The sequence below is a fragment of the Molossus molossus genome, unplaced genomic scaffold (assembly GCF_014108415.1).
Source record: "Molossus molossus isolate mMolMol1 unplaced genomic scaffold, mMolMol1.p scaffold_m16_p_18, whole genome shotgun sequence".
Taxonomy (NCBI): domain Eukaryota; kingdom Metazoa; phylum Chordata; class Mammalia; order Chiroptera; family Molossidae; genus Molossus; species Molossus molossus.
The window spans coordinates 29,633,989-29,705,854 of NW_023425353.1; the positions used below are offsets into that span (position 1 = coordinate 29,633,989).

Consider the following 71,866-nt stretch of genomic DNA (forward strand, 5'->3'; position numbering starts at 1 on the left):
GCCCTGACCGGGAATCGAACCAGTGACCTCTTGGTGTATGGGTCGATGCTCAACCACTGAGCCTCACCAGCCAGCCTGTAGGATATTACTTAAAGGATTAAATTTACAGAATAATTCACAGACATCATGTACATTTCCATGTAAAATACTTCAACACTAAGATGGTAAAATATTTCAAAAATATGAAAAAAGAGACTTTCAGTAAATAAAAAAATTATTTTGTAATCTGAAATATTGCCAAAATTTACAATGCACTCCTTCCTTGAGAATATCAGGAACATTTTATTTCCAGCATCAAAATCATTTTTATAAGTACAGAAGCAGAAGAAATACTGAAAGATGAAGGGAAGAAAGGCTATAAACAAAGGAAAACAAAAATGATTGTTTACTAAGAATTGCAAATGCTCATTTTCTACACACACCACAGAGTTCCTTTCTCTGTTCCTCAGAGTTTGTGTAATTTTCAGGGACAAGATAGTAGAGAGTTCATGCTTTTAGTTTATCAAAATAAACCCCAGTGTTCCTTCTCCCAGTCCTCAGTGAAAGCTGAGACTTGACTCATCTGTATGAAAAAAGAAAGGGAGGGACGGAGGGAAGAAGGAAGGGAGAGAGAGCAAAGGGAAGTGGTGAGTCTGCCTGCCCTTTGAATTGCTTTATGCTAAAATGCCCTCCCGAGGGATGGGTCCTGTGCGTCACAGGTTTGTGTGTGCCAGGGATGTAAGCAGTCATATAAACGGAGCCACGACCGCCATGCCCGAGGAACTAACTGCCTTGTTCGTCTTGAGCCCCGAATCTTTGGAATATTAAAACTGGGCAAAATAACCTTTGGACTGGACCTAGAGCAACATTATGTCCTGAAAATCTGTTTGCAAAGATAACAAGAAAGCAATTATTATGACTACTAGACTGAAAATTTAAAAACGTTCTTTAGAATTAAGATCACAGTGTTATGTTATCTGCACCAATAGAAATGCCTTCCTTCTGTTGATGTAATTGTTTCCCTTCTCTTTCTCATAAATGCCCATTGCTTTGTCTCCTAATTGGAACACTATTTGGGCTTCGGTCTGAATCAGTGGGTCCCAAATAGCTATTCTTATGGATCCCAGCAACGGCTTGTTGCCTCTCTCTTTGAAAGGCCTTTTTAAAATTTTTAGGTTGACAGAACAGTCGAGGATTAGGTCGGCTGAGACTCCTGCTGCCCGTCTGGCAGAGCGAGCAACTTGTAATAACAAACACACACCAGACTTGGATGAATTACCCTCCCCACAACCTGCAGGCCTGTTGGGGTCATTCAGTTCTTCAAACAGTCCCGTTTCTATGATCTCTTCCTGCCACGCTACGGGGACAGCACCTGTTGCAAATCTGTGGAAGAATTTCTTATCTTTATCCTCAAGTTCGACTCCTCAAACTTCCGAGAAATCTTCAATGTCATTGATGTCTTTGGCGTAAACCACCAAAGGGTCTGGCACATATGAGGGTTCAACTAGGCCTGCTTCCAGGCGAGGGAAGTGGATGGTTTTGAAGAAAGGGTGTTTCCTGGGATCATCAGACTTTTCTCTGTGATGAAAGGAGATGGTCAGTAACAAAGCAAAACAGGAAACCTGCTAACAATACAAAGGGGGTAGCATTTTTTTCTGTAACACATTTTTTTAAAATCCTCACTCAAGGACATTTTTGCATTTATCTTCAGATAGAGTGGGAGGGAGAAAGGGAGGAAGAGAGAGAGAGAAACATCGATGTGAGAGAGACACATCGACTGGTTGCCACCCACGCGACCCAACGGGGGCCAAGGAAAAACTGCAACCGAGGTACATGCCCTTAGCAGGAACTGAACCCGGGTCTCTCCGGTCCGCGGGCCGACTCTCCAACCGCTGAGCCAAATTGGCCAGGGCTGTAACACATTTTAATTGAGAAGACAATATAATGACATAAAGAATAATTTAGCCCTGGCTGGTTTGGCTCAGCGGTTAGAGCGTTGGCCTGCGGTCCAGAGACTCAGGTTCGGTTCCCGCTAAGGGCATGTACCTCGGTTGCAGTTTGTCCCCGGCCCTGGTTGGGTCATGCGGTGGCAGCCACTAGATGTGTTCCTTTCACATCAATGTTTCTCTCTCTCTCTCTCTCCCTCCCACTCTATCTGAACAGAAAATAAAAAAAATAAATAAATAAGAATAATTTAGGAAAATAATAACTTTAAAAACCACTCACAATTCCACCCTATGCAGACAGTAGCTTTTTCATTGTTTGCAGACAGCTTCCACATGTAGGTGTGATTTTTCAAGAGTCTAGCAGTTGACACGACTTTTATTCTTGGTGTTTCCATGAAACGCCAGCAAAAATCAGTGGGGCCAGATCCTGCTTGCCTGCACTTCTGGTCCTTGTCTCTTGCTCTGCGCTTCCGGGTCACATAGAGCAAGGTAATAGGTCTCTTTGTACATGAGCACCACTCAACATTTTAATAGACTACACTCAGATCTCACTCTTCATATGACATGATTTCTAGGAGACCACCTACCTTCCCTAACTGGCACAATCATCTTTAAAGACTTTAAAAAAATCTATCAGTAATTTTTAATCACATGAATGAGTATACATTTGGTTCTCAAGACTATGGTTGTTAGCAAATCTTCCTTCCTTGTGTTAAAAATTATTCCAGCATTTGCCTCAGAATAAGGGGGGAAAATGTATGTTCCCGTTGTGTAATCTCTTGTTTATTTACCTATTGTTGTGTAACAAATGGCCTCAACATTTAGTGGCTTAAAACAACAAACATTAATTATCTCACAGTTTCTGTGGGTCAAGAATGTAGACATGGCTTAACGGGGTGCGTCTGGCTCACGGTCTCCTGTGAGGTTGCAGTAAAGCTGTTGGTCAGGGCTGTGGTCTCATCTGCATGTTCACCTGGGGTTGGGGGTGGATCTCCTTCTAAGCTCATTCACATAAATATTGGAAAGCCTCCATTCCTCATTAAGTCAGCTTCCCCATAGTGCTGCCTTATAAAATTGTCACTGGTTTCCCCGAGGGCACATGATCAGAGGGAGAGAGAGAATGAACAAGTGGGGGTGGGAAGACAGAGTCCAAGAGAGAAGGCACAGTCTTTTTATTATCTATTCTTGAAAATGACATCTCATCACTTCTGCCATATTCTATTTCTTAGAAACAAATTAGTAAGTCCAGCCCACCCTAAGAAAAGGGAAGATGCCAGGAGGTGGGGATCTTTGGGGACCACGTTATTGGTGGCCTACTACATACTTTCCTTGGTTCCTCTTAAGTCCACGTTTTAAACAAATAAAAAGGGGGCTGTTTTGTGGCATCAGATTCAAATGATTTAAAAATTTTTCCTTTTATATGAATAGATATGCTGGTCTAAGAAATGTCTTCCTTTTGGAAGAAGTCAATTTCTGCCATAAATCAACCTTAATAAAAATTAATCACATTCATGATCTTTCCTCTTACATTTTTTTTTTCATTCCAGTTGTGAAAAGCTTTTAGCAAAAGGATTAAGGACTTCCCCATACATGCTGTTAGAGACTCCCCACCACATCGTATGACTGAAGCAGACTCTGCCCAGTAAGATGACTAGAGTCTAAACACAATAATGCCATTACTATGCATAGTGACAATAACTAACATTTACTCAGAGCCTACTTCCAGCTAACACAACTTAAGTTAAACCCTTACTTATGTTATCACACTTTACTACCACAACCTTGTCACTTTTTAAATTGTATTTTTACCTCTCTGAACATCTGCATTCATAAATAGCTGTGCATCTGAGAAAGCAAGGAAATTTGGTGAATCTTTCAAAAGAAAATTTGTAATAAAATGTTATTATGAAAAAGAGACATTCATTTGGAGGTATCTGATGTCCACCCATTCTCCAGACTGTTCTGTGATTCCGGCTTAGCCCTGTCCAGGAAGTCCATGGATTTTCCCCATTATAACCCGACTGAAAAGACAGATATGGAAAGCTGCATCCTGAGATACTACAAGGTTTCTCTTATCTTCCAAAGGCCATCAAGTCTACATCAATTGAAAGAAAGGAAAATACAGGTTTGCCATCTACTAGAAATACTGCCCAATGTCTGTGTGGTTTATATCCTGTAGAGTAAGAGCCTTGAGGAAGGGTAACTTAGATAAACTGAAGCTTCAAGGATATATATACATATATATAAAGTTAGATTTATTGAAGTATAATTTACACAACAATACCCGACATTTTAGGGTATCAGATAGATTGGGCGGTGGGGTGGGTTTCAGATCGATTTTATTTATTTATTTATTTTTTATCTTTATTGTAGAATGTATTACAGATGTTCCTCATTTTTCCCCCATGGACCTCCTCCTCCCCATTCCCACCCCCCTCCCGCCTTTTCCCACACTCTTGTCTGTGTCCATTGGTTATGCATATAAGTTCTTTGGTTTATTTCTTCCCACCCCCAACCCCCTTCTCTTTGAGGTTTGTCAGTCTAGCAACCAATTTGTTCTTCTTAATCCCTTCACTTTTTTCACCTATTCCCCCAAACCCCCTCCCATCTGGCAACCAACAAAATGTTCTCTGTATCTATGAGAATGCTTCTGTTCTGCCTGTTCATTTTGTTTGTAGATTCAATTGTCAATAGATATGTATTCATTGCCATTTTGTTTGTTCATATATTTTATCTTTTTCTTCAAAAAGAACCTTCAACATTTCATATAATAACGGTTTGGTGGTGATGAACTCCTTTAACTTTTTCTTGTCTGGGAAAGTCTTTATATGGCCATTGATTCTAAATGACAGCTTTCAGGATAGAGTAATCTTGGTTGTAGGTTCTTGCTTTTTATCACTCTGAATATTTCTTGCCACTTTCTTCTGGCCTGCTAAGTTTCTTTTGAGAAATCAGCTGACAGCCTTATGGGAACTCCCTTGTAGGTTACTAACTGCTTTTCTCTTGCTGCTTTTAAGATTCTCTCTTTGTCTTGAACCTTTTGCATTTTGATTATGTGTCTTGGTGTGGGCCTCTTGGGGTTTATCTTGTTTGGGACTCTCTGTGTTTCCTGGACTTGTATGTCTGTTTCCTTCACCAAGTTAGGGAAGTTTTCTGCCATTATGGTTTCAAACAGGTTTTCAATTCTTGTTCTCTCTCTTCTCCTTCCGGCACCCCCAAGATGTGAATGTTGGCACATTTGAAGTTGTCCCAGAGGCTCCTTACACTATCCTCATTTTTTTGGCTTCTTTTTTCTTTTTGCTGTTCTGATTGGGTATTTTTTGCTTCCTTGTATTCCAAATCGATGGTTTGCTTCTTGTCTTTACCTACTCTACTATTGAATCTGTGTAAATTATTCTTTATTTCAGTTAGTGCCTCCTTTGTTTCTGACTGTGCATCCTTCATTTCTGACTGATCCTTAATGCTCTTGAGGCCCTCACTAAGTTCATTGAGCATCCTTATAAGCAGTATTTTGAACTCAGCATCTGTTAGGTTGCTTATCTCCATTTCGCTTAGTTCTTTTCCTGGAGTTTTCTTCTGTTCTTTCATTTGGGACCTGTTTCTTTGTCTCCTCATTTTGGCTGCCTCTCTGTGTTTGTTTCTGTGTATTACTTAACAAGAGCTATGGGGCTAGCTGAGACCAGATGCTGCTTGTTTGAAAAAATTTAGGAAAACCTGAAGCAGGATCCAACACAGGCCAATCCTATTATTAAGCAACTGGTAACAGCTTGGGTGGGCCTGAAAGTTGGGTGGGGCAGGGCGGGGCCTCAGGGACTCACCAGGGCGGAACTACCAGTGTGAGACAGGTTGCTGGAGTCCCAGATATGGCAGCTGTCTGCCGCCCCAGGGAAGGGCTCACCAAAGGAACAAAGGCCTCTGACAGCACGTTTGTCCCAGAGAAAGCCCCCTCTCCAGCCCTTGCTCCAATGCCAAACAGCTCAGTTCTTCCCTGTATGCCTCTGGCACCCCTCAAGCTGCCTCCCCTCCAAGCTTAGAGGAAGTGAGTTCGATTAGTCCGTGCGTGGGCCCTTTAAGAGGAGCTGCTTGGGGCTCCAGTTGCCTCAGCCTCCCTGAGCCTCAGTTCTCGCTGGTTTTTCCAGCCAGAAGTGATGGGGATTCTCTTCCTGGCACTGGAACCCTGAGCGGGGCGCCTGGTGTGGGACGGGGACCCCCTCAGTCCTCAGGAAAGACCTTCCCAGCCAAGGTGTCCTCCTGATTTTTATCCGCCACACGTGGGTGTGGGACCAGCCTGTCTGCCTTCGCCCTCCTACCAGTCTTGTTGTGGCTGCTGCTTTAATTCCGTAGTTGTAGGACTTCCATTCAGCTTGATTTCAGGCAGTTTTGAATGATGGTTGTTCTGTAGTTTAGTTGTAACTTTGATGTTCAGATAAATTTTAAATGTGGCAGAACAAGGCTAGAGCTAGAATTCCATCCAAGTAGATCAGGAATAAACCCCAGGCCTGTGGGTCTCAAAGAGAACAAAGGAGTTGGAATGGGTCCAGGTGCCATGAGCAGCTGTTTGTTGGCCACTGGCAGGCACGAACACACTGTCCCAGAGATCAAGAGGGTACCTTTAACTCAATGAGCAGCTTTAACTTGGATAAACCCAGATGGCCTGGGCTTGTCCGTCAGAATGGCTGAATGAAGCCCTTTTGCAATGAGTCACACAAGACCATTTTGAGGCTTTCTTTATGCTCTTCAACACCCCCAACTAGATGCCCCTGGAAGGCAGGGCTCATGACTTGTGTGTATGGAGGAGAGACTATTCCATAATGTGACCACTGCCTGACTACCACCGGATCCGCCAGCTAGATCCTGGCTGGAACAGAGATTGCCTCTCGAAACTTCCCTCAGAGACTGTCTGATGGACCCTCCCCTAGGCCCAAGGTGGGCTGCTGGTTCCTTGAACAGACTGTTGCCCAGCCCCAAGCAAGTATGTTAGTCATTTTCCCCTCGTCAGTTCCCCATCCATCCTGCCCTGATCTATGTAATCCCTTATCACCTGCCCCGTGGATGTCCATGGTATCTTGCCACCACCCAAGACATGCCTCCTACGTAAGTTCCTTTAATAAACTCTTGACACAATGTTAGAATTGTTGGCCTCTTTCTGGGTCTGTGGGCCCAGGAAATTTACATAACAATGCCCTTCTCCAAATAATGTCTGTGGTTGCTGCTGCTAACAATAGAAGACCAGGCTTTCCAACCTCTATTTCTTTTACTCTGCATCCAGGCCACCACAGAGCTGACCACTTTGATCTTTTGCACCAGTGACTCTCACCTCAGATCTGTACTTAGAAATGGCATGGAGATGATTTCACTCTTGAATCTTGCCCTGGGTGCTTTGTGCAGGGCTCTTTTGGCCCATCTCCTCTTGGACCAAGAGGAGAGGTTACTGATGGAAGCAGCATCTTTTGTAATAGCCAAACTGGCAGCTGCATGAAGACTTCTCCTGTTTGTTGGAGTGGAATATATTTCTGAGATCAACAGGGACTCTTGTGTTACTGATCCCCCACACGGAGATTACAATGGATTTTCTTATACCATCCAATGAAGACAAGATACCAGCTGCCCAAACTCGAGGACCACACTATGGGGTCTGGTCTGCCAAGAACAGTGGGTATTGGCCTGAAATGGTGTGTTGGAGAAGCACTGCAGTCAGACATATGCATGGGTATTTGCTCTTGTTCTGCTGCATTGATTGATCAGAATAAAACCTGCAAAATACTGTCCTGGCTGGTGTGCTCATTGGTTAGAGAATCGGCCCAAGCACTGAAGGGTCTTGGGTTTGATTCCCGGTCAAGGGCACGTGCCTGGGTGGCAGGTTTGATCCCTGGCCCCGGTCAGGGCACGTGCGATCACTCTCTCTCTCTCTCTTTCTCTCTCTCTCTCCCTTTCTTTCACCCTCTCTAAAAATCAATGGAAAAAATATCCTTGGTGAAGATAAACAACAAAAAAAACCTGCAAAATGCTTAAGTGGTCTTCACCTTTGATTTTATTGGAAAACACCATGGTTGACCCTATCTGGAACCCCTAAGAGATGCTCAGAAAAGCTTTGCTTTCTCTGCAAAATTAACTCACAGACCCATAAAGGCAAAGGAGGAGAGCCACACCAGCCAGGGCAGTCCCATCTAATGAAGAACACTCACTTGTTAGTTCGGTTATCTGTCGTGTTTCAAAAGTTATTACAAATGAATTTTGTTTCACTGTTAAAAGTATCAGGGTAAAAATAAAACGCTTGCCTCCATAGTCAAGCATTTTGAGCTCAGGCAGCGTTGTTCTCCATTGGCACTACTTGGACGGTTCAGAGTAATTGGGCTGCCTAAGTTCCGGTCTCATGTTGAAAATCAGTCACCTAACTTTGTGGTTGTAACTTTCATATTTGTATGTATTTTTAGATTTTGAAGATTCAATCCAAGTGAGTTAAGCCATTGAAGCTCACAGGTTGGTCAAACTATCTGATTATCTCCCTTAGAACAAATTAATAATACAGGTATCCCCTGTTTTTCGAAAGTTTGAGTTACATGACTTCACTTTCTTTTAAAATGTTTTTTTTATTGATTTTTAGAGAGAAGAAGGGAGAGGGAGAGAGAGAAACATTGATCCGCTGCAAGCACGCCCCCTACTGGGGATGGAGCCCACAACCTAGGCCTGTGCCCTGACCCAAACCAGTGACCTTTTGGTGCACGGCACAACACCCAACCAACCGTCCAGGGCAGCACCACTGCACTTCTACGAAAGACCTACATTAGCACCTGTTTTCACTCACTGAAAGAAATCTGAAGAGGATTTTCGCTTTTATGAAAAAAGGCAAAAAGCCAAAATAGGGTTTAGTGTTTGTTTTGCAGCAGCCATTGTAGAGGCAGGATGCACCCCAAGCAGCGAGAAGGGCCCCACCAAACTCCTTCCCCAGGAACTACACTCAGCTTCTCAGCATCAAGCCGCCAGAGTTTTTAACTGTGTCTGTGAGCATCTCTGCTTTGTCTCCACTTATTTTGTGCATCTGTTAGCAAGAGGTGTCCTATCAGAAAAGCCAAAGAGAGCTCGTAAAGGTGTTATGCTAGCATAAGACTGGGCGTGATTAAGTGTATTTGGTACGGTTTGATTGGTTATTTGGGGGGGGGGGGGTCTGGGGATGTTAAAAAATGCTTCCAAATAAATTAATGGCATTTGCTTCTGTGCTTTACTCCATTTCAGCTGTACTTTTGGACAGCGGGGGAAACCTGTAATTGCTTTCACTTATTGAATGATTCCTAACATACATCATATCTCACTTTACATTCATTATATCTAAACCTTAAAATATCCCATGGTATTAGCTAGGGTTCTCAAGAGAAGCAGAACCAATGGGATGTTGAAGGTTCCAGAATGCACCACAGTGGCACAAAAGTTATTCTTAGCAGAGGGCATTTGAGGGTCAGTGGATGCGTATCTGCATAAAAGTAGAGCCTCTCAAAAAACTCACTTGTGAATCATCTCTCCGGGAATTTCAGGGAAGACTGACTGACTTATCACCAGTGACAGAAATTAGCAGTATTGTCCCAAAACCATCGTATCTGCCATCTATTCTCCTAAGGGCCCATTTATTTTTCCTAAGAAGCGTTTGTTCTCCCCGGTGCCCTCCCCACCTCCTCCAGTGCTAAGATGTCCTTTGTTTGCTACCGATCCTTGTCCTCCTCCCCTTCGCAATTAAGGCGGGATATAAGCCCCCAATTCTAACCACCTCCTGGTCACATTTTTGTGTGAACTGGGTATGCACATGAATAAAAATCTGCCTTTCCCTAGTTTAATTTGCAGGTCTCCATTCTTGAACCTAAGAGGGTAGAGAAACTTCTTTTGTTCTCCCTGATGATGGGTTCACGCTGTCGTGGAGGCTTGGCTAGTCCAGACTCTTTAGGGTAGATTATTAGGCTGGAGTCCCAGGGAAGAGCTGCAGTTCAAGTCCAAAGTGGTTTTCTAGGAGAATTCTCTTTTCCAAGGAATGCCAGTCTTTTTTTTTTTTTATCCTCACCTGAGGACATTTTTCCATTTTTTGTTCAGATAGAATGGGAGGGAGAAAGAGAGAGAGAGAGAGAGAAACATCAATGTGAAAGGAACACATCGAGTGGCTGCCACCCGCATAACCCAACCAGGGCTGAGGACAAACTGCAACCGAGGTACGTGCCCTTAGTGGGAACCACACCCAGGACTCTCTGGACTGCAGGCCGACACTAACCGCTGAGCCAAACTGGCCAGGGCTGCCAGTCTGTTTTTTTATTAAGGCTCTTTGAACTAATTGGATGAGGCCCATCCACATTATGAAGAACAATCTACTGTACTGACAGCCTACTGAGTTATATGTTAATCTCATTAAAATACCTGCACAAAAACATCTTTTTTTTTATCCTCACCCGAGGACATTTTTCCATTTTTTGTTCCGATAGAGTGAGAGGGAGAGAGAGGAAGAGAGAGAGAGAGAGAAACATCGATGTGAAAGGGACACATCGAGTGGCTGCCACCTGCACGACTCCAACGAGGGCTGGGGACAAACTGCAACCGAGGTAGGTGCCTAGGTGCCCTTAGCAGGAACCGAACCCAGGTCTCTCTGGACCACAGGCCGACGCTCCCAAACAGGCCAGGGCTTTTGTTTTTGTTTTTGTTTTTTTATCCTCACCCGAGGATTTTTTTTTTTTTTTTGCATTTATCTTCAGATAGAGCGGGAGGGGGAGAGAAAGGGAGAGAGAGAAACATCGATGTGAGAGAGACACATCGACTGGTTGCCACCCACACGACTCCAACCAGGGCTGGGGACAAACTGCAACCGAGGTACATGCCCTTAACGAGAACTGAACCGGGGACCCTCTGGTCCACGGGCCGATGATCTAACTGCTGAGCCAAACCGGCCAGGGCTCACAAAAACATCTTGATCAACTGTCTGTGTACTGTGGCCTAGTCAAGTTGATATTAAGATTAACTATTATACCTACCCACCCATCCCACCTCCTGCCCATTTTTATTTTATTTTGAGCTTTAATTTTTGAATAGATAATTTTCTCACGTGGCTCAAAATTTTAAAAATAATGGGGTTTTGTATTAAAAGTCCTCATTTGCATCCCTGTCACCAGCCTGAAATTTCTCTTCGTTAGAGGTGACCAATCCTATATGTTCCTTGAAGACTCCTCTCAAAATAGTCTATGCAACTATTTGAATAATATATTTTCTTCTTCTTCTTTTTTTAAATCCTCACCCGAGAATATTTTTTCTTTATCTTCAGATAGAGAGGGAGTGAGGGAGAGAGAGAGAAAGAAACATCGATTGAGAGAGACACATCGACTGGTTGCCTCCTGCACTACCCCAACCAGGCCAGGGATTAACTGCAACCAAGGTACATGCCCTTGATCAGAACTGAACATATGACTCTTTGGTCCATGGGTCGATGCTCTAACTGCTAAGCCAAACTGGCCAGGGCTCTTCTTTTTTTATGTATGCTGTTTTGCATCTTCAATTTTCACTTCAAATGGTGTTTGAGAGTATCAGAAATACTTAACCATATAATAAGCAAATAATAATAGGACAATAATAACGTTACTTAATCCCAAGGCTTTGTCATTAATCCAAAGTAGTCTCCAAATCCCTGTGGACAATGCTGACTTCACTAATCATCTCTATTAGATGGTAGTTGACCTGCTTCCTAAGCGTTGCTCTGGTTTCTTAGCCAAGAAAAGTCTGCAAATATCTTTTCTTCTGTGAAGTTATCATATTGAAATCTAAACTCTTCTTTCAGGGTTCTTTGCTTTAAATCCTCTTTACTGACTTTTTCCTTGTAATCCTTGAATGGTGTTCATAAATACTGCATCCCATTACAAACCAGTCCACAGGATAGGAATAACTCACTTTTTCCATTAGGATTTCAGGAGCCATATAACCATTGGTTCCAGCCTGTGAAACCAAAACAAAACAAAACAACACTAATGTGAGTCTACCAGACATTGCTGATTGTTTATCCAATATCCATTCTCCTTTTCTTTCCTTGTTAAGGGAACCCTAATTTATTTGGTGTGGCATTGTGTCAAACCTGGATGTAAGAGAGAAACATCAATCGGTTGCCTCCTGCACTTTCCCCACCTCGGGACCAAACCCAAAACCCGGGGCCTGTGCCCTGACTGGGAATTGAACCCAACACCCTTTGGTCCACAGGATGATGCTCCACCCAACCGAGTCACACTGGCCAGGACTGCCTCTGTTTTAAATCACAGATAATAGGAAATTAGATGCATGATTCTTTTCAGATTGTAAGGTTGAGTACTTTATTGCAAATTTTGAATGTTCACATAATGTTATCTAGTCTGTGATGTTTCTTACTCTATTTGCTATGCACTGATATTAACATCACACATCTTGGTCTGTCTCTGCATTAATAAATTAACAGTCATTTTAATCTAGAAAATCCCACATGTTCTTTCAACGTGCATACCATATATTGTAGGCACACTTCTATGACAATATATACCAAATGACCACTGGGCTTAATAGATATATATATTTAATATTTAATATATATTTTAATTTATATTGGTAAAATACACAGAACATAAAATTTTCCAGCTTAATAATAATAATTATTACTATTATTACTTTTTTGTTAATCCTCACCTGAGGATATTTTTCCATTGATTTTTAGATAGAGTGGAAGGGAGGGAGGGAGGGAGGGAGGGAGAAAGAGAGAGAGAAACATTGATGTGAGAGAGACACATCAATTGGTTGCCTCCCCCATGGCCCTTGACCTTGACGAGGGATTAAACCTGAAACCCAGGTTCATCCCTTTGACCAGGAATCAAACTTGAAACCCTTCAATCCTTGGGCCAACACTCTAACCGTTGAACCATCTTAATCATTTCTAAATGTGTAGTTCAACACCACTGTGCAACGAATCTCCAGAACTCTTTTCATCTTGCAAAACTGAAACTCTAGTACCCATTAAACAGCCATTCCTCAGCCCCTTGCAACTACCCTGCTACTTTCTGTCTCTATGAATTTTAATACTCTAGGTACCTTATATAACTGGAATCAGGCAGTATTTGTCTTTTTGTGACCGTGTGTGATTTTAATACATTCATTCATTCATTCATTCAACAAATATTTAATGCCTACCTACAACATACCTTGTAATGATAAAGTATATATGTACATAATAATGTTTTCCTCCAAACTAAGTTGCTTTGGGTTAAACTATAATGTGTAAACCTCTACAGCAATAAAAAATGCAAACAAGAAACACCTTAAAATATCAATAATCTTACATCAGAGCAGTAAGACTTAGAGCAATAGAAAATTAGATGTATCCACTGTTCCTGTCCTTCAACCAGGCTACTTAACTTTGGAGTGTGTACCTCAAAGAAATGACCCAGAAGAAAGAAAAAGGGATCTATTTCTAGATTTTCTTAGCTCCATTATTCATAATGGTCACAAGCTGGAAACACCCACAATGCCCATCAATAAAGACAATAGACCAGAATCTAGTGTTAATACCAAGAAATGTATATATGTAATGGTTTCACATACTGATTATTCATATGCATTTCAGTACATGAAAAAGGTTGGAAAGCCTTTTAGTATTCATTATGTGATTTTTCCCCCAATTGCTTAAGCATATGTTTTCTATATGCACAGTGTATGTAATGCCTTAGTAATATTAAATTTCTAATAATTTTTACATATATAACAGGAAAACAGTTAAATTACTCAAGCACTAATGAGGAGTAATTGACTTGTGCAAGAAAATTCTGGAAGTGACTGGGGACTGCCAGGCTGGGCATGAGTCAGCACGGCACTGCTGTTTTCACAGAAGCAGTGTGTGCAACGTGTAATTTGGGTGACCATATATTCCGGTTTGCCTGGGACAGTCCCGGTTTACATCTGTTGTCCTGGCGTCTGGTCTAGTTTTGCATTTGCCCAAACAAAAGGGTATTGTAGGCTCCTCTGAGGCCAAGGGTGTACTTACTCATCTCTGTATCCAAAGCAGGTACTTAGCACCTCATTTGGTGCATGCCCGACAAAGCGCTGGTTAGATACACGGCGGTGAAGGTGGTAACGAGATGTTTCCCGTTCACTATGGAGCCATGCCCTGCAGTGAGTCCTGGGGATACCAAGACATATAAGGCTTGGTGCCAGCCCTTGAGAACTTACAGGATGGTGGAGACAGACAGGTCAAAAGGTTAATTCAATAAAGTAGGGTAAATGTCATAATAGGAGTGTAAAGCAAGCACAGGGAAGCCAGAGGTTGTGTGTGTGTGTGTGTATGTGTGTGTGTGTGTGGCTACTTCACCGAAGAGTGACACCTGAGCTCAATCACAAGGGAAGAATCTGTCATACAGAGAAGGCTATCCAGCTATCCACAGAGGGCATATGCAAGAGATTAAGTCAGGAAAAAGATGAAGTGTTCAGAGAACTTAATGATTTGGTATTTCTGGGATATAAGACCTGTGGACTGCAATGGTAGGAGGGGAGATTGGAGGGGAGACATGGATGAACCTGAGAAATACTGTAAGCCAAGGTAGCAAAAGGCCATTCCCAGTTTCCCCTTTCCCTTGTACCCTCTATTATAGAGGTCAGGCAGCTGAGTACTCCACCTCCCAGCATCCTTTGCACCTAGGGTGGTCATGTGATATGAGCAAGGTGAAAGAGCCAAGGGTTGGGAAACAAGGAAGGGAGCTGATGTGGAAATACATAAAAGATAGGATGGATTGATGGATCGACAGAGGGATGGATAACAGATGTAAACTGGGACTGTCCCGGGCAAGTGGAATATATGGTCACCCAAATTACGTGTTACACACACTGCTTCTGTGCCCCTGTCCACTCCCACTGCCTCAGGAGATCCTAGACCTTGTATCGTTCAAAAGTATTTCACTATGAGTCTCTAAAATTAGGGTAAGGTCGCTTTAAAAAACCCAAAACCGCTCGGCTGGTGTGGCTCAGTGGTTGATTGTCGACCCGTGCACCAAGAGGTCGCTGGTTTGATTCCAGGCCAGGGCACATGCCCAGGTTGTGGGACCAGTTCCTGGTGGGGGGTGTGCAGGAGGTGGCCAATCGGTGTTCTCTCTCATCAATATTTCTATCTCTCTCCCTCTCCCTTCTTCTCTCTCTAAAATCAATAAAAAGAAAAAACAAGTAAAAAAAAAAAAATCCAAAACTAAGCACTACAATACCATTATCTCACTTCAAAAATAACAATAATTCTTGAATATTATCAAATATCTGGATATGCTAACACTTTCCCAATTGTCCTATGAATTTGTCCTCTAAACAGTTTGTTTAAATTTGGATTCAAATATAGTTCACATGATGTGATTGGTTGATATGTCCCTTAAATCTCTGTGACTATAGAAGTTCTTCCTTTGTCTGTTACCATCCTCTGCAAGTTTTTATTGGGAAAAAACTGGCATGTGTCCTGACCAGGAATCGAACGGGTGGCCTGCTGGTGCATGGGTCGATGCTCAACCACCGAGCCACACCGGCCAGCTAAATACATTTTGATAATTGGATACACAAACATAAATGCCACTTAAACAAGACATAGAACATTTTAATCCAAGAAAGTTCCCTGTGTCCCGGTCTAGTCCCTTCTCCTCCCCACTTCCCATGCAACCACTTTCTGATTTCTGTCGCCATAAATTAGTCTTTTTTAGATTTCATGTAAGTAAGTTGAACAGTAGTTATATCTTTGTGTTTGACTTTTTTTTATTGTTGACACTATGAAACTATTACAAATATCCCCTTTCACCCCCTTTGTTAATAATGTTTTTTAATAATGTTTTTGAGATTTATCCATGTTCTGCAACCATATTCGTTTTTAAAAATTCAAATACCCATGTTTTCCTCTGAATGTTTCATTTTATAGCAAATGTTCTTGTTTCATGGATGCAATCAATATCTTCTTTTAAATCTCAAAGGATATTAAGTATACGTTTTAAAAAATGGTTTCTTCTACTACCTGCATTGTTTTTGTTTTCTACAAGTTTCTTTCTTTTGCTTTTTTTTTTTTTTTGGCATATTTTACTTTAGAGAGTTTGTTTTTTGAAATGACAACTGATCTTTGAGTATTTGTTCACATGTAAGAGTGGTCACTAAAAAGCTAACAAGAGGCTGGTCAAGCGATGGGCCTCACTGGAGGGCGAGCCTGCCTGGCTATTTCAATGGAGACCTCACCTGTGAGTATCTGTTGACCATTTTTGTGAGGCTGTTTTGTTTCCCCATAGAGATCCTCCCATACCCCACCTGAGAGGTGTCAGCCTGCTCACCCTCGGAATGGGAGCTGAGACGGGGAAGGGCTTGAGGGTCTCCCTGTATGTATTATTTCCCTATCCTCAACTCCCTGTCGGGCTATATGTTCCTATCCAGCTTCTCTCTGGCTCAGTCTCTTCCCCTGGGGTGGGAGAGGCACAAAGAAAGACTGCAGACAGCACCCAGCTGCAGTTCAGACAGTAGTGGCGGGTACATTACACTCAACCTTTATTGTGAACTTGCTCCTTGTGTGGCACCCTTCCAATGAGCAAATTTCAGAGGCGAGTGACTGTGAGGATTAAAATCACTAGGTAGAACACCAGGCAAACATCGATTGCTCAGTATAAGGTGTCAGGTGAACGAGGAGAACATGCCTTGTCCTGAAAAAAAAACACACGCTGGGAAAAAAAAAGAGAAATAATAACAGATGATACTTACTGAGTGCTTATTACATGCTAAGTATTTTCTCAAGTGCTTTACCCGAATTTCTTGTTTAAGCTTTATGATAATCCTATGAGATGGAGACTATTTTATTCCCCATTTTGTAGGTTAGAAAACTGAACCACAGAGAGTTTGAATCTTACCCAAGGTCACCCATCCAAGATTCACACCCAAGCCTGCACTTTATTTTTTGTTTTTTAATCCTCACCTGAGGACATTTTTGCACTTTTTTTTTTCAGGTAGAACAGGAAGGAGAGAGGGAGGAAGAGAGAGAGAAAAGCATCGATCTGAGAGAGACATATCGAGTGGTTGCCACCCACATGACCCCTTCTGGGGCCAGGGACAAACCGCAACCGAGGTACATGCCCTTAGTGGGAACCGAACCTGGGACTCTCCGGTCCGTGGGCCAATGCTCTAACTGCTGAGTCAAACCGGCCAGGGCAAGCCTCCTCCACTTTGGAACCACTGCCTCTGTGGAATAGGGAAGTGGCTTTCTCTTACCCCTCCCTGTCCCCTTCAGGATTCATTTTCCTCCCTGCGAGTCTCCTACTTGTCTCTCCCCATTTGCCAAGTACTAAGTGCTCCCTTGTTCCATTCTCGCTTAAACTGCTTCCCTTTCCCTTTTCCCAACAAGTTCTCCATTCTTTGCCTGTATCTCTGTCCATCAGAGGCTGCTGGGAGGTGGGGGCTAGACCCTGAGTGGCACTCTGGGAACACACTGCTCTTTCCCCAAGACAATGAATGAAGAATCGGACTCAATCTTTACAGCACTATAGCCTGCTGGTGGAGTAGAAAAAGCACCAGACAGCAGGATAGCCTGAGATTCATTCCAAATAATTTTCAGAAAAGAAAATTATTGGCCCTAGAGAGAAAATGTCGTGGTGGAATTTTGAAAGGCACCATCTCCTTGAAGAGTGGAGGTATTTCACAGAGGAGAAGAATGGAATTAGAGGCGCACGCCAGAGTCTAAGCACCCAAATTCCATCGCAACCTCCAGCTGAAAAAATTAATTGCCTGGCCTTTATGCCATTTGTCTTCTGCATGTGAACTGCCTCCTCAGAGTGGGGTGGGAGGAGAGAATGGGCCAAGCAGCATGGGGCAGGGTCCAACCATGCTGACCTCTCTGGCTCAGTTTAACTCCTGCAGTTACAAAGGGCCCCCGCACATGTCTCTGTGCCATCAAAACAGTTGCTTTCAGTTCACGTGACCAGAACTGCCATTGCCAGGGCTGTAGGGATCACCCAAGTGTCAGCAGCAACAGAACGCTTAGTGGAGGTTTTTGTGTGCGGTTTGTCTTTTTTTTCCTCTTTTGCTTCATTTTATTTTGCTTTTATAGTACCCTTTGGTGGACTCACACAGTCAACACCTGGTTAGGCAAAAACAAAGTATACCCAGCATTGCAGGGACTCAAGCACCAGACCTCACAGGGCTTAGGAAGCTGTGTGGTGGCTGCCCCTCCCCCACTGTCCCCTCAGGGGGCAGCAAGAGGTCCCTCTACCACAGTCATTGCATGTGGATTGCTTAGTCTCATCAGAGCCACCTGTCACCTACAGGTGTCCAGACTTTGAGGAAGGTGGACACCCCCGAGGTGGAATCAAGATCAGAGTCAGCCTGTTGGGACCTGTGTAGACAACCCCTACATTACTCTTGCTTTGAATGTTGGTTTCCACCGACCCTATAGCTCTTGTCCCTCTCATCCCTGGGCCCACAGGGGCTGAGTGGCAGGGCCCAGCTGGATGGATTCTGCACTCAGAGTAGTCCCAGTGTGGCTTTGGTCAGCAGTGGACTGTGACCTGGGAGATGATGAGAACAGGGAGGGGCTTTCAAGTGGGTCTGAGAGGGCATAGTTCATATCTTAATAGTTTTACACATCCATAAAAAGTGTGTGTGTGTGTGTGTGTGCATTTGCACGCACGTGCAGATTCTTCAAGGTCAAGGTCAGGAGTAAATCTCCAGCTTTCACTGAATCTGAAAAGTTGGCAACCTTAAATCATCATTAGAAGAAGTGCCGGTGTCATGCCCCTGGTGTGGCCAGGTCAGGCTGGATTTGATGACCAGGTGGGGAGAAACACAGAAAAGGAAACAGTGCCAGTTGCGGCCCAGAAAACTGGCCAGGGGAGCAAGAACCCGCCAGGCCCGCGGATGTCTCCTCCCCCCACCCCCACGCCCCAGCTCATCACAAAACAGATCCACTCGACAACACAATCCAAACAGAAAAGGGAATCAAAATGTACATCTTTTGTTTGCCGTGGCAGGAGAACTGTTGAGCAGAGGAAAAAAACAAGCTGAGCTTAGCGCTATCAGCTGTTTCCTGGGGCTCGCTCCTTCCTTCCTCCGAGGGGAGCCTGGCCGCTTTGTTCTCGTTCCCAGCTGCTCCTCTGCGCCTTTAAGCGGTGGCCTTTGCAGACCTCGGAGGAATGCAGCCGAGACCCCAGGAGACTAAGTTCCGAGGCTCCGCCCCCAGGCCCGGGCCCCAGGCTGCAGCCTCCAGAGTGCGCTGGTCTGCTCACCCGGCCGCTTCGCTCCCCGCCTGCCTGCTGGGGCGTCGCTTTCTCCCAGCCACTTCCTGGCTCGGGAGCCCTGGGACGACCCAGTTTCAGAGTCCCCACAGGAGACACAAAAGAGGGGTCCCTGCAATAATGCTTTGTGAGCTGTAAAGCCTGGTGTCAGTCTGCTGTGGTTCAAATTCCAGCTTTACCAAATATTAGCTGGTGAGCCCCGGCCAGTTACTCAACCTCTCTGAGCATCACAGGTCTTACCTCCTAAGAGTGTGATGAAGATGAAAGTGATAATTTGCATCTCTCTGCTGATTAGTGACACTGAGCATTTTTTCATATGTCTCTTGGCCATTTGTATGTCCTGTTTGGAGAGGTATCTATTTAGGCCCTCTGCCCGTTTTTCAATTGGGTTCTTTGCCTTCCTGTTGTTGAGTTCTGTGAGTACTCTATATATTTTGGAAGTTAACCCCTTATCTGATGTATCATTGGCAATTATGCTCTCCCATATATTTTGATGGTTGTTTCTTTTGCTGTGCTCACACCTGCCAGAATGACTGCCGTCAACAAATCATCAAACAACAAGTGTTGGTGAGGGTGTGGAGAAAAGGGGACTCTAGTGCACTGCTGGTGGGAATGCAGACTGGTGCAGCCACTGTGGAAATCAATATGTTTCCTCAAAAAATTAAAAATTGAACTGCCATTTGACCCAGTGATCCCACTTCTAGGAATATATCCTAAGAAGCCTGAAACACCAAACATAAAGAATATATGTACGCCTATGTTCATAGCAGCACTATTTACAATTGCTAAGATCTGGAAACAGCCCAAGTGTCCCTCAGTAGATGAGTGGATAAAAAAGCAGTGGTACATTTACACAATGGAGTACTATGCAGCTGTAAAAAAGAGATCTTTTATCCTTTGAGAAGACATGGAGGGACCTGGAGAGTATTATGCTAAGTGAAACAAGCCAGTCAGAGAAAGACAAGTATCACATGATCTCACTTATTTGTGGAATATAACGAACAAAAAAAGCTGACGAACAAAATACACCCAGAGACATAGAAAGGAGTAGGGTTCAGACTGACAACCTTCAGAGAAGAGGGGCAGGGGGAGGGGGGAATGAGATAAACCAAAGAACTTATATGCATGTATGTGTAACCAATGGACACAGACAACAATGCTGGGGGGGGGGGGCAGGATAGGAAGGAAGGTGTGTGTGTGTGGGAGGGGGGAGGAGAAACAACTGTTACAAAAATAAATTAATTAATACAAGAATAAATTAAAGAAAAAAAAGATGAAAGTGATAAGACACCCTGAGTGCCTTCCAAAAGCCTGATACATAACAGGCCCTCAACAGGTGAGTAAGGATGGGCATCAGGTCTGGGTTGAGGTTGTCTCCGGCAGGGCAGCTGCACAAGGAAAGCCCAGAAGCCTCTAAGACTCCATCGCGTTGAGAGACAGAGCTGGCACATCATCAGAGATCGATCCAGTAGTTGTGATTCTTCCGCCTGAGTGTGTTCTTTGGTGGTTTCATGTTCCGCGAACCTGCCCAGCAGCAGGCTGAGGCATATTTTCCATGGTGCCTCCAAGAAGCTCAAAATAAAACCACAAGTGAAGTTCCATGGCTGTGAGGGAGCAAGACAACCGTGGGAGCCTGCTGGGCTCAGCCTAGAGGGAGCTGCGCCCTTGCCCACTGCCCACCCAGTGCAGCCTGGGGCTCCTGCCGGCTCGGCTCCCTGAGCCTCTTGGAGAACAAACCACAGCTGCACAGGCACCGAGCAGCCACAGAGCCTGCCAGGTGGGATTGTGACAGAGGGGTTGGCACTCAGCATCTTGTAGAATAATCAGAACAGTCATTTCTTGATTGTCTACCAAGTGGCTGACTGGCTGATCCTCTGCTGGGCATTTATCTACCTTGTTTCTTAATCTTCTCATCACGCCTTAGAAGCAGGTGGTATTAACCAGGCTCAGAGAAGAGGCATGACTTGCCTGGGGTCAAGTGCAGGGCTATGGCCAGCAAAAGTGGCACTTAGAAGAAGGCACTCTGTGTGTCATGGTGCATGGAGCATGGGTTGGCCGTCAGTCCTCACTGTCCCTGTGGTCATGTGTACAAAGCAGCCCTAGTAAGTGGCAGACTCACTGGCACACTCTTGCTCCTTCCATCCCGAGACCCCGTGGAGCATATTTCATCAGTTGCACTTAACCTGAATGGCGGCTCTGAAATTCCAACATGTGACTAGATAGAGTTATGATGCAGCAGCCTCTGGTCCCTGGATCACCCTGCTGGCCTTCTGGCTCTTTCCTCACCGCCACAGCTCGTGGGCAGCGTGCTGGCCCACCCAGTTCCCAGACTCCTGGCTTCACCTCCCTCCTGCTCACAATCTTCAGATAGTCCTTCCGGGGCCATTTTGTCACTTCCATCCTGAAAGCCTTCAATGGCTCCCCAACACCCTTGGGTCAGGTTCCAATGCCCTTGTCTGATTCCTCCAATCTCCTAGGCTGACATTTCTAGTTGTACCCTTTGTCACCCCTCATGCCTTGTGATTCCACACCCTGGACAGCTGCAGAGCCACTCTGTTCCAAACTGAACTTACACTCTGGTCTTATGATTTTACCTTGGCCAGGGTTTCCAACTGCTGCGCCACGGCCACTGTGGGCCAGACCATTCTTTGAGAAGGGGCGCTGTGCTGGGCATTGTAAGACATTGGCAGCATCCCTGGCTCGACCCAGTAGTTGCCAATAGTAACTCTCTAGTCACTATGACCGAAACCATCTCCAGATGTTGCCAAATGTCCCCTGAGGCCCAAAGCGCCCACAGTTGAGGACCACGAACCTATGCTGATCCCTTGGCCTGGCCCGGTCTTCTTTCTCTTACCTGCCCAGCTTCTGTTTGCTTGCTAAGTGTTGACTTGCTGTCATTTCCACCTGGAAGCCCTCCCTGACCCCATGTCCCCATGTCAGGCTGGGTGCCCTCCTGTGTACCCAACTTGAACAGCCCTGACCACACTGCATTGTCACTGAACTTTTCCTTGTGGGTCTCTTCCCCATCCTGGGGCTTCAAGAAGGCAGGTGTTTGTATGCGTGGTTCCCTGTTGTACTCCGGTTCCAATTCTGTACCTGCCACAAAACCTCACCTAATAAATGATCCTGGACATTCCTCTCTCCCTTACCCCATATGCAAGGCCTCATTAAGGCCTGTTCACTCTGAAGTCTCTTCCCGGTTTGTCCATTGTGCTCTGGCTCCTCTGCCCCTTCTGTGGGCTGAGCTGCTAATCGCTCACCTTCATGACAAATGATCACAACCCACCTGAATCCCCTCTGATCTGTTCTCATTTCTGATGGAGCAATATTTTCAAAACAGAATTCTGAGCATGTTGCCCCCTTGGTTAAATCCTTTCAAAGCCTTCCTGGTGCTCTTCAGCAAAACACCAGTCCTTTACATGGCTGGCAATGCCAGGCCTGGTGTGGGCGCTGCCACCTCTCCAGCCCCATCTGAACCATGTGTCCTCTTGCTTTGAGTTTTTCATTTCCTGGCTTCCTTTCAGTTCCCCCAAAGCAGCAGATAACTTTGCCCAGGCTGTTCCCATGGCCTGACATGCTCTGCCCCTCCTGGAGTGAACCCTGGGGTACTCTGCCCAGACCCCCTCTTCAGGTTCTAGGAGGCCTCCATCCCCAGCTGCTGGGACCAGGGCCAGCCGGTGCAGCCAAACAGGGCCCTGTGCTCAGAAGCAGCCCTGTGCTGGAGTTTGATGCTGTTCAGCTGCAGGAGGCTTTATTGACTGAATGGTTTGAGGATAAATTCACCCATGGGGAAGTGGTCGTGGTGTGGCCATGGCTGCTTTTGTAGCTGGTCCTATGGCCCCTGGGAGCCACGTCTGGGGTCCTCTAGATGCTGTCCTGACTGCCCAGCACCTGCACCAACAGCTGGAGTAGCTCTGTCTTGTGCACTGGCTGTAGGACATCTCTGCCCGCCTTGGCATCTGCATTAGCATCGGACTTGCCCAGGGAGCCTTCATAGAGCTCCTCCGGGGACCCCACCAGCAGCATCTGTAGGATGTCTGTGAAAAAGTCACTGTTGTCCTCCCGTGCGGCCAGCCCGCAGGTGCAGAGCAAGGTGAGGTCTCAGCAGACAGTGGAGGTTTGGAAAGCTGTCTTGACACATTTTTGATTTTGCAGTTTGTCAGTTAAATCCAGTGAGACAATGGAGTATGTGCCCAGGTCTTGGAGACTTGGCTCACACGCGTGGAATCCTCTCTCCTGTCGCCTTCCTGCCTCCCAGCTGCTCCCCAGTCTGCTCAGCAACTGTTGCTACGTTCTGTCCCCAGTGGGGGCCTGGACTCGGGTGTAGGGAGGGCTGGGGTCAGCCGACTGCTTCCTCAGGTCCAGCTGTGGGGTGGGGCTCTGAGTGTCTGTGAGGGTCTCCACTCATGCCTCATGCATCTCTGAGCTTGATGGATGTGACATTAAATGGCAATGAAAAACCCACCATGACTGGTTGAAAGATTGGAAGAGAGGAGGATGCTTTCCCCTGCTATCTAAATAAAGGGCCCTAGATTTTCATTTCTCTGTGAGCCCTGAACATTATTTGGCCATCCCTAGCTGGGGCCATTGCCTGCTGATGGCTCAGAGCTGCACCCCACCCTGGAAATCGCCCTCTGCCGCAGAAAACTGCCTCCTCCAAGCTCCCCCCATTCTAGTGGCTGGCCAGGGTCACCGACTGGCTCATGGAGGGATACAAAGCCTGGGCCCCACCTTGATTTGGGACAACTCTTAGAGCCATCCCAATTCCAGAGCTCACAGAAGGACTGCCTGAGGTCATAGGGCACCCTCACATGGGGCAACTTCTCTCTGCCCAGCCCGCCTTCCCCATGCATGCATGTCACAGGAGTGCACCCCAATAGATCTTTCACATAGAGCTCTGTCTCAGAGTCCGTTTCCAGGGAGCCCAGCTTAAGACCACCCCAGCTACTTTGCTGAGTGAACTCCTATCTACCTTCCGATATCAAATGAGTTGTATTTCCCTGTGGTTAACTCTGATCCTCACATGTTAAGTCAAATCCTTCTTGGAGAGCCCCATGTGTACCACCTCTTCACAGCGTTTATCATAACTGAAATTTTACATTCATTCAAATGATTACTAAGTTCTACCTCCCTATTAGACTGTATGCCCCATGTGGGCAGAAAATCACGTCAATTTTTAGCTCATGTTTAACACAGTCTTGGGAGCCCTGGCCGTTTTGGCTCAGCAGTTAGAATGTCAGCCTGCGGACCAATATGTTATGGGTTCGATTCTGGTCAAGGGCACGTACCTTGGTTGTGGTTTGTTCCTGGCCATGGTCAGGGTCGTGTGGGAGGCAACTGGTCAATTTCATGTCGACTTCCTTTTCTCTCTCTCTCTCCCCTTCCCACCCTATCTGAAGATAAATAAAAAAAAATATCCTTTGGTGAGGATTAAAAAAAAAAAAGTCAAAACACAGTCCTGGGAATTGCTCAATAAATATATGCTGAATGATTGAGTGAACGAACGAATGATCGCCTTTTCAGTGAAGGGATGTTAAAAATAACTCCAAGGCTGTTGTGAAGATTTCTGAAATCCCTTAAGAATGGTAAATACTTTGAGAATGGACTTGAAGTTTTTGTTATAGTCCAGTTACTAGGCCCTGGCCGGGTAGCTCAGTTGGTCAGAGGGTTGTTCTGATACGCTCAGGTTTCAGGTTTGATCCCTGGTCAGGGCACATACGGGAACTAACCAGTGAATGAATCAGTAAGTGGAACAACAACATACCGATGTTTCTTTCTCACTCTTTCCCTTTCTCTCTCTCTCAAATCAATTTTTAAGAAGTTACTAGAACTAAAGTTAGTTCATAATCTTGGTGGAGACCAATGTGTGACCATGAAGTATCCAGAATGCCTCTCCGATGTGGCTCTCAAACTGTCACCCAGAAGAAAATTTCAAAAGGAAAACATTTTGGAGGAGGCTCATAATGGTTGTGATGCATGTAGGTGTTAACTTCTGACAAAACACATTCAGAGATTTTTTTTTTTTAAATCCTCACACGAGGGCTTTTTTCATTTTTTGTTAAGATAGAGCAGGAGGGAGAGAGAGGAAGAGAGAGAGAGAGAAACATCGACGTGAAAGGGACACATCAAGTGGCTGCCACTCGCATGACCCAACCAGGGCCGGGGACAAACTGCAACTGAGGCACATGCCCTTAGTGGGAACTGAACCCGGGTCTCTCTGGACCGCAGGCCGACGCTCCAACTGCTGAGCCAACCGGCCAGGGCCAGAGATCTTTTAAAAATCACTTATTCAGTGTGTCTCTAGTATTGTGCAGTATAATAGAGGCTACAAAATAAATATTATAATGCCCAACTTCCATCACCCACTGCCCTTCTGAATGCAACAAGTTGGTCAGAGGCTTCAAGGCAAGACAAGGTAACCAAAATGTACCAGCTTCTGGGTCGTTATTCTAACTTAATTCCCAGTCCTGACAAAATAACAAGCTCTGCCCTGGCCGGCGTGCTCAGTGGTTAGCATCGGCCTGCACATCAGAGGGTCTCGAGTTCGATTTCCGGTCAAGAGCACATACCTGTGTTGCAGGTCTGATCCCCGGCCCTGATGGGGCATGTGCGAAGGCAACCAATCAACGTGTCTCTCTCACATCGATGTTTCTTTTTCTCCCCTTCTCCTTTCCTTTGCACTCTCTAAAAATCAATGGAAAGAATATCCTCGGGTTAGAATTAACAACTACAACAACAACAACAGAAAACAAGTTCTAAGGACTCATGTTCCGCAAAATCTGAAGGTCACTGTTCTCCACATAAAATGCTGAATCTGAAAAGTCCCAGCATGAGCCCCACCGCCCAAGTTTTCTATTGTATTTTCCTGGAGTCTCTAAAAAGCGCTACGAGTTCATTTTCCTGTGTGCATGCGGATGTCCGCAGAGAACAGGCAGGAGGCGTATCCATTTATTACAAGTGAGCGCAGACGGAGGCTGGGACCACGGGTAAGTTGTGCCTGTGTGTGGAGGCTAGCTCCGAGACGCCGCCACATCGTCCCTGCGTGGGCGCAGGTGCTCGTCTCCGGAGTCTTAACTCCGTCAGTGGTTCAGCCAGGCTGAGGTTGGTGTCCACGTCAGACCAGACTTCGGGAGCCGTGCTAATGCAGTCACATGCCCTCGCTCTGAGTTTCCTGAGCCGAGAGCCTTCTACAGCATTAACAACCGTAGGCCACGTCTGCCCTGTGTGGGAACTTAACAAGGTGGAGTCACAACTGTGAGTGCTCTTGAATCTGGCATACCCGATTCCTGTCACATACTAGTGATGTGACCTTGGGTGGGTGATTTCACCTCTCTGGGTCTCAATTTCTCCATCTGTAAAATGGAGCTAATACTGGTCCCTTCCTCATAAAAGCTTTGGTAAGGATCTAGATCCCATTGCCCTTGATTAGGAGGTCAGAAAGCTTCTGAGCCTTTTAAACCACGGAGGTAACAGCGGTTTTTAGAGGCATCCACTGTATAATTGGCAGTTATTTCCCATTCTTTTCCATCCTGATTTTCCTTTGGAGAATGCATTCCTCCGCTGAAAGTTCATGAGACTGAGATGGTACAGGCCTTCTCCTGTCTCCTGGGGACAGCAGTGATCCCATCCTGGCCAGTGGAATTGCTTGAGGTTGGGCATGTGACCTGAGTTATCCACTGAGGGTCTTCCCTGGGAAATGTGAAGGAACTGTTGATAAAGAAGTGTTTTCTTTCCACGGGGTTGCTCACCTGGCAGGCATGTGAGAGTTGCTGGTGGCCAGAGTTGCTGGTGGCCTCTGCGGGGAGCACCAGCCTGAGAGTGAGTCAACACGGAGAAGATTGGAGCTGGGAGACAGAAGGAGAGGCTTCCAGAGACCTTTCTCAGACCCCTGGGTCAGCAGGCCACGCCTCTTGGCTTCTTACTTATGTAAACCATTCATTTCATTTTCTTAAGTAACTTCTTTTGTCTCAGAATGACGGAGAATCCAGTAAATCATAGTAACTTCCATATATTAATCTTTGGAGTTTACAAGTCTTTTCCTCCAAATAATCCAAAGACTTTCTCATAGACTCGTAGAGAGGAAAGCTGTCCCAGGGCCTGGCTGAGATGCAGACAGAGTGAACCAGTGATACGGCTGGGACCCGGCCAGAGCTCTTAAGCACCCCTGCCTCTCCTTGCATGTCTACCCCAGTCTTCCCGAACCTGGGCAGCCACGTTTGAAGAGAAATAAGTACAGACAGGGTCTTGATGGAACCTAGGGGAGAGGCCAGGGGGTTCAAACCTAAGACTGTTAACAGCCCAGGGAGCTACCGCAGCCCTCATTACCTCACGTGTGGATCATTACAGGAACCTCTGTGGGTCCCTCTTTCTCTCAGTCCCAGTCTCTTTCTCCTTCAATTTATCTTACATAGTGTCAGACTCATCTTCCTAAAGAATCACTCTGGTCATGCCACTTTCCTGTTGAAAAATGCTCAGTGGCTTCCTACTGCCTGTGGAACAATGTCCAAAGCGCTTCATGTAGTGTGTCCTCGTAGCCTGCAAAGACCTGTGCCCCTCCAGGGGCCGGCTTCTACCCAGGGAGGTTAGCCACTCGGAGGAATAATGTTCAGAGTTTCAAATTCTCTTACAGCCCCAAGCTCCATTGTAATAGATGGTAGGCCTTCTGTGAGCCCTGTCAGAAGGGAAAACACTGTCCCTTTAACAATGTTTAGCACCTTGCTGTCTTCTCCATTCATTTTGATGCTGCTGTACAAAACCAAAACAGAACAAACAAACAAAAACAAAACTTTCCCCTGGCTACCTTCCTTTATTAATGATTTGTATGAGTTTTCTATTGCTGTGTAACAAACGAACACAGGCTTAGTAGCTTAAAACAACACCCATGTATTAGCTCACAATTCTGTAGGTCAGAAGTGTGGGCACAACATGGTGGGATTCTTTGGTCAGGATCTCAGAAGGCCAAAGTCAAGATGTCCAGCAGACTGCATTCTCATCTCAGAGTCCTCTTCCAAGTTCAAGTGGCTACGGCAAAATTCAGTTCATTGTGGTTGTAGGATGCAGGTCCCTGTTCTCTTGTTGGCTGTCAGCCAGAAGCAGCTCTGAGCTCCTTGCCACATGGTTCTCGCCATCTTCAAAGTCAGCGATGGTGTGTTGAAGCCCTCTGGTGCTTTACATTTCTGACTTCTGCTGTCTCTAAACTCTATCTTCATATTTAAAAGACTCATGTGATTAGGTTAGGCCCATCTGAATAATTTCTCTTTTGAATCACTCAAGCCAACTGATTAGTAACCTTAATCACATCTTCAAAACCCATTGTGCCTTATGATGCAATATAATCACGGGAGTGATATCTCCTCATATCTACAGATCCTGCCCACACTTTAGGTGGGGGAAATTATACAAGGTCAATGGAGGTCATTTTAGAATTCTGCCTACCACACCATTGTAACAGGTATTCTCTAGTTTTAATGCCAGTGTGAGTAAATAGCTGAATAAGATTTTCCAGTCCTTGTCAATATTTTTTTTCCCTGAGGGCTGATGTAACAGATGCTGTCAGCTCACCCAACATCTAATCTCACTCCTCTTCTCCCTCAACATCTCTGCAACAGAGGCTGGAAAACAAAAAACCTCTATTTTTCAGGCCCCCTTGCAGCTGGAGGTGAACATGTGGCATGGTTCTGGCCAATGGGATGCAGCAGAAGTCTGCTGACATTGCTTCTTTCTCCCCCTTTCTTTCATCCTGGAATGTGGACTTGATATTTGGAGTTGCAAACACCATCTTGTGACAAGGAGAAAGGGCCAGGAGATTTTTATAGAGACCCTGTCCCTGGACTGTTGAGAATCTGGTACAGTATTCTGTTATATGTAGCAGAAAGCAATCCTAACTTACACAAGACTAAACAGGGAGCCGGATGAGAAGAATCTGGCCACGATTCCAAAGCCACGGTGACTTAATGTTTCCGGAAAGACTGCACAGTCTCAGTGCAGATATCAACCTTCATAACCAGGGTGATTTTCCCTTTGCACCTTCTTCATAATGTTCATAGTAACTCTTTATATGGTATCTTGGTGTTAAAACAATGTTGGTGGCTACAGAAGCCCTGTAAATACGTCATTTTTCATTTCTCTGTGAATAGTATGACCTTCAAATTCACTGGGGGGCCTAGTTATACGTGTGGGAACTACAGTAAATAGACAACTGTTTACCCCTCTGCATAAACAGTGAAGGAGGGAGGCTTTCCTTTCTTCTGTCTTTCTCTTAGTGGCTTCCAGTCTTGCTCTCGGACTCTTTTCTCCCACCCTTCTTGGTCCCCTAGACTTCAGTGGCAGGCCTGGGAACAGGGGCATAAAACTTAGGGCAAAATTTCTTAATTATATGTAATTTCACTTTTTAAAATTAATTTATTTTTTCTATTTGTCATCAGATAGAGTGGGAGGGAGAGAGAGAGAGAGAAACGTCGATGTGAGAAAGACACATTGATTGGTTGCCTCCCGCACGACCCTGACCAGGGCCAGGGCCAGGGACCAAACCGCAACTGAGGTACATGCCCTTGACCGAAATTGAACTGGGACTCATTGGTCCTCGGGCTGATGCTCCAACCACTAAGCTAAACCGGCCAGGGCTATATAAGTCCATTTTTAATCAAAGAATTCTCTGCAAGCCACTTTGAACAAAATTGATCAAACTACACAATAGTTGCCTTTCTTCTCTTTTAGATATTTTCAAATTTCATCTTTATTCAATGTAAAACATTCCCCCCTTTCCACACTCAACATGCAAGAACATATTTAATTTAACATGCTAAGAGTTAGAGGTTTCTTCTTCTTGTTGTTTCTATTTTTTAGATTTTTCTATTGATTTTTTTGAGAGAGAGGAAAGAGAAGGAGAGAGAGAGAGAGAGAGAGAAACATCGATGTGAGAGGAAAACATCAATCGCTGCCTCTGGCATGCCTCCACTGGGCATTGAACCCACAACCTAGGCATGTACCCTGACCAGCAACCCTTTAGAGCACAGGATGACACCCAGCCAAGAGAGCCACACCAGCCAGGGCAGGGGTTTCTTCTTTTTCTTTGTCTTATCCTATTAAAGTTTACCTGCAAGAATCCTGGAGTTTTAGGGTCCAGTCCTTTATTTTCCAGAAAAGGGAACCCAGGCCCTATTGGCTTAGGAACATGGCACCGGGAAGGTGGCTGTGGGTGGAGCAAACTCAGGCCCTGGCTTGAGCGTCAGCCTGGATCATCTCCGACTCACCGAGAAGGCTCCCCTTGGCTGCCAATGAGAGGAGAGCTAAGCAGCCCCGACAACGAGGTAGCTAACCCTCTCACACCACTCCACTTAAGGCAGAAGACAACATAAGGGCTTTAGGAAAAACGAAAGGAAAAGAATTAAGTTCAAGGCTCTGTTTGTCCTGAGAATAGATCAGCCCTCTCCTCTCCTTTCCGACTCTGTGCTCCACCCTAGGGGCCAATGGACAGCCACTCACCTCTGGGTGACAGGCTTGCCATCCGGGTCTGCACGGCCAGCCCCAGGTCAGACAGCCTGCAGTGGCCAAGGTGGTCCAGAAGCACATTCTCAGGCTTCAGGTCCCGGTAGACGATGCCGAGAGAGCGAAGGTGCAGCACCCGCAGGTCGTCTGGGTGCGTAGAAGACCACCCCGCTCGTGGCCAGGCCTCGCGTGCCCAGGCTGGAGATGTGGAGCTTGAGGTCTCCCCCATTCATCAGGCTCATGACCAGGCAGAGATGGGACTTGCTCTCAAAGGCATAGGCCAGAGAGACGATGAAAAGGCTGTGATCCTCGCCAAGATTTCCTTCTCCGAGAGAGCTGTTTTCTCGCCATTTTTCAGCTTCAGCCGCTCCTTGTCCGGTTTCGCACAGGCGTTCATCTTCCCGGTGTTTTGCACCTGGACAGCACGTACCTTAAAAGAGAGCAAGAAAGGGAGAGGAAGAGCTGGAAGTAGAAAACCCTGGAGGGAGGCAGAGGGAGGACGATCTGGCAGGTAGATGGGTGGCAATCTGCCCAAGTGAAGAGACGGCAGGCTTCTGAGAAAAGAGGAGCTGTAACAAAGAAACGTTTTTCAGCCCTGGCCGGTTTGGCTCAGCGGTTAGAGTGCAGGCCTGCGGTCCAGAGAGACCCAGGTTCGGTTCCCGCTAAGGGCACGTACCTCGGTTACAGTTTGTCCCCGGCCCTGGTTGGGTCGTGTGGGTGGTAACATCGACGTGAAAGGGACACATCGATTGGTTACCACCCACACGGCCCTGGTTGGGTCGTGTGGGTGGTAACCAATCGATGTGTCCCTTTCACGTCGATGTTTCTCTCTCTGTGTCTCTTCCTCTCTCTCCCTCTCACTCTATCTGAACAGAATATTGAAAAATGTCCTCGGGTGAGGATAAAAAAAAAGAAATGTTCTTCAAGGAAGAGCTGGGACCACAACGAGGCACCATTTTACCCCACTAGGTAGGCCATACTGAACAAAGGGAAGATAAGTGTTGGCGAAGATGTGAAGACATCGGAACCCTTGTGCGTTGCTGGTGAGAACGTAAAACGTGAGAGAGTGTGGTGGTTCTTCCAAAAGTGTTCACAGTGGTGCTATTCACAACAGCCACAGGGCAGAAACAACCCAAGTGTCCATCAACAGATGAGTGGATAAATGAAATGTAGTATACTCACAGTAGCATATTATCCAGCCCTAGAAAGGAATGACACATGTTTCAACATGAATGAACCTCCAAAAATTATGCTCATGGAAAGACGCCAGACACAAATGGTCACATATTGTGTGATTCCATTCATGTGAGACATCAGAGTAGGCAAGTCCACAGAGAGAGAAAGCAGATCAGCTGTTGCCAGGGACAGAGAGGGGGGGGAATGGGGAGTGATGTTGACGGGTGCAGGGGTGATGGAAATATCTTGGAACTAAATAGAGGTGATGGTTATACAGCATTGTAATGCACTAAATGTGACTGAATTGTACACTTTAAAATGGTTAAGGGTTAATTTTATGTTATGTGATTTTACCTCTAAAATGGTAAATGGTTAATGGTTAATTTTAATGTTATGTGAATTTTATCTCAAAAAAATTTTTTTCTGCTTAAAAAAAAAACTATTTAGTTTGGCTTGGCAGTTAGAGCATTGGTTCACAGACCAAAGGGCCACGGGTTCAATTCCTGGTCAAGGGTATGTACCTGGGTTGTGGGTTCAACCTCTGGCCCCAGATGGGGGTCTTACGGAAGGTAACCAATCGATGTGTCTCTCTCACATCGATGTTTCTCTCTCTCTTCCTCCTTCCTTCTCTTGTACTCTATCTAAAAATCAATTGAAAAATACTCTCCGGTGAGGATTAACAACAACAACAAAAGACCTGAGCACAGCAGTGGTGCAAAAGGAATTCTCAGTTCACCTTGAGAGGAGGGCTTTCCCAGATTGCTGCCTGCAAGTTTTCTCCCGTGACCTTTATTCCCACATTTAAGGGGAAGGGGAGCTCTCTCATATGTTGCTATCATTCTCCAAGATGGCCAGGGCATTGCAGTGGGTTCCTGGGGTGGACCCCAAGATAAAGATTCTTGGCCAGGTCCACATTTTGTTTGTCTTTCCTGTGCCATCTCATCTTATTTCACAGTGATGGTAAAGAGGAGGGGGGATTGAATTAGGAATTCCCCACAGGTGACACTGAAATCAGTTTTAAGGAAGTTCCCTTGGAAAAACACACATTCTTTTAAAAAGGCAAAAACAAAACCCTTTTACGCTATATCCTCACCTTCCAACCAGGCTGTTCTGAGAGCTTACCTCCCCAAAACCACCTTTGCCCAGCACGCGGAACTCGGTGAAGTACTTGTGGGACCCTGGCTGCGTCTCAAGGACTTTCCACTGCAGGAAACTGTCGTAGAAGGGGCTGGCCAGGGAGTCCCGCAAGGGCCGTTCCTGCAAGAAGACCATGGCCTCAGCCTTGGCTAGTGTCACCAGGGCCACTCACTCGTCCTCGGTGGTGGCCGCGTGGCCCTTGATGGCCAGAGCTGGGCTGAGGAAGGGGTGTGGGTGCCCAGGGGCAGGGGCGCCCGCAGCAGTGGCCACCAGTGCCTGCAGCATGCTGCTCTTGTTGGGGCCTTCCTCGGCCAGCTCCCAGCTCTGCACCCCCTCCAGGAAGGCCACGGCTTCTCGGTATCGGGCACCGTGGCTAGGAAGTCCCGGAAGAGGCGGCGGCCGATGGGCTGCTGCTCGCACAGGCTGTGGAAGTCGGGGGGCAGGGCCTGGCGGGGCGCCGCTGCAGCTCCCTGCTGTCTCCCTCCGGTCCGGGCCTGCAGGTAGGCCGCGTTGGCGATCAGGTTGTCCAGGCCCCCATGTCCACCATGCTGAGCACAGGAGAAGAAAAGGAGGGATGAAGGGCTGCAGGGGCTGCGGTCAGGTCTGGGTGCCAGCTGGCTGGTCTGCGTTCCAAGGTTCAGTGGCTCCCAGGGGATTTACGGGTAGGCCTCTGGCCGGCGGGTGGACTGGTGGCGGCTGCAGAAGGAGGTTTCCGGTGTAAGAAGCTTTGCTGGCTACGTACAGCTGGTCAGGGAAGGGCACATCACAGGTCACCTCCTGTCCCCAGAGGCGGTGGCAGCCTGAAACACCTGCAGGGGCTCCTTGGTCCTCACCTGGCCTTTCTCCACACACATCTGCTCCCTGAACACACAGCTCCCAATTTCCAAAGGAAGGGATCAGAGCGAGGCGTGCACTGTGTGTTGCTGACGGCAGTTTTGAGCTGTTTCTAATTTTACACGTTTCCTAGCAGCCTCAAGCTCTGTAAACCCCTGGAATGACAGGTCAGGAAGAGGAGCCATGAGAAGCTGGAGCAGTTTCCTCCTGGCGCCTGGAAGCCGCAGGCAGAGCACGCTACAGAGGAGGATGCTCTGAACTCGGGGTCCTGAGCCCTGCTCCTCGGAAGCCCTCAGGGACTCCAGCTGTGGCCCTCCCACAGCCCCGCACCCCGAGTGGTCTGCAGAGATGGTCCAGCTATGGCTTTCTTAGTTCTGGGGAGTCTGTGACCTAAAGTACCGGGTTAGCAAGGGGGAGTCACCTTGACCTCAAACGCCCCATGAAGTGACACAGCAGGAAAAGCACACAGCTTCGCACATGTGGCCGCGACTGTTCCCGGGCAGTCTGAATTCGAAGGGGTGGCCCCTCGACATCTTTGCCCACATTCCTGGTGGAGCCGGAAGCTTCCCTCCACCGAGATCACTGGGAGCCGCCCAGACCACGACCTCACAAAGAGCAGAAATCGGTTTAGACAGAGATCGGGCTAAGAACCTTTGCTCCAAAAACAACACATGTGTCCTACAGGGAAAGAATACTCAGGCTTTTTCTTCTTCACAAAGGAAGGCTAAGGCAGCTCGAAAACAAAGTCATTCAGTATTATGCCAGAGTGTTTAAGAGAGAGAGAGAGAGAGAGAGAGAGAGAGAGAGAGAGAGAGAGAGAGAGAAAGCTGGTCAGTCTTTTTCCAAACAAACAACCTCTAGCACACGCTCTGTCAAAACACCGTGGTGACGGCCTCAGTCTGCACGGCAGAGCCTGCGCCGTTGCTCAGCGCAGATACACACTTGGCCTCACGCTACCAAGAATTATGTAATGAACTCGTGGGTGTCCTTTGGCTCTGCGCTGCTGCGCTGGAAACCGTCACCCCAATGGTAGAGATGGGTGCTCTGTGTGAGTGACCACTGCTCGGAACCATGCCCGGTGCTTTGGAACCCACATGAGAAATGCTGGTACTTTATTTGTTCTTGACATGTCATCTCGGGTCCACATTTCTGAGTAGTGAAAAATCAGTCTGAGAATCTCTCCGGAAGAGGAAATGCCTTTTTGTGGTGTTCTTATAGATACAGGTTCAGTTCAACAGGGCAGAACTTCGAGAACATAGAAGAATTGCTATCACATAGATATTTAACCTTGTCACTGAAAAAAAAGTATGCTTTTCACTGATGAATATATATGCTAGGAGCAGCTTAATTGCACACACACTAATACTTTCTTTTATCTAAGTCCTGTTCATAGACACATGCAAAACCACATATGGAATTCAAGATTTCTAGTAGCCACATGAGAAAGGTAATAAGAAACAAGTGAAATGAACTTTAATAATACATTTTATTTAACTCATTATAGGCAAAATATTATCATTTCAACAGGTAATTGATATAAAAGTTGCTAGTGGGATATTGTACAACCTTTTTTTTTTTTTTAATGTCCTGAGTGTTCAGAATCTGCTCTGTATTTTACCCTTATCACACATCTCAATTCGAACCATCCACATTTCAGATGCTCAGTGGCCACATGTGGCCAGTGGCTGCCTTATTAAACCGCATAGACTTAACCCTTCTTTTTGTAGCTTTATCATTCATAAAAGAGGAAGTTTTTCCTATTTTTGTTTGTTTTCCAATTAGTAATGGTAATCAGAGTAAAAAACAAACAACAACAAAACATTTATGTAATAATTGAAAATGACCTGACTGATGAGAATAAAATTTAGATAGTATTTGAACACAAGATTTAGAAGTATAAAATGACTCTTTGTTGCCTTCTGGCAATTGTAAACAAAGTATCATTATTTTTTAAGTTTTACTTTATGTGATTGTTAACAATTAGGGTTCAGGTCCCAAGTTAATGCAACAGTCACTGTAGAACCAATTAAAGACCAGCACTGAATTCTTAGCTTAGAAGCAGAGCCAAGTGCTGGGCATTTTCAGGGTACCTGCACCAGTGGGGAAAAAGTACCAGAAATCTTAGATTGGAGATGTGACCCGATGGTTACAAGAAGTAACTCCAGCACTACTTGAGAAAGCTGAATCCTATCTCTGGCAAGTCCTAGCTGTGTGATCTTCAGCCTGTTGCTTAACTGCTCTGAGTTTCAGTCTCATTAACTGAAAACAGAGGTAATAAATGTTGACTCTTGAGTAAGTTCTTGAGAGAAGCCAATGCCAAATCGTGGCTGGCCTAAAAAAGTGACATAAAAATGCCCTGGCCGGTTTGGCTCAGCGGTTAGAGCGTCGGCCTGCGGTCCTGAGAGACCCGGGTTCGGTTCCCGCTAAGGGCACGTACCTCGGTTGCAGTTTGTCCCCGGCCCTGGTTGGGTTGTGCGGGTGGCAGCCACTCGATGTGTTCCTTTCGCATCGATGTTTCTCTCTCTCTCTGTTCCTCTCTCTCCCTCCCACTCTACCTGAACAAAAAAAAATGGAAAAATGTCCTCGGGTGAGGATAAAAAAAAAAAAAAAGTGACATAAAAGGATTAGCTTTTAAATGACTTATATCAATCATCAAAACCTAATGTAAAAGTATGCTTTTTTGATATGCATATTGGAGGCAGGGGAGACCTAAGCAATGTGGAAGAAGTTGGGTTCCTCTGTCCAGTGTCCACATGGCATAGAGCAGCCAGCTCAGAACTTCACCGGAGCTTGGAGAGCTGAGGGTGTGGTGGAGCTGGAGGACAGGCAGATCGGATTAGTCAGCGCGTAAGAGTTCTGACAACGAACTACGGCAACGAGTTGATTTACTGGATTCTGCCACACACACAAGAAAGTTTAAACTCCGTCATGTGAAAAGAGGAGATGTTTCATTTCAAAAGAAAAAAATCTCAACTTTTATAATAGGAGAAAACAATGCAAATGATTTAGTATCTTTTATAACTAATTTTGTGACCTAGAGAAAAACAAGAAAAGCTCTTTACCCAAGACTTTCATGAGATTTTGCATTGTTTTGTTTAAAGCATTATTTGTGATGTATAGGTCCTGAAAGTTTAAAATGCTTTCATGTCATTTAACGTTTGAGACAAAAAAAAAAAAACAAAACCTAAAAAATGTTTAGGTTAATGATTAGAAATAAGATAGGCTTAATTTGCTTCCCTTTCTATGGATTAAAAAAATTTTTTTTCTTTATTGATTTTTAGAGAAAGAGGAAGGGAGAAGGAGAGAAATAGAAACATCGGTGAGAGAGAACATCGATTGGTCACCTCGTGCATGACCGCCACTGGGGATCAGGCCCACAACCTGGGCATGTGCCCTGACCGGGAATTGAACCAGTGACCTCTTGGTCAACGCTCAACCACTGAACCACACCGGCCGGGCAGGATTTTTTATTTTGAAAATACATCTTAGAAGAAGGAAAATGGGAAGCGAGGTTTCTAGTAGGAGCATGCACCCTTCTCTGCATGGTCCAATAGCACATCTATTTGAGGATCAAGAATTAATAATATAAGTCAACATCATATGGTCTCAGAAACAAAAGATATTTTGAGAAGTGTAAGTTCCGAAGCAGACTAATTAGCAGACTAATTAGGTGTCTAATGCTTACATATTAGAACCCAGATTATTCTTCATCTTCTGATGTAAAGCCTTTCATAGTAAAGACTTTGCTAGTTTCTTTCAGTAGAAGACCTCTCCTCCAAGGAAAATCAGATGGTCTTTATCTTTCCCACCACCGCAGACCACACTTTATATTGCCGTAATCTGATGGAACCAAGGGTATCTTTTGTTAAAATTTGTTGAATACTGAACAGGGAAGAAGTGGAGCTAGATGGGTTTTAGACTATTGTCTCAATGTGGTCACAAAGTTCTTCTCACGAAAGTTTAGTTTTGAAGCACTTTTGTCTTTTCTGTTAAAATATTGAATAGTAAGACCAGTTGGTGGTCCTGCTGGATTTTCTTCAACAATTCTCGATTCATTGGAGGTTCCTACTGAAGTAAGAAAGGAGTGATACACAAGGTATTTTCAGAGAACTACGTATATAAAAATCCAATGGGATAAAATTGTTATCACACCAATTTTCGAGCCTTTTTTTGTTATGGAATATCTCAAAAGTACATATGTAGAGATAACAGTGAAATCAACTCACATATATTAATCACCCAACTTTATTATAAGCATCATGAGCATTTTGGCAATTTTCTTTCAGTTTCATCTAGCGAACTCCCCCCCTCTTTTTTTAAAGCAGTGGTTCTCGACCTTTCTGACGCCGCGACCCTTTAATCCAGTTCCTCATGTTGACGTGGGCGTGTCTGCATGTGGGCGGACCTGCCTGGAGACGGATAGAGGAGCAATGTCTCAGTTCCTAAGACCATCGGAAATATGTGTTTTCTGATGGTCTTAGGCGACCCTTGTGAAAGGGTCGTTGGACACCCAAAGGGGTCGCGACCCACGGGTTGAGAACTGCTGTTTTAAACTTAATTTTTTTTTTTTTCCCTCACCGGAGGACATTTTTCCATTTTTTGTTCAGGTAGAGTGGGAGGGAGAGAGAGGAAGAGAGAGAGAGAGAGAAACATCGACGTGAAAGGGACACATCAAGTGGCTGCCACCCTCACGACCAACCAGGGCCGGGGACAAACTGCAACCCAGGTACGTGCCCTTAGCGGGAACCGAACCCGGGTCTCTCAGGACCGCAGGCCGACGCTCTAACCGCTGAGCCAAACCGGCCAGGGCTAAACTTAATTTTTAAAGAGCCGTTTTAGATTCGCAGCATAATTGAGAGGAGGGTACAGAGATTTCCCATATATCCCGTCCACACACATGCATAGCTTCCCCATATTAACGCCCTCACCCCCAGAGTGGCACATGTATTATAATAAACCTATACCTATATTATAAAAAAACGATAACTCCCCAAACTTCATAGTTTACGTTAGGGTCCCCACTCCTTCTATTGCTTGATGGAACTGACGTTCTATGGCTCAGCGGACGGGAAGACCTGGGAGAAGGCTTGGTGTGAGTTCAGTTTGGGACAGGTGGAGTGGGGGTGCCCACGAGGTAACCGAGCAGCCGTGTCAGGTGGGCAGGTGGATACAAGGGCCTGGGAGTCCAGAGAACTCGGAGGGGAGACACATTTGTGAGCCATAGTGGTGTAGGTGATAACTGATCAGTTATTGAAGAACCCGTCCTGGGACTGAGTGACACTCAAACAGGGACATGGGCTGAGCCTTGAGGATCTTCAGCATGTGACAGGCAGAGAGGAGGGTGAGCTGCAGTGGAGTCTGGGAAGGAACAGCCAGAGAAGCCCGGGAAAGCCAGCGGTGTGGTGCCATGAAAGCCAAGGAGAAAGTGCCAACTACCCTGAGTCCTGCCGAGGTCGAGAAGATGAGGACAAAGACATGGAGAGTGACCGGGCACGTCCTGGTGTCCTGGAGTGGAATAGTTCTGGCAGCGGCATGGGGTTGTAAGCCTGAGTGGGGAGGGTTGAGGAGGGAAGGGAGATGGAAATAGTGCAGATTGCCACAGAGCTTTGGCTTGAGGAGGAGGAGAGCTTCCCCATGGGGCGCTGGGGGGAGGGGAAAGGGAATGGCAGCATGTGAATTGCTGAGAGCAGGGTCCAGTGTAGAGGTCAAGGCTACAGTGTGAGAGCACACGCTAGACTTCCAAGAAGACAGCAGGAGCTCGAAGCTCAGGTGAAGCGTTAGGATGAAGGGGCAGCTCTCCAATCATAGCAAGAGGTTGGGTCTGGGTGCCAGGGTGTTTGTTTGGTTACTCCATTTAGCATAATAACCGTGATACCATGTGGCTAAAGGCCATCATAGAGGGAGGCTCTAAGTCCAAGGGGAGCATTGAGGAGGGAGCAGTGAATTGTCCAGCTGACAGGACGTGTCAGTTTAAATCAAGCATTTTCTTTTTTTGTCTTTAAAATCTTTTTTTTTCCTTTATTGATTTTTAGAGAGAGAAGACGGGAGAGGGAGAGAGAGATGGAAACATCGATGAGAGAGAACATCGATTGGCTGCCTCCTACATGCCCCCCACTGGGGATCTGGCCCACAACCTGGGCATGTGCCCTGACCGGGAATCGAACTGGCGACTGCTTGGTGCATGGGTCAATGCTCAACCACTGAGCCACACCGGCCAGGCTGTCTTTAACATTTTTAATGGATGGAACTATCTTGATTATTAGGAATGACAATATTTTCCAGAAATTTACAGATTTCCTGTTTCTGATAGAAAACGAGAGGGAGATGCTGTAGAGAAGACCATAGCCAACATATTTTTAGTTATTACAAGCATGTTTTCATGGCCTCTCTGCCCCCAGTCTTTCTTCAGCTCAGACTCATCCTCCACAGAGATGGGATGATCTTTTCAAAAGCTAATCTAGTAGTAGTTGCCTGCCAAGCATTTTCATATTATCTTCCAACGTTATCCCACAGTCATAGACTTAGGGTGAAATATAATGTAATTTTAGTGTTGACCCGTCTAAGCTCTTCTGGTTCATGAAGAAAATTGATACTAGAAAAAAAAGTGCCAGCAACCTGGGGTCTCACTCTTGGACTAGGAACTTGGGGTCCTACTCTTCAGTCAGGGGCTTTTTACACTGGGGACTGACCTGTGGCACAGAAACGCTATGGGGTCAAAAGAGTCCAGTCTGGACTGGAAGAAGCTGGGACTGGAGTTAGAAGGTATTCTCGTGCTTTGTTTCCTATCAAAATGGCAGATTTTCTGATCACAAGGTTGGCATGGTGTCGCGGCTCTGACACTGCACGGCCAGTTCGGCTTCACGTCACCTGCCAAAGAAACCACTGCTGTGCATCGAAAGGAAGAATCCTCTGGCAGCAGGAGTCCTGACTTTCCTTCAAAGCCACGCCAAGAACAGACAGGGACACTTTTTGCTTTGAGGCTATATAACACAAAAGTTGCAGATAGGGACAAAAGAATCCGCGGACCTGTTTAAAGTTTCTTGTTTTTATCATAACTTAAATTCATAAATATTGAACCTTAGGATTCATAACAAACATCTTCCTCTCAAAACAGGACTCTGATTGTTTTAATAAGGACCACACACCTATAACAGAGGATATTCTTCTTAAACAAGGAGCCGTGGTACCTGAGAGAGAAAATTAAGTCATGGGTATATTTGAAGGAAATCGAAAATACTTTCTGACTGGAGGTTCGACCTGGAAATGAATTAGAGCAGATATACAAAAGCAAATGAACTGTATGTGTTCACACAATGAGATTTTAAAAATCTATTAAACAGCTCTCTGGAAACTAGGAGATTTTATTAGACTGAAACGTGACTAGAAAAGACCAAACAATACAGGGCTAACAACAGCAGCAACAACCAAAAAGCAAAACTAAGTCCACAACACACATATTTTGTCATGTGGGGAAAATGTGGGAATTAGTTGTCAAAGTCCTTGTGGTTATAATGAAAAAGGGGGATAAAAGTCAGAGTTATTTTTAGTAGAATACAAAAGACTATTCTGGAATGGAGAAGTAATAAGTGTTTGCTACAAATTTGGTAAGTCTTCTAAAACGTCTCCTTTTTTCATATTCAGTGAAGAATAAAAGTAATTGAGAGTTGGGAGAATAAGGGAATTATAAAGAAAAGTGAACAAGTTAAGCATTGGATCACAGCTAACTGTCCACTGGTGAGGTGAGGGGAGTTCTGTTAAAAAACATTTTAAAGTATAAAACAACATCAAGTTTAATAAGCAGTAGTAACATTAGGGTCGTTCGGTAATAAATGAAATGAAAGCCTCATTCCTCTGCCACTGGGAACATAACAGAAGGCTGGACTCTGACATGTGCTATGCTGGAGAAAACCAGATTCAGTTGGTGAGACTTTACTATCATACCTGCTGTTACATTCCAAACAATGAACTTGATGCATAGGAGAGAATTAGTAAAGCTGGAACTGAGTACTAAAATCCATACAATTCTCCTGGCATGGCTTTCATTTTTCTATTCAGTCTATTCATTCATCCTAGAGAGCGAGAGCGAGCGGGAGAGGGGGAGAAAGAGAGAGAGAGAGAGAGAGAGAGAGAGAGAGAGAGAGAGAGAGACATGTCAGGCGCTGTTCTAGGCACTGGGTATGCAATAGTAAATAAAACAGCCAAAAATCCCTGTCTTTATGGAGATGACATTTTAGTGGATGAGACTGTTAATAAACAAAATAAGTAAAATATATAGTTTATTAAATTGTGGTATTATAAAGCACCCTAAAACTTCATAACCTAAAATAATGATTGCCCGGCCAGTGTGGCTCAGTAGTTGAGCGTTGACCCATGCACCAAGAGGTCGCCAGTTCGATTCTGGGTCAGGGCACATGCCTAGGTTATTGGCCCGATCCCCAGTGGGGGGCATGCAGGGGGTGGCCAATCGATGTTTCTATCTCTCTCCTTTTCCCTTCCTCTCTCTCTCTCTCTTTAATATCAATAAAGAAAAAAAAATTATTTTTAATGATTTATTATCTCCCATAATTCTGTGCTTTGGTTGTGCAGCTCCTTGCTGGGCTGCCCGTGGGGCTGCACTCCTGGCCCCGCCGGGAGAGCTGGGTGCCACTGGAGTTTCGAGCAGAGGGCTGCTATGAATTTAACAGGACTGCAGAACTGAAGGGGGAAGAGGGTCTGCTTATGAGCTGAATGTGGAATGTGGCAAAAAGAAAAAGTGCAAGGTTGACTCCAAATTTTGGGACCTGAGTCACCGGAAGGACGAACTTCCCATGTCTCAGTTGGAAATCCTCTGGAAGAGCAGGTTGTAGGGATCATCAAGAACTGGGTCTTGTACCTGTTCAACTTGAGCTGCCTCCGACCGAGACATCCGCATGCAGCTCTCGGGCTGAGCCCGGGGGAGAGGCCTGGGCTGGAGACGCTCCCTGGGAGTCACTCGGTATAGAGTTGGCATTAAAGCCATGGGACTGGATGTGACCCTCTGGGGGTAAGAGCAAGAAGAACTCGAGGACTGAGCCCTCGAAGTCAGGGAGGTGAGAAGTGCGGAGGAGAAAGCAAGCCGGCGAGGATGGGATCCCAGCAGCCCGGTGGAGAGGGGGTCAAGGGAGCGAGTGTGACTGTGGCAAATGCTGCTGGCAGGTCAAGAGAACTGACTGTTATCGATCATTTTATTTACTGTTTTGATCGTTTTATTTACTGGTGTGTGTGTGTGTGTGTGTGTGTGTGTGTGTAAAGCTGAAAAAGAGCATTAAATGGGGTGAAAATGCTGGTTTTATTTATTTATTTTTTCAAACTATAAGAGAACATTTTAGAAAATCACAGAGGTAGAACTAACTTGTAGAAGAAATGGGCTGAGGAAACAAATTATAGAGGCAAAGGAAGGGCCCTTGGAGCTTAGAAGTGAGGAAGGTCAAGGTGACATACCTGGGGGGAAGGGAAGAGGGAGAGGAAGCGGGAAGGCATGGGGGAGGGAGGTTGGCTCCCCTGAGGTAGAGCAAGCTGCGTCCTCTGTCCTAAGGGTTTTTTTTTTTTTTCTTTATTGATTTTTTAAATTTTTTAATATTTTTATTTTTGTTACAAATGTTTCTCCTTTTTTTTACCCCATTGACACCCTCCTCCCCATCCCCCCCGCCTGGTCCCCGGCTTTGTTGTCTGTGTCCATTGGTTACGTGTACATGCAGATAAGTTCTGTGGTTTATCTCTTCCCTCCCCCCACCACCCCCTCTTCTGGGGATTGTCAGTCTATACCCTACTTCCATGTTTCTGGGTCTACCCTATTCCTCAGACTGTTATGTTTATTATATGCTGGTTTTATTAATAAAAGTGGGTATTTATGAATGAGATAGTATACTGTGTACAAAAAAAAAATTAAAAACCACCAAAAATCTAGCGATATTGCCAGGTGTGGCACAATGACATTTGTTCTTTGGGAGGACAGAAGAACTCTGTTTGAGAGATTTATGTTTCTTTTAATTCAGAATTTCTCCTAGGTTTAGTTTTTAGTTGCAAAATTGACCTTGAAATATTTCTGTTGGTGATCATGACCATGCTGGTTATGAGGAATTGAAAATCACGGCTGCGCTGTGCTGCAGCCTGGGGGGGGAGGGTGGGTAGAGACAACGTTAATCTTGAGTAACAGTGGTTAGACATACTATTTTAATGAAATATTGAAACTTAAAACATTTTTAGCAATTTGGAGGTCACTAGGGAATTTGATAAGAGCAGTTTTAATGGGGCGGTGTGATGACACCCTGTGGGAGTCAGTTCAACAGAGAGTGAAAGGAGATAACATTGAAGACAGCCAGTATAAGCTACTCTTTAAAGAAGTTTTATTCAAGGCTATGACCATTGGATGAGTGGCCAAGGTAGGGTGGAGACCACAAGGTCAGTGGAGGAGGGGAGGTCTGGGGATTGAGAGGCCAGAGTATTAGACGTATTACCCATGTGAATGTTGAAATCACCAACAATTATCCAAAGGGTAGTGGTGGAGAGATGGACAGAGTGCAGAGCTAGCATCTTTGCAGGATGAAGGGTTGTGACTGTGGGGCCACAAGAAGACTGTAGTGAGTGGTTGTCTAACGCCATGAGAGTTGAAGCTGGGTTTTTCAGGGAGGGAAACGGGAAAGAGAAGAAATGAAGACATCTTGCCTATTGCGAGGCCCAGCGGTGTGAGGGGAGCAGGAGGGTTGCAGGAAAAGCATTGTTCTCAGGGGGGAACCAGGTGTTAGTGAGAATAAGAAAGAGAAGAGAACTTACAAAGAAGGAGGTAAAGGGAGGAAACTTTGTTGGTGTAAATATCAGAGGAAGAGTTTCAGAAGTTGGGGAGGAGTGGGAGACGGAGGAATAAAAGGAGATGTAAAGAACTAGTTGGGATTGGATTTAAGAGAAAGCAAGTGACCTGGAAAGCCTGCCTTTCTTGTGTTGTCTGACCTAGCTACAGGTGAAGGCACGAGAGGCTGATGGTCTCAGGCAGATGGTGGCCAGACCTGAGTGTTGGGGCAGGGAGTGCTGGCCTGTAGGGGGCACATAGGATGCTGGAGCTCCTACTGGACCACTGAGTTGTGGGAGGTCTTATGCAGAACACTTGGCCCCTCCCACCTGGTCCATGGGGGTAGAAATGGCATGATAGAGGGTTGGTCTGTGCTGAGCTGGGCGGACCTGGGGCATTTTTGTGATTAGATGGTGGGTTTGAGGGCTGCAGGTGGGGACTTCTTTTACTTTACATTCACCTAAGGATTTAATGGCAGGGCTGCAGAGTTGGGAGGACTTCAGCACTCCTAAGTTTTATTAGGTTTTCTGTACATACACACAGACCTCAGTTCTGGGCCATCTGTTGGACAGAAACTCAGCACTACAGCCTCTGGCCCATCAAGGGCTTTTAAAAGCATAACACATGGGAAAGACCCAACTCCGTATTTTTTATCCTTAAGATTTAAACTTGGTTGTTAGAAAAGTTATGAGTTAGTGTTGTCAGAGTTCAGTGAGGAATTTCAGGCTATACTAAATTTTTTGCCTTCTACTTTTAAAACCCTGAAAAATGTTCTAGAAGAGAGTTGGAATGAATAAAATTTTCCCTTTAAAAAAGTCACCTCTTCTGTTACTTATTTCTTCTACATTTTGATAAACTTCTTGAAAATGTAGCACTTTTAATGAACTCCAAGGAGCTTTCTCAGATTACCTCCACAGGGGACCAGAACAAGAAGAGAAACACAATTATTTTGATTTGAGTGCTTTCTTGAAGAGCTGAACAATAAAACAAATGGAACAACCATTAATAAACCATCAATGCATTTTCTTATATTTCCCACTTAGTAGCAGATGTAAACTGGTGTTGGTTGTGGTCTTAAATAATAATATCCATCTCTCTCTCTCTTTTTTTTAACTCAGGTTTATTTGACATAAAATAAACTGTAAAGATCTTAAGTGTACAGTTGGATGAGTTTTGACAAATGTATACACTCAGGTAACTATCACCCAAATCAATATATAGAGCGTCTCCATCCCCATGGAAAGCTTTCGTGTCGTCTTCAATACTTCCACCAAGAGGCAACCATTCTTCTGATTTCTATCTATTCATTTTACCTGTTCTTGAGTTTCATATAAACAAAATCATATTGTTAAGTACGCTTTCATTCCTTGATTCTTTTGCTCAACATAATGTGTTGAGATTCATCCATGTTGTAGCATGTATCCGTAGTTTGTTCCTTTTTTATTTTACTACTGAGCAGTCTTTCATTCTATGAATATACTACTATTCTTCTGCTGATGGACATTTGGGTTGTTTCCATTTTGGGGCCATTATGAATATTAAAAAAGCAGCTTTAAATATTCATCTAAGTCTTTTTGTGGACATCTGTTTTCATTTCTTTTAGGCAAGTACCTAGGAATAGAATTGCTGGGTCACAGGGTGGATGTATATTTAACTTTATTTTTATTTTATTTTTTTACATTTATCTTCAGACAGAGTGGGAGAGGGAGAGAGAGAGAAACATTGATGTGAGAGAGACACATCAATTAGTTGCCACCCGCACGACCCCAACTGGGACCAGGGATGAACCTCAACCAAGGTACGTGCCCTGGGCCAGAATCGAACCTGGAACTCTGTGGTCCTTGGATGCTCTAATCACTGAACCAAATCGGCCAGGGCTATATTTAACCTTTTAAATACTGCCTCACTGTTTGCCGAGTGGCTGTTCCATTTGTCATTCCCACCAGCAATCTATGAGAGTTTCAGGTCCTCCACATCTTCACCAAGACTTGGTGTTATCAGTCTTTCTCACTTGAGCTAGTCTAGGGAGTGTGTAGAGGTATTTCCTCATGAATTTTACTTGCATTTCTGATGAGGAACATTAGGCACCTTTCATGTGCTAACTACCTATTTGTATGTCTTCTTTTGTGAAATATCTTTTCAATTCTGTTGCCAATAGCCAGCTCTTTAATGATGCTTTTATTGAGAATATGACCTATCAGGCAGTATTCTGTTGAATTATCATATTCTTTTTTTAAAAATATGCTTTTATTTTATTTTTTTTAGAGAGAGAGAGGGAGGGAGAAACATCAATCAGCTGCCTCCTGAACACCCCTTACTGGGCATCGAACCTGCAACCTGGGCATGTGCCCTGACCAGCAACCTCCTGGTGTATGGGACAACACTTAACCAACTAAGCCACACTGGCCAGGGCTGACTGATCATGTTCTTTAATATAGAAGCTGAATATTGTGCAGTCGCTGAGGCAGCAATGGACAAAATAAGACAGCTAATAAAAGCATTAGATTTAGATCTTTCCAAACAGTTTAAATTCCTCAGGACAATTATAGAAGCAATCATTTCATTACTAAAAGGTTCCATGTGCTATTTCGGTTCAGTTTCTAAATACAAAGAATAAGTACTCTATAATCTCTGTATAAAATTAGCATTGGAAAAAATATCTGAAAGTGAATTTACAGACTATATAACATATTTTTTATGTTATAATTTCAATCATAATTGTATTCAAAGACCAACCAAATTTGGTCATAATGGACATGTGCTAAACATCCATTAAATTTTTTTCTTTACAATTCAGCATATTAAAAAATATAAACACAAAGAGGCCATTTCAGGAAGAAAATGATCCTTTCTAATTCTAAGCGTTTATGAAAAGAAAGTACAGGTAGCAGCATGTGGCTCCCGCGATTTTTTAATTATGACAGAATATATCTTATAAGCGATGATCTACACTAGCACTATGCAACAGAGCTTTCTTCCATGATGCTAATGTCCTGTCCTGTGACAGCCAACACGGAAGCCACTATCCACATGTGACTATGAGCACTGAAATGTGGCTGTGTCTAAGGACTAAAATTTAAATTTTATTTTATTAATTACATATTTTATTTTAATTGATTACATTAAAAATTAAATAGCCATAGAGGGCTAGTGACTATACCATTGGATAGTGCAGATCTATACCCTTCCAGAGCGAAATGATTTTAAATGTTCCTTTTTCCTTTAAGAGAGTCCTTTTGTCAGCGGGCAGGTCCCCTCCTCCCCTTGTCTTATGTGGAAAGCTACAACCAGGCAAATACGAGGGTGTGCGGAGTGGAGACAAACTGAAGGCAAGGTAAGTAGGTGGGCAAGGAGTGAAAGCAATATAAACAACTTATTTCAAGGGGCCACCCCTACTGTCTCCAGACATGCTATGGAGTCTATACATACCAAATATTGTTAAATACAGGAGAAGTGGGTTTTCATAATCTACTCAAGAAATGGTCCTCCTAGTCATATACCGTACAAGCTGAGTGAACGGGTCCGTTCCTTCACTGCCCGGAGCGCTCGTCTTAGAGGTCACATCCCACTGTGCAATTCTGTGCTCAGGCTAACATTCCCTAACAGCCTGCAGCCTCTGAAGATAAAAAATGTACCCATATTCACATTTTTTCTACCGTTATGGCAAAGCCTCATATACAGTAGGTAAGCAATAAATAACACATTTTTATTATAAATGTTATGAATATATAATTTCCATAAAGGTGGAAAAAGAGCAGGAGTTAGCACAGCAGAGGTTAATTGACAATGGAAGTCTAAAAATCACCACTGAAGAGTGAGATGACAACTATATTACACCAACCACACAGAGCTGGTTCTATGCTATGTATTTGTTGGATTTAGAAAGTCACACTCTGGGTGGTCTGGTAAGAATTCTGATTATCTTATTACACTAAAATTTTGGTACAAATAATTTAGTTGCATTTTTTTACATAAGTCCTAATAACTTTAAATAGTCGGTAGCTCTTTAGAGGCTAGAACAACATACACATGCCATAGAACACTTCATCTGGGCTGAAATAGTTCCGAAAGTTTTTAACTGATTTTCAGCTGGGCAGCTCTTCCTAACTTCCCTGCCTGCCCCATTCACACACACACTTCTTCGGGAACCACTGTGGGAGAGCCCGTTGCCGCTGATGTGAATGTGTTTTTTCAGATGTGAGATATGGGGCGGTTAGAAACCACTCTCCTAAAAACCCCTGTTGACAGTTCCTCGCCATTTGTGGGTGCAAACAAACATAATCCTTACAAGAGGCATCACTGCAGACTGTACTTTCTTGAAGGCCATTCTCTAATTACGGCAGAGATTAGCTGGGCATAGTGACCTATAATAGTGGCTAACATGCACTGAGTGCTTACTATGTTTGAGGCGCTAGTCTAGGCAGTTAACACGTATTAATTCAGGAGATCTTCATAGCAACTCTGTGAGGTAGGTAATTCCCATTTTAGTTGAGAAATAGGCACAGAGATGTTAAGGATTTTGTGTGAGATCACACAGGTAGTCAACAATGGAGTCAAGATTCCAAGCCAGGCTGGATGACTCCAAAAACATAGTCTTAACTCCTGTTCCAGCACAGCTACAGTCTCCTAGGGGAAGCTTGCTTATGGCCGACTGAAGAAAAGCAGTTTCTGCTCTAATCACTGGGTTGGTTTATCAAGTGCACAGACAAGAGGAAGCAGCAGATTGATTGTAAAGCTTACTCCTCCTCTGAAGGGCTATGAAGATGAAAATTGAGGGCTGTAAAAAAAAAATATATATATATACATATATATAAAAATATATATATATATGATCTAAACTGTATGGATAGCATCAAAATTAAATGCTCAAAAAATGTACCTCTATAATCCTATCTGTAAGATCCAATGAAATGCTCCTACTAAGATTAAGATGGAATACCTAAAATTAAAACAAGAACTTCACATTTACAAATTATTTTCTTCACATAAAATCTGGAAATAGCCCTGGCCAGTTTGCTCAGTGGTTAGAGCACTGACCTGCAGTCCAGAGAGACCCAGGTTCGGTTCCTGCTAAGGGCATGTACCTTGGTTGCAGTTTGTCCCTGGCCCTGGTTGGGTTGTGTGGGTGGCAGCCACTCGATGTGTCCCTTTCACGTCAATGTTTCTCTCTCTCTCCTTCCTACTCTATCTGAACAAAAAATAGAAAAATGTCCTCAGGTGAGGATAAAAAAAGAAAATCTGGAAATAATTTTGACCAAATGATTAAAAAAAATGTGACAGACAAATCATTAAAGACTCATTACCATCCTTCACAGACGCACATAGGCTACAAGTAATCTAACGTGTTTACAATTGACTTCTTACAAAACTTTTATTAAGACCAGTTAGGAGTGCTTTAACCCATAATTAAAAACATTATTTTTAAAGTGCCACTTCTATTAAAGGAACTTCTAAAAACGAATAAAATAAAAACAGTAGCACTTACTACGTACTGGAAACCACTCTCAGCTTTACATGTGTATTAATAATCCACTTCGTCTTCAGTCCTCAACATGACCTAGTAAGACGAATATTCTTCAGTGTATATGAGGAAACTGAGGTATGGAGAGGTGAAATAATTTGCTCAAGGTCTGTACACAAATACATCATGTACACAAATACATGATGGTGCTGGAATTCAATTCTTGGTGTCTGGCTCTAGAGTATCAGACAATGAGTATCAAAATGCAGAGACGACACTTTTCCTGTAAAACCTATTTCATTGAACAAAACCTAACAGAAATGGAATGATGTAAAAATGGCAGAAGAGGAACTTCCATGCAAATCTCTCTCACATATTTTATCAAATGTTCAATATAAAACAGCTTAAGATTTAGAACTATTTGTACTTTAATTCCAGTTTTCCTTACGTCCAAATCAGTGAGGTTTTTCCTTTAAATATTTTTTTAACAAGGGCTTACTAAAGTAAACATGAAATTTTTCTAATTTTCTTTTCAGAGCATTACCTGAAGTTAGCCCTTGGTAGAAACTTAAAAAAGCAACAAAGCATTTTTAAAATAGTTACCTTTCTTATCAGATGTCTATTAACTTCTAAACAAACACTTAAAAAATTTTTTTTCTGATTCTAATGGCTTCTTCATTAGCTTCAGTTAAATAATTTTGAGTTTATTCTTTTTTTTTAAATTTATAATTGTTTAATATTCTCAATGTACCACATATTCTCCCATTCATGGTTAGTATTTTTTTGTCCTCACCCGAGGACATTTTTCCATTTTTTATTCAGATAGAGTGGGAAGGAGAGACAGGAAGAGAGAAACATTGATGTGAAAGGGACACATCGAGTGGCTGCCACGCGCACGACCCAACCAGGGCCGGGGACAAACTGCAACCAAGGTACGTACCCTTAGCGGGAACCGAACCCCGGTCTCTGTGGACTGCAGGCCGACGCTCTAACCGCTGAGCCAAACTGGCCAGGACTTGAGTTTATTCTTTAGGCCTAGAAGACTGCCTAGTGAATATTCACCAACCATGTGTCCCAGTATTATACTAACTTAAGAATTGTTTACCTCTAGAGGACTGTATAGATCAGCAAGAGTTGGTTCTCTGAACTCTCTTTAGGATAGCAGCTATTCAAAAATCTGAAACCTTTGCACCTTTTATAAGATTTCTTTTGTGTCTGTCATTTTAGGTTGTTTCTCAGAGACTGTGGCGCAAAGAATACACGTTAATTGCCTGTACAAGCACTTATATCAGTGCTCCCAACGAAGCCAATACCAGTTCTAAAGGGGATGTTTTGGAAATGTGAGTTTTCTTTTGGGTGGCACAAAGATTAATGGCACCACTGGCATTTGGTGGGTGAGGGCCAGGGAAATTCAATGTTTTACAACATGTGGGACAATCTCACATGATGAAACAGTTCAAAATCTTGTGTGACTTTCCAATGTTCATTCATGCAGTAGAAAATCAGTTTATGATTATCTGAACCTAGAACCTAATTTCTTTCTATACAGTAAAAGCACAAAGTACTTTTTTGTATAGCTTTAAAATTCATTAGTTTCCAAACATGCAACTAACATGTAAATCAAGTTGTACATCGTTTTGTTTGGAACTTTACTATGCACGATCCAGCATTTTAGGGGAAAGTCTTATCATCCATGGACATGTTTGTGTTTCTGAGTCACAACAACAGTCTATATGTATTTATCACACACAGTCTTCTAATGTAATTATACGTAAGCATTTACATACTGAAGTACAAATGATTACTTTTATTTCTATTCTATGTACAATTATTATTATATGCATTTTAATTTCACTTCAGGATAGCAAATGGGACTTTTATAAAAATGAAGTAATGGGTTTGATAGGGTCAATTTACTGACTCAAATGCCAGCCATAAAACAAGAAGGCAACTTGCATAGATAGAAAATTAAATAGCTAAAGATGACAAATGTGTTTCCAATACACTAGTAAAATAAAATTCAACACTATTTAACTAAAGGGAAAGAAAAACCTGTTCAACGCTTAATTTGTGCATTGAAACTCCTAATTAGATGTCACAGCTTGTTCTTTTAGCTACAGCTTTCAGATGGCTCTGCAGATGAGCTGATACCATTCCAGGGCGGGTAGGATCAGTGCTGCTTTGTCCCAGTCCCTCTTCTACCCTCAGATGCTGATGTGAAATAGAAACACAGCTTTGTTAGGTGTCAAGACAGGCAGTTTTGCTGTGGAAAATAAATTTATTACCACCATCCTCCACATTTCATTTACATACTGTCACACTAACTAAAATAACTCAATATTTCTCTTTAAAGCCGAATATTTGGTTCACTTTTTATAGGTACTTTTTTTTTTCATTTTTGCAAAGTTTTTATTTTTGTTTATTTTATTTATATTTTATTAATTTTTGTTACAGATGTTTCTCCTTTTCTCCCCAGATTCCCCCTTCCCCCTCCCTCCCTGCACTGTCCCGTTTGTTGTCCACGTCCACTGTTCATGCATACATGTATGTAAGTTCTATGGTTTATCTCTCCCCCACCACCCCCTCTTCTGGGGATTGTCAGTCTTAGGTACAACTTTTTTTTTTATCCTCACCCGAGGATATTTTTCCATTTTTTGTACAGATAGAGTGGGAGGGAGAGAGAGGAAGGGAGAGAGAGAGAGAAACATCGACGTGAAGGGACACATCGAGTGGCTGCCACCCGCACGACCAACCAGGGCCGGGGACAAACTGCAACCGAAGTACGTGCCCTTAGCGGGAACCGAACCCGGGTCTCTCCAGACCGCAGGCCGACGCTCTAACCGCTGAGCCAAACTGGCCAGGGCGGTACAACTTTTTTTTACAAAGGTCAAAAAGCTGCTAAAATAGTTCATTGCCCATGACAAACACATTCAAATGGTCAAACATATTTGTACATTGTAATTAATTTTTTCAGTGGACAGTTGTGGAAAATATATAATGCAAGCATTTCCAGAGGCATCTGATTAATGGTAGCCAATTCTAATGTTTATTATTATATTTTCACATCCTCTTATGTATCCACATTCCTTAGATTTGAAGATTCATAAATTGTTATAAGATAACCTCCACTAAATGTAAATGAGTCAGATAAGATTTAAGTATTTTCTCATACTTATGTTTCTAGGTAATAAACTTAAAATTTTCTTATTACAAAATGAAAGAGCATATAAATATTTTTTCTAATGAAACAAAAGCACTCACTCGACAAATTAGTTCAACATCAAGTTTAAGGTTGTGAATAAAATTGCAATAATGACAATTCAAATGAAGTAAACAGAATAAACCGTTTATTAAAACACTGTATAATAAAATAAACTTTTTTTGATCTAATGCTAAAGTGGTAAACATTTCCCCTCATTAACAAGTTAAATTACATCATAATCTGACTAAACCTTGAAAATGCTCCTGTCCTTTCCCACTGAATGACTGAACAGTAAGGTGTGTAGATCAAGGTTTTTTTAATGATTGAGGAAGAAAACCTAAAAGACAACAGAAATCCCATATGCCCCAAGATTAAATTTTATTTACCCTGCTCACTGTCCCAAACTTAAACTTGTATCAAATAAATATTTCATGAATCACCCCCTTCCCTGTCTAAAATAAATATCAGGAACAAATTAAGGATAAGAGTTGGGTTTTAAACTGCACTTTATTTGTGACTGTAACATTCTTTTTTAACTGACCAACTTTAAGCATGCAGAAAGTCCTCTTCCAAGTGGAACTGCTTCCACAGCCCCTTGGACATCAGTAAGTAAATTATAAAGGTCAATTTGTAGTTCTCGCTTCCTTTATAGCACTTCTAAGTAGTGTGACACATACCACAGAGATAGGAAAGACCATCTTTAATAAATTATCTTCTTAATTGTAGAGAATTTCTGAAAATAAAACTGACAAAATGCTAACCCATGCCTTTGATGAGTCCTCAAAGACCAAAGACCCATCTCCTCCTATTTGAAGAATCAGTCCCCGAGTGTCCTCGCCTCTGTAGGCACTTGATAACGCGGTCCACCAGGGCTCTGGGCAAATGCACTAGGAAGCCCTTCCACCGTCTCATTTGCCGATTCTCTGCACCACCCAGTCTTGCTGGCAGAGAGGGCAGCGGTTGTTCTGTTTCACCCACAGGGACATGCAGCAGTTGTGGAAGGAATGATTACATTCTCCCCACACCACTAAATGAAAGAAAAGAAAAAAAATTATTTTACATTATACATTTCAATTTAAATGACTGACTGAGCTCAAATACATGGCTTATTTTATATTATGAATAAATCATGGTTCATTAATCTCAAAGACGGTAAATTGGTCAAAATACTTTTTTCTACCTATGAAAAAATAGAAACTTACATGTGTAAAGTTTGTGCTTAGGGGACTTTCCATCACTGTTCTAGAACCTGTGAATAATGTAGTGGCCCCCAGTTCCTACACAGCTCCATATGCTGTCTTCCTGAAATTCGAAGATGAAAGGACTTGAGTCTTTCTCAGATCCCAGACCTGAGTTCTCAGTCACACCCTGACTTTGGAGACATTTTGGGTTTTACTGAAAAATATCCTCCTGGTTTTTATTTACCAAGATATGAGTTTTAAATGTTTTTAGTTCATAGTTGGCTATTATAAATAGAAGACATGCTTCTAAATATTATCAGCTGTACATCTACTGAGTTGTTACCTAGATGTGGTGATAAACTAAGTTAAGTCATCAACAAGCAGTGCAATTCCTCATGTAACAAACAGAATGAAATTTTCAAGGCTATTTGGAAAGAGAGGTCTCTTTGTAATCAAAGAAAGCTGGCCTATACCTCACAATTCCCAAATTAAAAATTTTTAAACAAACAACTTGAAAGAAAAAATTTAAACTGAGGGAAATAACCCACAATCTGGACTACAATCTCAAATGTGAGCTTCATTTTTCTCTTGCTTGACCAACTGAGCTATATGATAACAGAACAATTAAAGACATTGAAATACAAGAGAAAAAGAAAACAAAAAACTTCTTATGAAATTTGGCTGTAGGGGGTAGAAAGCTAAGGGAAATCATTCTAGTATTTCAGGAGAAAGAAAGAGGATTTGATCAAAATGGCATAAATCATTAATAAGAAGCTGTACGTAGCCCTGGCCGAGTGGCTAGGTGGGAGCGTTGTCCCATGCACTAAAAGGTTGCGGGTTTGATCCTTGGTCAGGGCGTTTACAGGAGCCAACTGATCGATATTTCTCTCTCACATCATATTTCTCTTTCTACCTTCCTCTAAAAAAAAAAAAAAAAAAAAAATCAATGAAATAATATCCTCAGGTGAGGATTGAAAAAAAAAAAAGGCTGTATTAAACTACACCAGGACAAAGTCCAAAGTTAACCTTTCATTCTAGGAAAATATTTAAAGGATTTTATATAACAATCTAGAAGTGATGACTTCAAGAACTAGGACATACACATACATATCTTTGAATTGCTTAAAACATTTAGCCCACAACAACTTGTGTAGCCCCAGACCATAAGAAAAATTTAATAGATTTCTATATACAAACTGTATTCCCCAAAAAGACAATTTTTCTAACTTAGTTGAAAAGTTCAACACTATATGATAAGAGTATTGGAAACTAAAATGCTTTATTAGAATGAAACCCTATCAAAACTGACCTGTAACATACTTAAAATTTAAATGTTTTGGCAAATTCCTTTTTTTTTGTTAATCCTCACCCGAGGACATTTTTCCATATTTTGTTCAGATAGAGTGGGAGGGAGAGAGAAAGAAACATCGACGTGAAAGGGACACATCGAGTGGTTGCCACCCACACGACCCAACAAGGGCCAGGGACAAACTGCAACCGAGGTACGTGCCTTTAGCAGGAACCGAATCTGGGTCTCTCTGGACCGCAGGTTGACACTCTAACCGCCGAGCCAAACCGGCCAGGGCATCAAATTCCTTTTTATATAATTTTCTTAATAGAAGAGAATTATTCATTTTGTAAATTATCAAAATGTTACTGTGCTCATATCTCGAATACTACTTATATAACCAATTATTCTTAATTATAGGCAATAAAAAAACTTGCAGATTAATCACATTAAGACCTTTTGAGAACCAACACATTTTATATTAATAACAGATCACAGCTTTACAGTTTATTTTTGTGTATTGATAAAGTCAATCTTAAATAGCAAATTCAAACATCCCCACTGAGAGAAAACCTTCAGTTGAAAAAGCATGAGAATGAAATTACAACATACCAACACAATCCTCTTGTTTGTTTTCAGCTTGACATCTGAGACAGGCATCTAAAAGTAAACAAACAGCAATTCTCATTCTGATGCTCAGAATGCAATTTTTAAAACCCACACACTTCAAAGTCAAATAAAAGCCCAAAGGGTTGGAGATGGAGATAAAAGACTCATACTATTAATTTCTCATCTGAACTGTTTAAAGATGAATAAAGTATAAGGCACTCTACTAATTTACTTATGACCAGGAGCAATTTTACAAGAGTTACTGACTCTCTATTTTTACAAGCTCTGATGAAAAGATGTCCTGACAGTGGATGCAACCACTAGAGAAAAATATGCCATACTCCATTATATTATAAATTATTATAAGCTCACTAGACATGCTCATATAGCTCAACCTTAGGAGTAGTTTATTTTCGAGACACCTTTTTGTTTATTTATTTTATTTTTATATTTTAATCCTCACCTGAGGACGTTTTTTCGTTTTTTTGTTCAGATAGAGTGGGAGAAAGAGAGAGAAACATCGACATGAAAGGGACACATCGGGTGGCCGCCACTGGCACAACCCAACCAGGGCCGGGGACAAACTGCAACCAAGGTACGTGCCCTCAGCGGGAACCGAACCTGGGTCTCTCTGAACCGCAGGTCGATGCTCTAACCGCTGAGCAAAACTGCCCAGGGCTCAAGGCACCTTTTTAAAATAAGCTATGCACATGGGGTTGTAAGGTGCAGCATATGGAATAGTCAGTATTATAATAACTATGTATGATGCCAAGTGGGTACTGGAAATATTGGGGGAACACTTTGTAAAGTATGTGACTGTCTAATCACTATGCTGCTGTTCACCTGAAACTGATACAAAAAAATAAATACTGAATGTAAACCATTAATTGAATAAATAAAAATTTAAAGATTAAATAAATAAGCCATGCATACATATTGGTATTTGTTTATACATACATAAAGAAACTCTATAAGGATACACAAAAAACTAATAAGAAAGTTTACCTGGGAGAGGACTGAATGGGAAGGAATTTTCATTGTATACTGTCTTAAATTTTTTAATCATGTGACTATATAATCTACATAAAAATTAAATTTAAATTAATTAAAAATACTTTCTAAAAACTAGATTATTTTTTTCTCCTAAGAAAACGCTCCCCTTGCAAAGTAAATCTGAGCTCAAAGCATTTACTCAGCAATGGCAAAGTATTTTAATAAATTACTTGGGAGTAAATACTAGGAATGGGACCCTAGTTAACAAGGTTGTTTGACAAAGGAGGTAATATAGAGTATTTCAGGGACTAATGAAATAGATTCATTCACTAGCTGGAAGAAGAGTCAAAGTTGGGTAAAACAAAGTTCAAACCTACAGAAAAAAAAGTTTTAACATAAACTGGAGAAAAATAATTCTGTAAAAATAGACACACGGTGGAGCTGAAGCCTGCTTCTCTTCTTACACTGGATTATGGGCAGGCACTTGTTTGCTTCTCTCTGCATGTTTTACCCTAGAAAAACACACCACCCTGGCCTCTTCAGTGTGGACTAAAAACAACCACTGCCTCCTAAGATTTTCTTCAATTCCACAGTTACTGAGTATCTACTCTGTGCAAGGAGTTATGCACTGGAGACACCAAAATGACCAAGTCTGAGTCCCTGGTCTCTACAGGAAAGGAGGAGACAGACAAGCAAACAACTAAGTATCATAAGGATCATGATGTAATAGTGAAGATGAGGCTCTGGTTCTGTGCAATCACAGGCAGTTTGTGATCCCAACTGCCTCTTTTACAAATGAGGAAAAGGCGGCCCCAAAAGGTTGTGAAAAACGTCCAAATTAACATATAGCCAAGAAGGGTTACTCTGGCTCTTGACAACTTGCCAGTACAAGAGAAACTACTCCTTTCTTCCTCAGCAGCACTTGCTTCTTTCAGAATGAAGGGAGGAGAGTGGAAACCAAAGAGTGTTAACCACATCAGAATAGGCTGACAGGCAAATCCTGAATCAAGAAGTCATAATAAATCAGTTGTGTATGAGAGGAATTCCAGATATTAAGAAAATAGGATTAAGTAGGACTCTTTTTGTAGAATCTAGATATCTCTGAATTATGCTTATAGTTTTTATTTAGATGATCAAAATTCCCCAAGTTTCCCCAGATAAAAGAAAAGAGATTCTTTTGATGACATTCCTAATATCTGAAACAGCACATTTCTAAGCAGCACAATAACACTAACACCTTTAGAATGATGCTAGGTAAGGACTGGGAAGTCTAAAAACAAACTTCCTCCTGCTGTTACCTGACCACAGAGTGGATTTTTAACACCTCATAAACAAAATACAAAGGTCTAGTCCAGAATATTTACTGAACTCAAAAGTATAGCTGTTATAAATCTGCAACAATAATCCACAGTAGCAGAATACTTGCTATAATTAGAAAGTCACGGTGACACACTTTGACATACTTTCAATATCCTAAGTAAAGTTTATTTGTTGCAAGATTTCAACCATTACTTTAAATTTTACATTTCTACTTCCTAGTTTAATTTTTTTCCTTCGGGCAGAGGAATAAAATTCCTTTTTAGGAACCGTCTTCTTTTTAAAATAAAGGACGTTTAAGTGACAAAATGGTCAGCAAAGCCTGTCTTGCTAAAAAACAAAAAATAAAGTCACCTGTGTAAGTTAAAAATGCCACCCAAGCTGGAAAATATGATTCTAGTTCTTAAGTAAGGGGTGGGTATGTAGTAAGAGGACTGTATTGCAGGCCAAGAAACTAGGTACTTTTAAAACATGATATGCAAAATAAGTGGATCATGTCTGAAATCAAGCTCTTTCAAAAATAAAAAATATCTGAACCCCACTGTTGAAAATCCTCTTTGAAACAAGTCCGTATGAATAGAAGATAAGAGTGTAAACTGATATCTCTCTATTCTGGCAGACTTCAAGTTTCATCTCTCACGAAGGGGCTCTTTCTAAGTTATTTTCTCCAATTCTCTCATTTTTCAGGACAAGACACAAAGTTTAGAAATTACAAAAATCTCAGTTTTCTTCATCTACCCTCAAGAAACAACACGTAAGAAGCTCTCACAGAAGTTTTAAACGCTCTATTAAAAAAATATAACCTGCATTCACACAGCACCTCTTTTTGCAAGGTGGTCTGAGATCTTAAAACAGAAACCATAGAAAACAAAACAGGATGACGTTGTTCTGAAAGGTTTTATTTAGTCCGACATTTTTTGTTCAAAATATCACAGAAAGAAGAAAGACTGGTTTGCGAAAGCGGGTTCTCCGGCCACAAAGGCCTGACTCAGAGCGGCCAGAATCTTGACCAGGAAATGGCATCCGATGACAGGAAGGGGCCAGCAAGATTACGTCTCGTGTTTCTAAGTGCAGGGCTTAACACTACTCAATTCCCACAAAACTTAAATATTCTCGAGCCACCCTGTAGCCCCTTCCGGCCTGGCCAGTGCCGTCTGAGCGGCCTCCAACCCTTCCGTGTAAAAGCTGGCAGCGGGGCGGCAGAGACCCCCCAAAGGCACGGCTGGGCACACGTTTCTTCCCTGCAGCTCCCCAGCACAGACTGAGGGTGTCGTTTTTGTGGGAAACGACCTGAGCATCCCTTGGTGTGTGACCAGAACCAGCGATGTGCTCTGCTGACCCCGGGCCTGCACCGCGACCCCTCTGCCGTCCGCTTTTCGAGATGGGGCTGGCCACACCGACCCAAGTGGTTCCTCCCAACGCGTATCAAATCACACGGTCGTGTATTCCCGCTCACACCCCTCGCTACCGGAATGATCGCAATCCCTCTACTCACTGCCGGTGTGCCTCGCCAGAAGCCGGCCCCAGGCGCTGGGGCCCCACGGCCCGGCGGCCACCGCAGGGCGTGCCCCCGCTCCCCCGCTCCCCCGCAGCAGGGCAGGGCAGGGCAGGGCAGGGCGGCCCGCCCCCAACACTCTGGGCAGGGTCCCTCGGAGCCTTCGCGTCCCCCGGCCCGGAGCCGGCCCTGCGGAGGCCGTAGCGCGGCCCGGGCCTCGCGTGCAGCGCTTACCCATCACTTGGACCCTGCAGATGGCGCACGTATCGCACTCCACGTCCCAGCTCCACATGGCCACCGCGTTCCACTTCTTGAGAGAGAACATTTTGTCGCCTCCCGACTTGGAGCCTGCGCTCCCAGAGTGAGAGGACAGGGCGCAGGGCTCCTCGCCGTCTTCCACGTCGGCCATGGCGGCGGCGCGGAGCCGGCGGCGGAGACGCTGGGTCGGGAAGGCCGGCAGCTATGGCGGCTCGGTGGGGCCGTCCGACAGGCCACAGCGCCGCTCGCAGGCCGCCGGCCACCGCGGTGCCTGCGACAGGGGCCGCCCACGATTGGCTGGCGCCGACCCGTGACGTCACCGCACGCCAGCGCCGTGCCCCGCCCCCTTCACATGCAGGGGCAACCTGGTGGGCTGAGGGCCTAGGGGCGATAACAAGCTGAAGTCAGGCCATCGCCCTGTCACGTGTTACCGTCCTGATTGCTGGCGCACAATCTGTGGGGACCACGTGCCCTGCTTCATGCCTTCGTGAAACTTGTCGCTCCCAGAAGTTACCTTATTACCGTATCCCTTTGTTGTCCCACCCGAATGCAAACTCCTTGAGAGCAGGGACTGTGCCTGTCACCACCTGGTCCTCCTTGAGAGCAGGGACTGTGCCTGTCACCACCTGGTCCTCTGTATCTAAAAAATGCCTGCCCACAGAGGCCCAATTATTTGTTCAGTGAACGAATGACCTTCATGAGCTTGTAGAAATCTGGTTCAGTGGTTCTTAAACATGTTGGTCTCAGGACCCTTTTACACTAAAAAATTATTAGGACCTCAAAGAGCTTTCTTTGGTTTGTGGAGAATATATATGTATTTGTTAAGAAATTAAAACGGAGGAAAAAATTTTGAGTGTATTAATTCATTTATATATACATATTTTTAATTTTTATTGACTTTAGAGAGAGGGAAAAAGAGAGAGAGAGAGAGAGAGAGAGAGAGAGAGAGAGAGAGAAACATTGATATGAGAGAGAAACATCAATCTGTTGCCTCCCACAGGCGCCCCAAACCCAAAACCAGTGTATGTGCCCTGACCAGGAGTTGAACCCACCACCTTTTGGTGTACTGGACAACACTCTAACCAGTTGAGCCACACTGGCCAGGGCAGTGTATTAATTAATTTAAAAATAACACTAATCTGTAACAAAAATAAAGTAATAAAAATAATTTAAAAAAATAACTAATAAACCCATTACAAGTTATCATGAGAGCAGTGACATCACATATATAGCTTCAGGAAAACACTGTACAATACACTCAGAGAGTGAAAAGAGCAAACAGCTTTGAATATTGTTATGCAAATAATTTTGACCTTTAAAAGGAGCCCAGGAACCCTGGGGGCCACTCTTTGAGAACCTCTAATCTAGTTTAACTTCCTCCTTTTATATATAGGAGGAATGGGGTCCAGAGAAGTAATTTAGAGAGCACACTGCTACCATATGATGGTGACAGATTTGAAGCCAGGGTTCTTACATTGCTAGCCCAGGGTCATATAATTATGTTTTCCCAAGCAAAGTAGACAACATCTCCATTTAAAAGATAGGAAAGTTGAGGCACAGAGAGCCTAAGGAGATGCCTGATTCCCACCTTCATTAATGGTGAACATCTGCTGAGTCAGGGTTGGGATTCAGAGCCTCCACCTCTTGTTGGGCTTCCCATCATGCCCTCCTCCCCTGATGCCAGGCCTTGGGACTGGGTGGGGGCTAACCAAGCTCAAGGAGTCTGGCAGAGAAGACAAGGTTGCATAACACATAAAAATATAAATATGGACCCAGGGTCACATTTGACTAGCTGCGAACATGTGCTGTTTGTTGAGTGGCCTGTTAAGTGCTGTAAGGGACAGAAATGTTCCTGAGGACTGTGGTCGGTAAGGGAAAGCCTCAGGGAAGAAGTGAGGCTTGAAAAGGAGGAGGCCCTGGAGGCCAGGAAATGAGTGAAGAAAGCAAACCTCTGAGTTGTTAGCTGGAGCAGAGCAGGAGTAGTTGCTGCAGACATGAGTCTGACCACATTAACTTTATGAGCCAGACAAAAATCCCTACAGACCAACTCAGATGAACCGTACACAGCACATATTCTGTTCATATTAGGTGACCACACATCTGACTAGAGATGGCTATAAATGCTAGATAGCTAGTAAAAAAAAACAAACAAAAACAAAAACACGGCTGGAACCAGATGAGGATAGAATGAATCCAGCTGGTAGGAGCTGAGCAGTTTGAAAGAGAAAAGGAACGAAACTCAGATGAAAGAATGAAGGATGAGAGGATGGTTAAGAATAAGAAATGGTGCATGCCGATGCTGAGTCTGAAACTCATCTCCCTGTCCCTGGGTTATTGTGTCCTGACTTCCTTCCTGTCTCTCCTCCTCAGTTCAACTGGCATTCAATCTAATGTGCTATTTAATTTTCCTATATCCCTCTTTCCACCTGGCACTCTCCAGCTCAAAAATGTTCCACAGCTTTGAATTATTATTAGAACAAAATCTAAAAGTCCCAGTTGGTCATTTAAATCTTGCCCCGATATACTTTTTTAGTGTCATCTCCAAGAGACCCTTGTCGGATTGGTTTGCTCAGTCATCTAAACACAACCTAGACTTTTTTTCCCTTCACATTTTAACAGCTGTAAAATTGGACAGAACTTCTCCTACCTGCTCCAGCTGGATTGCCCTTTCCACTTGAAAACAACTTACTTATCTTTGTGTCCTCACTGACCACTCTGCCATCATTTATTTATGTCCCTCCAGGAAATCATAAGAAAATTGTTTTTTCCATTCTTTTGGCACCAGGTCACATAGCAACCAAAAAGTGCTGTTACTGATGTTTATCAAACAATTTTACGTTTTTAAAAAAAGTAACAGCTCGCCTGGCCGGTGTGGCTCAGTGGTTGAGCATTGACCCATGCACCAAGAGGTCGCCTGTTTGATTCCCACTCAGAGCACATGCCAGGCTGGGGGCCCGATCCCCAGTGGGGGGCATGCAGGAGGAGGCCGATCGATGTTCTCTCTCATCAATGTTTCTGCCTATCTCTCCCCCTCCCTTCCTCTCTCTCTAAAATCAATAAAGAAAAAAAAAAGTGACAGCTCAAAAATGGTAAAACCAATAAAATGAGCATGTAATGAAAAAAAGCAAGTACTATTAATAGACTATCTAGAAATTCCTATATATGTACAAGCAGACACATAATACATCAAGTTATTTTAAACTTTTTAAATTGTGGTAAAATATACATAACATAAAGTTGACTGTCCTAATCATTTTTTTTTTCTTTATTGATTTTAGAGAGAGAGGAAGGAAGAGGGAGAGAGAGATAGAAAAATCCATGAGAGAGAACAATGATTGGTTGCCTCCTGCATGCCCCCCACTGGGGATTTGGCCCACGACCTGGACATGTGTCCTGACTGGAAATCAAACTGGCAACCTCTTGGTGCATGGGTCGATGCTCAACCACTGAGCCACACTGGCTGGGCGATCCTAACAATTTTTAAGTATACAGTTCAGTAGTGTTAAGTACATTCACATTATGATGCAAGCAATCTCCAGAACTTTTTCATCTTCTAAAACTGAAACTCTGTACCAATTAAACAACTCTCCATTTCCCCCCTCCTCCCCTTGACAACTACCATTCTACATCCTGTTTCCGACTTTAACTACTCTAGTTACCTCATGTAAGTGGAATCATACAGTATTTGTTTTTTTGTGACTGGCTTATTTCACTTAACATAATATTCTCAAGGTTATCCATGTTGTAGCATGAGTCAATTTCCTTCTTTTTAAGGCTGATTACTATTCTATTGTATGAATATTCGACAGTTTGCTTATCCATTTGTCTGTTGATGGACATTTCAGTTGTTTCTACCATTTGCTTATTGAAAATAATGCTGTTATGAACTTGAGTGTACAAATATCTCTTCGTGATCCTGCCTTAAATACTTTTGGATATATACCCAGAATTCGAATTGCTGGTTCATATCACATCTATTAGTTTTTTTTGTTTGTTTGTTTTTTATCCTCACCCGAGGACATTTTTCCATTTTTTGTTCAGATAGAGTGGGAGGGGAGAGAGGGAGAGGGAGAGGGAGAGAGAGAAAGAGAGAGAGAAACATCCACTCGAAAGGGACACATGGAGTGGCTGCCACCCACACGACCGACCAGGACTGGCGACAAACTGTAACCTAGGTACGCGCCCTTAGTGGGAACCGAACCCGGGTCTCTCTGGACCGCAGGCTGACGCTCTAACTGCTGAGCCAAACCGGCCAGGGCACATCTATTAGTTTTAAATATGAATTTTTCACATATACTATTCTCTAGCCTGTTTTTTGTTTCATAGTACTACTATGACATCTTTCCACATAAACACATTATTCATTTTAATGGCTATGTAGTATTCCACCACATATATTTCCTCTGATTTATTGTCCTGAGAACCCTTTGAGACACCTTTGTTTCTAATGAATAATAAACAGTGCTGCAGTGAACATCTCTATACATATTTCCTTGCACATGTGTAAGAGTATATCTGTAAAATAAATTTCTAGAAGTAGAATGCTTGGGTCTAAAGGTGTATATTTTTCATTTTGATAGACATTGCCAAAAGACCTTTGAAGAGGAACACAGACTTTACACTCCCAACCATGGATGTTAGTGGCAAATTTCAAAAAAGTTTTTATTTGTTTATTTTTGAAGCAGAAACAATTTCTTAGAAGGCCTCACACACTGGATATATAAGTGTGAAAGATTTGTTATATTATTTCAGCTCTGATGCTCTATCGTTGTTTGTTTATTTATTTATTTACTTATTTATTTATTTTCCTTTATTGATTTTAGAGAGAAAGAAAGAAAGAGGAAGAGAGACATAGAAACATTGATGAGAGAGAACATCGATTGGCCGCCTCCTGCATGCCCCCCACTGGGGATTGGGCCCACAACCTGGGCATGTGCCCTGACGGGGAATTGAACTGGTGACCTCTTGGTGCATGGGTTGATGTTCAACCACTGAGCCACACCGACCCGGCTATTGTTGTTTATTTTTAATGTATGAGGTTCTTGCCTTCCTAGCTAGATGCTAAGATCCTCAAGAGTGGACCTAAATTATTATACCCAAACCCACATCCACAGTTAGTTTGGTTCTATGAACTTGCCAGTACAGGCTACATTTGTACATAGAAAAATGACATTTTTAAAATTTAAAAATAAAAAGGTCATAAGTCTTTTTCTTGTGTAGTTGTTCGAAGTGAAATAACTTAGTCACTCAATTCTAACATCAACACTAACAGACACTAATATTTATTTTTGAGCATGTACTATAAAACAGGTATTGTCTTAAAATGCTTGACATGTGCCACCTCATTCATTGCTCACAAAACAAGAAGGGTGTTATCCTTGTCTGTATCTTACATACAGGGAAAGTGAAGCACAGCAAGGTTAACTGACTTGCCCAAGGTCATTCATCAAAAGCAGCAGGTTTCCACAGAGAATTCTAATTTATCTAATTCCCAGGTCTATGCTTTTCATCCCTCTACTCTATTATCATGGCATATAAAATTCAGCCTAATCACCCTGGCCAGTTTGGCTCAGCAGTTAGAGCGTTGGCCCTCAGACCGAAGGGTTGAGGGTTGGATTTCAGGTCAAGGATGTGTTCCTGGGTTATGGGTTCCATCCCCAGGATGTAGCCAATCAATGAGTCTCTCTCACATCAACATCTAAAAAATCAATGGAAAAATATCCTCCAGTGAGGATTAACAACAACATAAATAAATAAATAAAATTCAACTAAATCTATCATCCATCCATTGATCAACCACACCTCTTCCACTTCCCAGGAGCTGTCTGAAATCTTAATTGGGAATAAAGTGATCAGAAGTTTCCTCATATGCATAAGACCCCCATTTTGGAGATACCTTTTATTTATTATTATTATTATTATTTTTAAAGTTATTATTTTTTGGAGAGACAGGAAGGGAGAAAGAGAGAATGAGAAATATTGATGTGAGAGAGAAACACTGATGAGCTGCCTCCTGCATGCCCCCCCCACTGGGAATTGAGCCAGAAACCCCAGCTCATGTGCCCTGACTGGGAATCTAACCAGTGACCTCTTGGTGCAATTGGGTTACAGGGGATGTTATTGTTCAGAAAGTGGTTATTATTTCCAAATGTTCCCATTTTTCTCAACTATAGATATATTTATGAAAGATGATTCTTTCTTAGATAAAAATCTATAATTTGACTTCCTTCAAATTATAAATTTCACATGTACAAGAGATGAAGTCCCAGAGAAGAACCCACTATTTTTACGAAGGCTTACTTGTGAAACCCACATTTTAGAAAATGCAACATGAGAGGATCAAAACTACTTTGAACTCTCATAACATAGTCTTATCAAGTTTTAGAACTTGAAAGGGGTTTGGTTACAGTGAAAAATATCTTATAACAAGCAATATCTTATAGGCGTGTCTGATTGGCCATGGAAATAGCATCCATAAGGAAATATGGCATCCATATTCAGTTTTTAGCCTGTAAAGAATGAACAGGAAACCATAAATTTAAAAACAAAAAGAAGTTCAACTTCATAAATAGACAGTAAACATATGTAAATCATTATCCCCTAAGAGGTAACACATGCTTCATAAAGAGTTTAGGTAAAGTCACCATTCCAGATCCACTATGAGCTAACAGGAACCAGGATGTGGGTGGCCATGGGAGGGGTCAATGAAGAAAGGAGGCAGAGTTTGCACTAATTCTTGAGGAAACTATGTTGTTCTCTTACCACTTGTCCCTTGGTGCAATCGTCATCCATCAGAATGATGGTTGAGGGGCCCATTACCTAGAACCAAAACTGTCACAATATTATCAAGTGCAAAATCTCCTGTCCATGACACAGCCTACTCCAGCTGTGTGCCCAGGCTCTAGACAGCTCCCCCTGGTGGCTGTGACTAACATGCGCAAACATCTAAGACCGTACTTTTTTCTTCCTTTTACCGGCAATATTAGATTTATTGCTAATTTTCCAAATAGATCTGAAAGTGTCTGAAGAGATCTGAGGAGTAACTGTAATTTTCGACACTGGGAGTTTACCTGAGAGGGGGAAGAACACAACAGTCAATGGGTAGGATATCTCACAACTCCATTTTGATGGACTGGGTCTTAGGCTTCTGAAAGGACCATTTTCCCACATTCTTCTTCTTATTTTTTAATTAATTTATTTTTGTTACAGATGTTTCTCCTTTTCCCCCCAATGACATCCTCCTCCCCCTCCCTCCCTGCCCTGTCCCCAGCTTTGTTGTCCATGTCCATTGATTATGCATACATGCATATAAGTTCTGTGGTTTATCTCTCCCCGCCACCCCCTCTTCTGGGGATTGTCAGTCTGTACCCCACTTCCACGTCTCTGGGACTACCCTGTTCTTCGAACTATTATGTTCATTATATTCCACAAATAAGTGAGATCATATGATACTTGTCTGATTTTCTCTGCTTGGTTTGTTTCACTTAGGATAATACTTTCCAGGTCCCTCCATGTCGTCTCAAAGGATAAGAGCTCTTTCTTTCTTACAGCTGCGTAGTACTCCATGGTGTATATGTACCACTGCTTTTTTATCCATTCGTCTACTGATGGACATTTGGGCTGTTTCCAGATCTTAGCTATTGTAAATAGTGCTGCTATGAACATGGGGGTACATATATTCTTTCTGATTGGTGTTTCAGATTTCTTAGGGTATATTCCTAGAACCTAGAAGTGGGATCACTGGGTCAAATAGAAGTTCAATTTTTAATTTTTTGAGGTAACACCATAGTGTTTTCCACAATGGCTGCACCAGTCTGCATTTCCACCAGCAGTGTACTAGAGTCCCCTTTTCTCCACACCCTCGCCAGCACTTGTTGTTTGATGATTTGTTGATGGTTGCCATTCTGACAGGTGTGAGGTGATACCTCATTGTTGTTTTAATTTGCATCTCTCTGATGATTAATGATGTTGAGCATTTTTTCATGTGTCTCTTGGCCATTTGTATGTCCTGTTTGGAGAAGTGTCTATTTAGGTCCTCTGCCCATTTTTAAATTGGGTTCTTTGTCTTCCTTTTGTTGAGTTGTATGAGTACTCTACATATTTTGGAAATTAACCCCTTATCTGATATATCATTGGCAATTACATTCTCCCATATAGTGGGTTCCCTTTCCATTTTGGTGGTTGTTTCTTGTGCTGAGCAGAAGCTTTTGAGTTTGATGTAGTCCCATGTGTTCATATTCTCCTTTGTTTCTGTTGCCTTAGGTGATGTATCAGTGAAAATTCTGCTGCATATGATGTCTGAAATTTTGTTGCCTACATTTTCTTCTAGGATTTTTATGGATTCATGAGTCACATTTAAGTCTTTTATCCATTTTGAGTTTATTCTTGTGTATGGTGTAAGTTGATGGTCTAGTTTCATTTTCTTTTTCATGTAGCTGTCTAATTTTCCCAACACCATTTATTAAAGAGGCTGTCTTTACTTCATTGTATACTCTTGCCACCTTTGTCAAATATTAATTGAGCATAATGTTTTGGGTCCATTTCTGGGTTCTCTGTTCTGTTCCACTGGTCTATATGCCTGTTCTTGTGCCAGTGCCAGGCTGTTTTGATTACAGTAGCTTTGTAGTATAACCTGATATCCGGTATTGTGATCCCGCCTACTTTGTCCTTCTTTTTCAAGATTGCTGTGGCTATTCGGGGTCTTTTTTGGTTCCCTATGAACTTCTGAAGTATTAAGAATATGAAATGTTTCATGAATTTGCGTGTCATCCTTGCGCAGGGGTCATGCTAATCTTCTCTGTATCGTTCCAATTTTAGTATATGTGCTGCCGAAGCGAGCACCCCACATTCTTATTAACTGGGAAACTTTCCTCACACTTAATACCCTTTCCCTATATCTTCTTGAAGTGAGTGATCCATGACAATTAATTTATGTCTGTAAATAACTGCCACTAGTCCTGTCTTTTCTTTTCCTGCTGTTATGTATTTTACCTGAGGGTCGTGGCAGCCTTCTCACTGGTCTTCCTAATGCCAGATTTCCCTAACATTAAATCCATCCTGGACTCTACTTCCAGTTTTATCATCTGAAAGCAAAATTCTGATCCTGGCATTCATTAGCTCTTTGCTTTTAGTGGATCTCTCTTGTTTTTGCTTGTCCAGCTTCCATTTTAGCTTCTTTCTGAATCAGAATCTTGAATTTCCTTTGGGCTTCCACTCCCCTGCCCTCCAGGGGTGAGCACATAACTCAGAGCCGGCCACTGAGTATATTTCTTCTCCCTGCACAGTGGTTGACAGGTGTGCATGTGACTCCTGACGGTCTAATGAAATCAGGAGAAAGTCTCTTTCTTCAGATTGAACTGGCAGAGTGTAAACTTCTGGCTAATGCTACCCAGCTTGTCCCTGTGTGGACAGAACTTGCCTGAGAACCAAGTCGACACAGATGTAGCCCTTCCAGGAGATGGAGGTAGGTAGCATTATTTGAAGTCCTGAATCCAGCTGGACCTGTAGCTAGACCCACCCCTAGACTTTTAGTTAAATGAATCAAGAAATTTCCTTTTGTTCTCAAATCAGTTTGAGTTGGTTTTGTATCACTTGAAACCAAGAGTTCTCACTGATTTTCTATAAAGGCCTGTGCGATGATGATGTATAAGAAATATATATTTAGTCATTCAGATGACCAAAATATATTTCTCATATGTATTTGGTCTTAGTGCATAGTTGGGAGCTCACAACTCCCCAAACCATTGGAATTTCCTGAGTAGTAAGAGAAGTGGGAGCATCTTTTGTTATAATTGGTTCCTTGTCCCCAGTTCCTAAAAACTGCTTCAGAGCCCTCAGGATGAAATGTTGTCTTATTATTCATAACGAGCCCCTTTCAACCACAGCTGAGTTGCCGTTCATGGAAATCCCCTAAAGATGGGTGCTGGTTGCCAAAGGAACCAACAATGAACAGAGGATGCATCAATCACCAATGGCCAATGACTGAATTAATATGCCTATGATAAACCCTCCACAAGGACCCAAAAGTATAGACTTCAGAGAGCTCCCAGGTGGGGGAACCAGAATGCTTCCACATGCCACCACGCAGGCCCTAACTCCCCCAGGACAGAAGCTCCTTTGCTTGGAATCTCATCCTAGGTCTCTCTTTATCTGGCTGTTGATTTGTATCCTTTAATAGCTTTTGTAATAAACGGGTAATCTAGTGAGTGAACTGGTTTCCTGAGTCCTGGAGGGGCTCTACCACATGAATCACACCCAAAGAGAGGGTCATGGGAACCTCTGATTTACAGCCAGTCAGTCAGAAGCACAGGGGACAACCTGGATGTGCAGTTGGCGTCTGAAGTGGGGGCAGTCTTGTGGGACTAAGCCTGTGAGATCTGATGCCGTCTCCTTGTAGATAGTGTCAGGATTGAGTTGAATTGTCAGACACCCAGCTGGTGTAAATAGTACAGCATTTAGGAGTGGACGTGGCCCTGGCTGGTTTGGCTCAGCGGTTGGAGCGTCGGCCTGCGGTACAGAGGAGTGGACGTGTACAGGTGGGAGGAACACAAATTGACAAGACTTTACCTGTCTTTCTGGCTCTCAGTGCTTCTAGTATGTCAGCTGCAGCCTTTTCCCCCAGGACATTGTTTCTGAGGTCAATTTCCCTCAAGTGGGCAGAATATTTGATCAGGCTGACCAAAGAAACTGACAAAACAAAGTGGCTTGGTTCCAAGCATGGTTACTCAGAGAAACTCAATCTGGTTGTTTTGGAGTATGACCTTCCTTCCTTCCTTCCTTCCTTCCTTCCTTCCTTCCTTCCTTCCTTCCTTCCTTCCTTCCTTCCTTCCTTCCTCCCTCCCTCCCTCCCTCCCTCCCTCCCTCCCTCTCTCTCTCTCTCTCTCTCTCTCTTTTGTTAATCCTCACCCAAGGATATTTTTCCATTGATTTTTAGAGAGAGTGGAAGGGAGAGAGAGAGAGAGACACGTCGATTTGAGAGAGACACATCGATTTGAGAGAGACACATTGATTAGTTGCCTCCCACACATGCCCTGACTGGGGCCAGGGATTGAACCTGTAACCCAGGTACGTGCCCTTGACTGGAATCGAATCCATGGCCCTTTGGTCTGCAGACCGATGCTCTATCAGCTGAGCCAAACTAGCCAGGGCTGATCTTTCTTTTTAGGTCCTCTTCAACCTCCACCCCACCTCCAAATATGGTGCACTGACCCAGTTTGAAACTGGAGACATCTTGAATCCAGTGCTTCCAATTTAATCTCTAGTTTGGATGTCTATTCTAAGTAAGTTGGTAGGATAAGCATTTTTAGGTGTCTTAAATCTTCTATTTATTTATTTGAAAGATATGCCATAGTACTATCAGGGCCTCCCAGTCTTTTGGATTTTATACAGCAGTAACATATAAAAAAACTTGGAGGGACTGACAAAGATCAGTTTGTCAAATT

The 71,866-nt window shown here is 43.5% G+C and overlaps 2 protein-coding genes and 1 non-coding gene across 4 annotated transcripts; all 3 read right to left on the minus strand.

Annotated features, from left to right (window-relative positions):
- Positions 1 to 947: 947 nt before the first annotated feature.
- On the minus strand, positions 948 to 34,964 carry GRK7 (G protein-coupled receptor kinase 7). Its single transcript, XM_036267464.1, is given in 12 exon segments — positions 948 to 1,557; positions 11,625 to 11,679; positions 11,682 to 11,783; positions 11,786 to 11,879; positions 30,664 to 30,695; positions 30,698 to 30,804; positions 30,806 to 30,968; positions 30,971 to 31,100; positions 32,969 to 33,345; positions 33,348 to 33,526; positions 33,528 to 33,679; positions 34,929 to 34,964. Coding segments are annotated over 12 exon segments (2,037 nt in total).
- Positions 34,965 to 53,396: 18,432 nt separating this feature from the next.
- Positions 53,397 to 60,634, minus strand: RNF7 (ring finger protein 7). 2 transcript variants are annotated; one of them, XM_036267532.1, is made up of 3 exons: positions 60,409 to 60,634; positions 56,366 to 56,413; positions 53,397 to 54,311 (listed from the first exon to the last, which is right to left on the minus strand). In XM_036267532.1, exons 1-3 carry the CDS (start codon positions 60,574 to 60,576, stop codon positions 54,255 to 54,257), a joined length of 273 nt encoding a protein of 90 aa, XP_036123425.1. In that variant the 5' UTR covers positions 60,577 to 60,634; the 3' UTR covers positions 53,397 to 54,254. The 2 variants fall into 2 exon arrangements, with proteins under 2 accessions (XP_036123425.1, XP_036123424.1); XM_036267531.1 differs by having other exon boundaries at positions 53,773 to 54,311; positions 60,402 to 60,634.
- An 8,525-nt stretch (positions 60,635 to 69,159) lies between these two features.
- LOC118633681 lies at positions 69,160 to 69,266 on the minus strand. The gene has a single exon (XR_004960227.1). It is a non-coding gene; the product is annotated as a U6 spliceosomal RNA (small nuclear RNA).
- Positions 69,267 to 71,866: the final 2,600 nt, after the last annotated feature.

What these genes read in the sequence shown, in the direction of transcription:
- RNF7 (XM_036267531.1), bottom strand. Translation starts at nt 60,576, where the DNA reads ATGGCCGACGTGGAAGACGGCGAGGAGCCCTGCGCCCTGTCCTCTCAC. An exon ending in CTGCAGGGTCCAAGTGATGG is followed by an intron (nt 56,414 to 60,401) that starts GTAAGCGCTGCA and finishes GTTTACTTTTAG; the next exon opens with ATGCCTGTCTCAGATGTCAA. An exon ending in CAAACAAGAGGATTGTGTTG is followed by an intron (nt 54,312 to 56,365) that starts GTATGTTGTAAT and finishes TCTTTCATTTAG; the next exon opens with TGGTGTGGGGAGAATGTAAT.